Source organism: Lygodium microphyllum, chromosome 19 (assembly GCF_053477565.2).
Source record: "Lygodium microphyllum isolate KBCC chromosome 19, Lygodium_microphyllum_v1.1.10, whole genome shotgun sequence".
NCBI classification, from domain to species: Eukaryota; Viridiplantae; Streptophyta; class Polypodiopsida; order Schizaeales; family Lygodiaceae; genus Lygodium; species Lygodium microphyllum.
Genome location: NC_141153.1, coordinates 82,556,413 through 82,628,501, shown reverse-complemented (window position 1 = coordinate 82,628,501; position 72,089 = coordinate 82,556,413). Strand labels below are relative to the sequence as shown.

At 40.4% G+C, this 72,089-nt stretch overlaps 1 protein-coding gene across 6 annotated transcripts; it reads left to right on the top strand.

The window, feature by feature from the left end:
* Positions 1 to 19,076: 19,076 nt before the first annotated feature.
* LOC148020096 (glyoxylase I 4-like) lies at positions 19,077 to 70,637 on the top strand. Of its 6 annotated transcripts, none has more exons than XM_087700377.1 (7): positions 19,077 to 19,209; positions 19,309 to 19,477; positions 22,981 to 23,145; positions 50,764 to 50,861; positions 51,251 to 51,334; positions 51,413 to 51,616; positions 70,348 to 70,637. In XM_087700377.1, exons 4-7 carry the CDS (start codon positions 50,813 to 50,815, stop codon positions 70,455 to 70,457), a joined length of 447 nt encoding a protein of 148 aa, XP_087556503.1. In that variant the 5' UTR covers positions 19,077 to 19,209; positions 19,309 to 19,477; positions 22,981 to 23,145; positions 50,764 to 50,812; the 3' UTR covers positions 70,458 to 70,637. The 6 variants fall into 6 exon arrangements, with proteins under 6 accessions (XP_087556503.1, XP_087556506.1, XP_087556505.1 ...); XM_087700380.1 differs by lacking the exon at positions 22,981 to 23,145 and adding an exon at positions 19,687 to 19,760 and having other exon boundaries at positions 50,773 to 50,861; XM_087700379.1 differs by lacking the exon at positions 22,981 to 23,145 and adding an exon at positions 19,687 to 19,760.
* Positions 70,638 to 72,089: the final 1,452 nt, after the last annotated feature.

The following is a 72,089-nucleotide window of genomic DNA, read 5'->3' as shown; positions in this document are numbered from 1 at the left end:
AGCTAACTTTTCTTTCTAGTTGCAAGTACTTTGTCAGATGATAAACTTTATGCCTAGCATTTAAGTATCATACATGGAGGATGGTCAAGAGTGAATGATTGTGTTTTAATTAAGATACACATGACATTATAATTATAAATGTTACTACCATTTGTGAGGATCAAGAGCCCCAAGTGTTACAAATGGAGAATGATTGGCCCTTGAGTATAATACATCAAGAAGTCACAATCTTAATGAAGAATCCACATGCTAACTTTTATTTCAAATTAGATGGTAGAAAGATTTGAAGCCGAGCTGAGAGTACCATTAACTGTGGAAATTGTGTAGCTCCACACATTTGAGATTTTGTGGAGTCTCCTTACATTTCTCAACTCCAGAAGCTATAATATCCAATCCTTGTAATTTTTTTAATTGTTTGGCTAATAGAATACAATTACTTTGTAATATCTTACTCTTGCAATGTATTAAATTTTGTTATTTATTATATATTCATGCAATTATATTTGGAACTATTTGAGCGTGTATACATACATTTTCAATTTTAAGATAATACACAAATACTCAAATGCACATTGGGTGGAGAGATGCATCTCCCATTATTTTGATAACATGTATAGACATGTTTCTTTATCATGATAAGATGAATACATCCAAACATCCACCTAGGAAGGGGAAGGCCCTCCAACATCAATTGATAGACTATATGTGTATTCTTGCACTTTATAAAATGAAATTTTTGAATATCTATATATCCTTTTTTAAATATTCAATATATACACACACATATCTATGTATTGAGGAGAGAGAGAGAGAGAGAGATCTCCAATTATTAGTCGATATAGTGGACAAGTGTCACACCAATGCATTTATACATGCATGTTAAATCTATAAAGCAACTAGTTAAAAACATAAGTAAACATTGTATGTGAACAATCGTTTAACGGTTTAAAAGTTAGGGTTTTTAAGATAGAACTAGTTTAGCTTTTGCTTTGTTATTTCAATTCACACACACTCTCTTCATCTCCTCACATCCACCACATTCCTCCTATCTATTGTGATGGATGCTCACATGTACTTCAATAAGTAGATCCATGATACTTGCTTTATTAGCCAGGATTATGAGATCTTTGAAGCTTTCTCAAAGGTCTTCAACTTAGAATGCATACTCTTATTGCTAAATTCCCCCTTTAGGTCTTAAAAGACTTTGTGAACACCTTTGCTACTTGCACATACTCCATCAAAGGATTTATCATGACTTAGGTACCTTTGGAACAACTCATGGAATTTCAAGTCTGAAAGAACCACTAAAAAGTGGTGAATAGGTGCTTGGCCGTAATACTTGCTATCCCAAAGGAGGCTCCACCTTGTGCTCTAAGAGGGACAATATGCTCGATCTTCACTTAGAAACTACAAGTGCCTTGTACTCTAAAGCAGGAGCATGCACTCAATCTTCACTGAGAAATAGTGAGTGTCTTGCTTGGTGCATGTCATGCAAGCTTGAGGAGGGTAGGATGGAGAAGAGACAAAAATTGGGGATGTGAGGACGGAGGAAAAAATGAAACTAATATGTGAAAAAGAGAAGAAGATTGAACTTTTAACTGTTAAAATGCTACATTGGGTAAATGTAGCTTCATACACATAGTTTATCATGTGATCATAAATCCATAATCTTTTATCTTGAATGTGACGAAAAGCCACATGTAAACCCGTTAGGTAACTAAGAGCACATTAGTCCTCCTAGTATTTTTTTAAACAAAAAAAGTGGTGTACTGTTGGCCACCTAAAAGATGTGCATGTGACGTTTCGTCACATTATGGTATTTTAGAAATTATCCTACTTAAAATTATATATAGATTGATAATCAAAAAACTTATATTGCGATTACTAATCCATAAAAATTTCAAACTACTAGATTGTACAAAGATATTAAGAGTAAAGTGTGCAACAAGAAATGGCAACTTTTTGCATGTTTTTCTTGTTGAGATTGACAATGATAACATAAATTGTAATTAAGTAACAAAAGATGTAGCAAAAATATGCACATTACATTCCAATGGAATAAATATTATTTGTCATGGTTTTTTTTTTGGAATAGTTGAAAGGTGAGAAGGATCAAAGCTTGCACTCGAGAGCTATGGTGGGAGAGCAAGAGCAAGAAAGAGAGAGACAAGAAATGGGAACTCCAATGGTCACAATGTGTGACCGGGCCTTCCTTTATTCAAATTGTCACTAAAAGAATAAAGAATAAAGCGACGGTGACGGGCGCCTACCACCTGTAGTGTGCAATGGCGGTGACTATCAGTGTAGTAATACACGCGCGGCTAGGCGGAGGCGCCCTTACCCCCAACAACCTCCCACTTAAAGGTGAATCTGCCCTAGTAAGGAGTGAAAAGAAAAAGAAAAAGACAGTACAACATGTACACATGTACAACAAGATGAGGAAAGATGTCATCTCATCCCACACCCATCAACCTCCTAAGGAAGGCAAAGCGCTCTGTAGAGAGGCTTTTCGTGAGCAGATCTGCAGGATTCTGGTCAGTTGAGATCTTGACAAGATCAATAGACTTGTCCTCAATGACCCCACGTATGAAGTGATACCTCACCTCAATGTGTTTCGTCTTCGCATGGAAGACCGGATTCTTGGCTGATTCTTGGCTAACTGAATAGCACTCATAGAATCCAAATGCAGTGTAGAGATAGTATCAATACCAAGGTCAACAACCAAATGGCCTCCTTGCAAGCCTCAGTGGCTGTAACATACTTAGCCTCTGTAGTAGAAAGGGCCGTGCATTTCTACACCCTGGACATCCAAGAAACAGCACCTCCAACATAGGTGAATACATAGCCAGAAGTGGGCTTCCTACTATCTGCATGTCCTGCATAATCAGAGTCAGTGTACCCCATGACTCCTATATCATGGCTGCCATAGCATATGCACATATCTGCAGTGCCCTTCAGGTACCTTATGATACCCTTCACGGCATCTCAATGCTTCTTGCCAGGTGTAGCCATATAGTGTGCTACAACGCCAACTGCAAAGGCAATATCTGGATGAGTGGCTATCATGGCATACATAAGACTGCCCACTACGGATACATAGGGAATCTTGGCCATCTCGGCCCTCTGCTCATCTGTCTGTGGACAATCAGTCTGTGATACCTTTACATAAGAAGGCAATGGACGGCCAATAGGCTTTATGTCTTGCATGCGGAAGCGCTCAAGGACTTTATGAATGTACTCCCTCTGTGACAAGTAGAGGAGTCCCTGATGCCTGTCGCGTCTAATGCGCATACCAAGTATGTGAGAGGCCTATCCCAGATCTTTCATCTCAAAGCTCTTCTTGAGCTGAGCCTGAAGAGCATCTAGCTCATCATGAGTTTTCCCTGCTATCATCATATCATCCACATAGAGTACCAAAATCAATAAAGAACCATCACGGGCTTTCTTTGTGTAAAGACATGGATCCATAGCACTCCTGATGTAGCCATGTGACTGCATAAAGGCATCAAAATTATGATACCAATCCCTAAGTGCCTGCTTCAAGCCATAAAGACTTTTCTTTAATTTGCACACTAGGTGCTCCCTGCCAGGTTCTGCACAGCCCTTAGGCTGCTCCATATAAATCTCATCATGCAAGTCCCCATGTAAGAAAGCCGTCTTGACATCCATCTGGTATAAATCCAAGTCAAGTTGAGCAACCAAAGCCAAGACTAAGCGCAGGGTGGTCATCTTAATCACATGAGAAAAGACCTCATCAAAGTCCACACCATGCTTCTGCTTAAAACCATTTGCTACCAATCTAGCCTTATATGACAGCTTGGGGTGTCCAGGGGTACTTTTCAGCTTGTACACCCACTTGCATAGCAAATCCTTCTTGCCTGTAGGCAAGGAAACCAAATCCCAAGTGTCATTCTTATGCAAGGTGTCTATCTCAAACTACATAGCCCTCTCCCAGGAGTGACTGTCACCTCTGCACATAGCCTCATCATAAGTGAAAGGCTCTCCTGCATATGTAACCAAGACATAATGCATCGAGGACTGAAATCTATCAGGTGGACGTCTATCTCTAGTAGACCGTCTCACTGCAGGGTCTACTACCTACCCAGCTACCTGTCCAACACCCTGACCATGAGCACATGCTGTAGCTGTAGGCTATCCAAATGGCTGTGCGGGAGCTCTCGGCTCCTCCTGAAATATGACCCTGTTGATCTCAACAACTCTCTCCAGGCTGCCAATGCATCTTGTCTTCATGGAAGACTACATCATGACTGCGAATGACTTTCCGTACCTGCGGATCCCAGAGACGATAACCCATCTCGCTTGCATCCCCATAACCAAGGAAAATGCATTTGACACTCTTAGGATCCAACTTATTTCTCTTGTCCCTGGGCACATGGCAAAATTCCTCACATCCAAAGACATAGAGATGCATATTAGAGGGAGGTTTTCCAGTCCATACCTCCTCTGTAACCTGGAAATCCAAACCACTAGAAGGTGATCTGTTTATGACATGCACAGCTGTACTAACTGTCTCAGTCCAAAAGCTCTATGGTAGGCCTGCATGGCTAAGCATATTGTGTATACGCTCCTCGATGGTTCTATTCATCCGCTCAGCCAAACCATTCTGGGGGGGTGTAGGGGGCGGTCAACTGACGCTTAATACCCCTCTCATCACATAACTGCTCAAAAGCACGTGAGACATACTCACCCCCATTATCTGTTCTTAGGCATTTTATCCTATACCCAAACTGGTTCTCAACCAATGCAAGCCATCTCTGAAACAGAGCCAAGACATCGGATTTCAACTTAATGGGATAAGCCCAAACTTTTCGTGAAAAATCATCTATGAATGTAACAAAATATTTTGCACCACCCATAGACTGACAAGGAATGGACCCACAGGCATCTGAATGTACCAATGCCAAGGGCTCACTCATGCGTGGCCTACCAGACTTCTTATGCGTAGACCTAGTCTGCCTGCCATAAAGACAATGCTCACATGAATCAAAACATGCATAATCAAGGGGCGGTAAATATTGCAAACTAGAAAGCATTTTCATTCCCTTCAAAGACATATAGCCTAAACGTGCATGCCAAAGAGATACATGTGGGATAGAACCCACAGACAAAACATGATCAAGGGAAAAAGTGGATACAATCAAGGGATAGAGGCTGCCAACCTTGGCACCTCTCACAATCACAAGTCTGCCACGAGTGATCTTCCATGCAGAGTCTCCAAAAGATACATGATAACCTACGTCATCAAGTTGTCTAGCTGACAGGAGACTGCGTGTCAAAGCAGGTACATGACGTACATCCTGCATAACAAAACTATTGCCAGAAGGAAACTGCAGCCTAACATCACCAATGCCCACAATATCAAGAGAGCTGTCATCACCCAAGCACACTGAACCTGAAATAGTACGATATGAATGAAATCACTCTCGACAAGGTGTCACATGAAAGGATGCACCTGAGTCCAAGAGCTAACACTGTGCATACATATAGTGTATCTCTGTCATCTGTGAAGCACTAGAAGAAGCTGCAAGGATATAATCATCATCATCAACATCCTCAGGCTGCATAACATTGATCTCTTTAATTTTAACACTGGACTTTGAAGGCACTATGCTGCGATCAAAATACTTATCCTGCACTTCGTCTTTCCCCTTATCTTTGCGCCTTTCATTGCGCAATTCATGGCATTGTTGCCTAATATGGCCCTTTTTTCCACAATGGTGACAAGTAACATCTGCATTTCTGCCACGAGATTTGCTACGTGACTTCCCACGAGACTTGGACCGAGATTTCTGAGAATCTCATCCACGCCACTGCCACTGCCATGCTTTCCATACCCATCATTCCTGCCTCTAACTGTCATAGCATGCAACACATGAGAGGCATCCAAATTCTTACAGTTAACCTCTTCCTACAGAAGAGCACTCTCAATATCAGATAATTTCAAAATAGCAGTAGAGACACATAATGCAGTGCGAAATACATCCCATGACTCATTAAGAGTACCAAGCAAGAAAAGAGGAGTGACATCATCTGCAAAAGTGATGTCTTGCGAAGTCAAGTTCTTGATTATAGCATGGAACTGGCTCAAGTGAGCAAACATAGTCATATTCTCCTTCATGTGCAGATCCATAAGTTGCTTTAGCCAATACATTTGGCTTGCTGGACTTTTCTTGTCATAGAGATTCTTGATTTTATCCCACAACTGCCATGTACTCTGTTCTTCCTCAAATACATTATAATGAACCTGTTCTGTGAGAGATAATACAATAGTGGACTTGCATAACTCATCAAGCTCAAACCATTCCTCATCTGGCATAGTTGCAGGTGGCTGCCCACTGAACCTCAATGGTCTGACATGCGATTTCTGCACCAATATGTGCCAAATCTGGCTCTTCCAATAAGAGTAATTTGTACCATCAAGAATAGCATGATCAATGGATGAACTCGCCATAATGGAGGCTGGAAGAGTTCAAAACTACTCGCTGTTTACTGCAGATAATGACAAAAAAATCAACAAAATCGAGAGAAAATGGCAAGTAAAGTGTAATCAAAGATGCTGCCCACCAAGTAATAGTGAAAGTACATCATTTCAGAATATTTCAGCATGAAAAATCCATGTCAATCCGGAGTTATATGCTTGTTGTAATAAATGACAGCATGGTACTGTGATAAGCAATTGCTGACCAAATCACTGCACCAAGTCAAGAAATGACAGCCAAGACATGACCAGCCATAAACGAGCATAAATCAGCACCAAACAGTCACCAAGACCCTGAGAAAATACCCAAACATGTCACCAAAGCACCCGTTAGTGAGTAGGCATACCCCTTGGACAATAGGGCAAAGTATACATAACACTGGCAAGACCTGACACTAGTAGGTTTATGCTCACAAGAGTGCAAAGCCCAAGCTCAGGTCAAAGGCAACTCCAAGATATCAGTGCATGAACCATGCAACATGTAAGTGTAAGAGATCCCAAAGTCTCAAGTATCTGCAAAATGCTCAAATAGCATAAACCTCCTGCTCAATGTTGGTCAAGCATACAAGATTCTCCCACTGGCTCAAAAGGCAGATAAACAAGCTCAAAAACTCAAGCAAACCAAGTCAAAGTATCAAAGACAGGTAACCAAGACAATGCCTCAATAACATCCAAGGTCATAATGGAAAAAGCCAAGTCGTAACGGAAAAATCCAAGTCAATGTCCAACTGCTCAAGGGAATACTCAAATGAATGTCGAGACAAGTTCAAACAACTGCCATCCACAGCCAAAGCATAAAGCATTCACCAAGACATCATAACCCATACTAGGTAGCCTAGGCATAAACCATGCCATAGATGAAATGCCAGCTGCAAAGAAGTGACAGTCAAACCCAAATCGAGCTCTAATCTCAGCTCAAAAGCATTTCGGAGCATAAACAAGACATGTGGCATAGTCCAAATATATCATGACATCATACCGATGAGTAGTCGGGAGCACCCCGTGACCAATAGGCATAACCCAACTGTAGCATAATAGCTTCAACCCTGAAGTTTCCAGCAGCATATAACCTCAAACCATAGGCATACATTCCCGTATGTATAGGCACCAACCGAGCATAATCAGGCATCAAATGCTAAGACCTGTAAGCATAAAATTGAAGTAACAGGTGGCTGCCCTGTTTTGGACAGATTTGGGATTGTTCAAAACAGTCAATAGCTGAGCTAAATTAGCTCCAAATGTGTCTCACATAAGAGGCATAACATCCACAAGTGATCCGGTATTAATAGAAATCAGTAGAAGCATCACATAAGACATAGGCATACAAATACATGCTGTCTCAGACCTAAAATCTATTGCAGAATATTTTGTCATCAGAATTTGGAAAATCTGACATCATCATCGCGTCTGGAGCGTGCCAAAACCCCAACTTAGACTCTTACCTTGCCTAAATCGGGTTCCAAAATGCCCGTGATATGACAAAAAGAGTGATTTTTGGGCTAGATTTTGAAACAGGCACAAAAAAAACGTGAGCTGGCTGGGGGGTCTACTGTCCCACGTGTCAACAATGGGGCCCAAAGAGGGCACAAATGGGGGCCAAAGAAGGCCTACACCAAGCCTCAGCAAGCCTTGATAGGCTGGAAGTAAGATCCATGTGAAGGAAGCTTCAAGAGGTGTGAGCTATGGCTGCCCACAACCTGTGAAAACCCTGTTTACCTAGACCTGTGGACTAAGATAAATCTCTGAAATAATGAAGCAATAACTCAATGTCAATGCCCTAATGGTGCCTCAATAGACCGGGAAGAAGCTCGAGAAGCCGGGGAGTGACGGGAGCTCAAGAGAATGAGCTATGGCTGCCAGGAAGGAGACCCAATGCAAGTGGGGAGTCAATGGGAAGCTAAGAATGCCATGAGCTAAGCCCAAGAGTCGGGAAGCCGTGCTCTAATACCAGTTGAAAGGTGAGAAGGATTGAAGCTTGCACTCGAGAGCTATGGTGGGAGAGCAAGAGCAAGAAAGAGAGAGACAAGAAATGGGAACTCCAACGGTCACAATGTGTGACTGGGCCTTCCTTTATTCAAACTGTCATTATAAAGTGACAGTGACGGGCGCCTACTACCTGCAATGTGCAGTGGCGGTGATTGTCAGTGTAGTAATACACGGGCGGCTAGGCGAAGGCACCTTTACCCCCAACAATAGTGTTCTCCATATGCATAGGACACGTGACTATATTTAACTACAAATTGTTGTACTAGCTTAAACATGTGAATAAAGTTTTTGCTCTTGGACTTCACTCTCAGGTAGTTTGTCTGTGAATTGAGAAGTGCTGTTGTTAAAGATTTCATTAAAGCTAATAGATGCTTCATTGAGTCAGATACGATATGGGGCTTTAAGGGGAAGCTTCTTTTGCGGCTAGCTAGCCACGTTTCCTATACATCACAAGATTTGAAAACTCAGTGAGAGTGAATAAGATAGAGAGTGAACCCTAATATGTAGTGCTTAAACTTTAAGACTCATTCACATAGATGCACACTTTCTTTCTTGAAACAATAAATTGCGTTTATATCAGACACATTCTTCATCTTACTATTTTAGCTCTTTTCAACCACATTTGCTACCTTTTCAAAGCCTTATTTCTAGCTACTATGATGTGATTCAATCATATCTACATCCAATTCATCAACACTCTCATTTGTTGTCTTATGCAAGAGTTGAGCTTCATTTGCCACTATGTTCTTGTGCCACTAAGATAGTGATTGGATCATTAGATTGCTGCCATTCACTCCACCATGATTAATTTTTCTTTGATATGCATTGTGTATTATCCAATGTGAATTTTTCATCCCTTTTGTGGAGGACTAGACTCTGATGCTTTGCAAAGTATAGTCTATACGTCTCAATGATATGCTACAAGGGCATAGATTACACATAAATAAAGATATCCAAAATAACTTACACAACTCATATACTTCTTAATCTTGACTTAAAGTATGTAACATATAATGTGTGATACAACGTTTATCTCATAATTGCATGATGTTTTCATAGAAGCTATGTACAACATTAGTAAACTCTTCCTTATCTTCATTATCAAACACCATCTTTTGAAGAAAGGGAGTCGATTTATTGATATTAATCCAAACCATGGGTTTTACAAACCTCGTTTATCCTCCATTACTTTGATAAGAAACCATAGCATACCAAAATTTCCACCCATTTATTATGTGAAGATAGGATGGATAGACACACAAAGATGTCAATGGAAATGGAACAGTTGAGTGTGAAGGCAAAATGCATAGACATAGATTTCATATATAGGATATTGGTGTAAGAGAGGTCAAGTTAATTCATCATGTCAAGATAGGTTGGATAAACATAGAGAAGAGGTTATAATAAAGATATGAGAGAGTAGGAATGGAGAAAAATTAATAGGTTTGTTTCTTAACCAAAATCCAAATATAACAAATCTCAAAAAAATCTTTAAAAAGAAAGTTTGAACGTTTAATTTGCTAATTATTAATAAAAATATGAATTACTCCATATTTGATACTCATTTTGCATTGAAATTCAAGCACCACACTTCTATAATTAAGCTCTATATGAATATAAAATATGGTTGAAAAAGGACTATTGAACAAGATGAGAGAAAAATCTGAGCAAACCTAATTTAGTAAAGAGGGCTATTGAATGGGGAGAGAGAAGGAATGTGAGTAAATACTAATGAGATTGCAAAAGTGGAGAGAGAAGAATATTATTTTACTATTCTTCTCTCTTATTTTCCTTGTTTTAAGAAGGGGAGAGGGGGCTAAAAGGCCCAAAAGAGAGTTCATTTTTTCCTTATATACTAAAAACTAGTATGATATATACAAATTGGAATCATATTGGGCAACCAAAGATTCAAGCATCACATGCACATTAATGATATGTGTGACATGCAAAGCAATCATAATGTTGGATTAGACCATTGTCTCACAAAGGATTCCTACATATACAGACATAAGTTTTGATAGCTTTGTCAAACAGATTCTCATTCATGCACACCGAAAGCACAGTGTGATTATCTTTATAAGGAGATATGGACTATTTTGTACAAACAAAAATCGGAACAAGCATGTGGTTGCCTAGTTTGCCAAACTATACAGAAAGAATTCTCCATATTGATCCACTATAGCTACAACTTCTGAGCATCATCAACATGTTAATCTTAGTGTTTAAAACAACAACAATGATCACGAATGGAATGTTGTCAACTCTCAACAATCCTTTGATGTCTTGAAATGATGTGTTATATGCTTAGCTATCCACCAAACTTAACTTGATGACACCTAACATTGTTGATTTGTTTGCTTTCAATGTGTTGCACAATCCAATGATGCAAAAATACATCACAATAGTGAACCATCCGCATTCAAAAATAGGTCTCTATGTCCTTAGCAACAAGTGAAAGAATCCTAGAAGTCCACTTATGAAAACTCCTTGTTTGACACAATGTTAGAGGTAGAAAATGTAGCAAGTTATAGTTTGCTCGACAACATGGTTGAGGCCATAGCAGCCAAAGACATCCATTCCAAAGATCTGATGAACATGAGTTCACTTTGCATAATCTTGAGGGATAGCAATCGACTTTTTGGAAGAACAACAAGCTTTACATCCTAATTCTATAATACCAACTAGAACAAGTTGTCTTGATTTGCAAATCATATGAACACAACGTTGTCGTGCCACTACCTGCACACAGTGTGAAAAACTCTAGAGTGCATCGTCATTCGGCTTCTTATTGATCTAGAGAGTCAATGCCATATTAGTCATTAGTGTTAGTGTCCATAGTGTGGATGGTTCAAAAATACTAGATTTTTGGACAAGTTTAGCATTTTTTTATATTTTTGATATTAATTCTTGTAAATATCCAAAAGCTGTAGACAACTTCTAGAATATGATTACATGTTTTAAAAAAAAGCAAGTGGCTTTCAACCATTTTTGGAGGATTTTATGCAAACAAAAGAATTGGCGAAATCACGTGACACACGATGCAGTTTATAGGCAGTAAACAACACTCTGAACTAGGAGAAGAAGAAGGAGTGATCTGGGAGAGTTAGGTGGGTGTTCTAGTACTTTACCCCCCTTTCGGAGCCAATGGAAGCATCAAATTGGCGGTTTGAGCAGCAAAGAGGAAGCTATTGTTTTATGCACGTTTTTGGTCTACAAGGGATTTATCTTCTCAGGATGCAAAAATAAATTGATAGGCTTTGCCTCTATGAGTATTCTTCTACATCTTCTATTCTCTTCCGTCTACTCCTCTCCCTAAATATTCATTCACCCTACTGTCTCTTACCCCCATGGTAGACTTTCGACCCCAAACGCTCCAACAATGGTAAACGTGACATGAAAATCAAGAAGCATGTGTGTAAAGATGGGAGATTCTACAGGCTCAAGCGGTGGTGATGCTTTACAACAGATGATTGCTTTGTTACAGCGACAACAACAACATCAGTTGTTGTTACAACATCAGATGCAAACTCAGTAGGAAGTAGAAAGAATTGATTTCTTAGTTATGAATGCATTGCAAATAGTGGGATACAAATTGAAGCAATTTAAGGGTCAAAATGTTTCGGCCTTCATCCAATTGTATGAAGAAAAGATGTTGTTTCATGGGGTACCGCAGTATGCATGGAATCTGTATTTCTTCCATTTAGCCATGCATGCATTACAAGATTTGATTGATGAGTTACATAGAAGAGATGTTGATTGGACAGCTTTTAAGAAAGCTTTGAGAGAAGGGTTTTTCTTGGAAGATGTAGGTTTGGTAACTAAAAAGACATTTATAGATTGGATTGAAAAGCCCAATAAAGGGTTGGCTGCTACAACTTTGATCCGTGAATTTGAAAGTTGGCATGCACAATTAGATGCCGATGAGCAGCAATCATTGGAGAGTTAGAAAATCGATTTGTTTGTGAAGGTTACAAATCCTATCTTGTAGGAGAAGCTAACTAATCATTTAGAAGATGCCTCTTTTGAAACAAGGTTGAAAGCAGATTGGGCTAATGTAACTGAGGCAGTGTATATATTGGTAAAGAGAGAGCGGATGAAATTAAGATGGGGTACAGACACCACACCTGCCAGTGCTTAGAAGGGGGCTGAAATTGCAGCCAAGGTGCATATAGCTATGGCAAAACAACCAACTATACCTGTTGGTCCGGCTCTTAAAGGTGATGCTGTGGATGAATTAATCAAAGGCATGCATGATTTGAGGCTGAATTTGACAGAAATCTATGCAAAGGTGGAAAATTCGGATGTTAAGGTAGAAGAGAAGGCTCGGGCAATAGCCTAAAGACCATACAAAGAAGAAAACAAGAGGAGATGCATTTGGTGTGACAATTTACAGCATGAAAAGTGAGACTATACAGCCTACTGTGAAGCAGAAGTGAAAATATTAGTCTTTTGAAAAGATGACAACATACATGCAACATAAACTGATCTTCCAATAGAGTCAAATTTTGAAAATGGTGGCATGTAGAAGAGGTTGGAAGATATGGATGCAAGGACAACATTTGTTGCCATAGATGCATCCACATATGGGTTGAGAATTGAAAGGACTGATGAAGCTCGTAAAGGAGGCATGGTTGAAGCAAAATCTCACGTTTAGATGCAAGCATTAGATTGCATGGAAAATGGCAAAATAACAAAGTCTGAATTGGCCAATGCAAGTCAAAGTATATGAGGGAGAACAAGATGGAGTGCACCAGTGGATTCATTTTCAACCTATGCTTATTTAGCTGAGGTCTATAATCAAGAGGCTCTTATGGAAGAAAAGAGAAGAAGAGATGAGGACATTGTTGGTCATTCTTCTTCAAGCCCATCTAAATGCATAACATGAAGTAAAATGGAGTAGCAGAAAGAGGCTGAAAAAGCCATACCTAAGCATATTATGGAGGATGCATCTCAAGGGAATAAACAAGAAGGGAAGAAAATGGACAACAAGCAACCCGGTTACAAGTTACAATTGAATCTTGAGACTGCTACAAACCTTAATCCCTATACATGATAGCAACAACCATTGAAGTTGTATCTTCATTGCTCTCTTCCTTTATGGGTATATCCAACTCTGCATAGAGCATGCACATTTCCCATGGGAGTGTACCAAGTGTGAGCCAAGTATATCGCCTTTGGAGCTTGTAGAGCATGACTATGCAGAGGAAATATGATGATGCATGTAATGTTGATTTGGAGCAGGTTGATGTTGAAAATGGGTTAAATGGAAGTGTAGACAACAAGTTTGTGGGGTTGAAATTGGTCTTATGGGCAGTAGTAAGCATAAAGAGAAGGCTATGTATAATGGGGATGTCCATCAACAAGTACATGAAGAAGAAGATGCTCATTTTATTCCAAGCAGTCATTATTCATGAACACATTGGGCTTGTGCTATAACATAGACAATTATTAAAGTGGGAGAAAGAGAGACACCTTGCATAGCTCTCTTGGATCATGGTTCCGAAATCAATATTATGGCACACAACTTGTATGAGAATGGAGGTTGGCTAATTGATGTAGATCTGGGATGGTGCATGCAGACAACAAACAATTCATCAGGGGATCTTTATGCAGCTTGTTAGAATGTACCCGTGACTATTGGAGATGTTAAGGATGAATATTATTTTTTGGTACAAGATTCATGTAGTTATCCAATGATCTTAGGATAGCCCTATATTTTGGAATCAAGGTTGGAAACAAAAGCCTTGGATGATGGTTCTTCATATGCTCAGGTTCGGAGTAAAGACAACACAAAGGCGGTACGATTTCTCACTATTTGTGTGAATCATCCTCGAAATAGAGATAGGCTACAGGATAATCCCATGTCACTTAATGCACAAGAGTTTAAGGGTTTTTAGACATCACTGTTATAAGTGGAGGCTATGGCAGTGCCTTTAGGAAGATAATTATGCCTCCCAGAAAGGGGGAAACTATGTTTGTGTATGGATTGTTGAAATGGATAGCATGTAGTCTTGGTAGTTTTAATAATATTTTAGCCATGTGCAGGGCTTTAAAAAAAATGTAGGATGGGCTGAAAAGGAGTTGAAGACATATGGTTTGATGGCTGCAAATGAAGGTATTTCAAGGTTGTCTTCAGGGCTGATTGATGTTGATATAGTGGACTGAAATTTTTACAGCAATTAATGTTGAAAACAAGGCAAAAAAAGAGGTAATTTATGTTGACACTTTAGAGATGTATAAAGTCATTTAAAATTTTGCCGAGCATGAATGTTATGGGTTGCATTATGGGCTACAAAACAAGGCTGAAGCAAGGGTGGATACAAAGTACAAAACAATTGCAAAGAAGGTTAAGCCTCTGGCTTTGCCTTTACCACCTGAAAGTGAGGGGTTGGTTGAAAAAGTGACTCAACAGCCTAGTTTACGAGATCCACATGGAGTAGGACATAAATTTATTATTGAAACTTTACAAAAGCTGAAAATTGGTGATACAAACTTTCTTTTGCCTGCAGAAAGAGCTTGTTTCTTGTAGATGTTAAGGCATGGGAAATCCTTTGTGTTTTAGCCAAATGAAATTGGATATGTTGATTCGATTATCCTATGGTAATCTTTACAGTACCTCATGTGCCATGGAATTTAAAGGCTATTCTAGTGCCTCGGGCATATTTGCCTAAGTTGCTGGAGCTTTTGAATGAGAAGATCAAAATGCGGATTTTGGAGCCTTCTTCAGCTCCATATTCAAATCGGTGGTTTACTGTTCCAAAGAAGAATGGTTCTTTGAGATTTATACAGGATTTACAACCAGTTAATAAGGTCACCATAAGGAATGTTGGATTAGGCCCGATAGTGGATGAATTTGCAGAAGCATTCACAGGCAATGCAATTTACTCTATGGGTGATTTCTATTTAGGATATGATCACTTCTAGCTTGCATTGGAAAGCCAGGATATCACTACTATGAAGATACCACTTGGATTGGTTAGGATGTCTATGCTTCCATATGGAGCAACCAATTCAGTGGCGCATATGATGAATGCTATGCATAAAGTTTTGAGGGAGTATATTCCTCAGTTGACCTTACCCTTTCTTGATGATGTGTCAATCAAAGGATGTGATATCTATGAGAAGAATGAAGAGTTGAATAAGCATGGATATAAAAGATTTATGGCTGATCATATTGTTGATTGTGATAGGATTTTGAGCTGTCTTGAAGAAGTGCATTTGACTCTATCAGGAGAAAAGTCAGTTTTTGGAGTGGAAGAAGTATTAGTTAATGGGCACACGTGTGGACCATATGGGAGAAAGCCCTTATTAGTAAAGATTGATGCCATAAGTAGGATGTGAGAGACATGTTCGAATGAAGAGTTGAATGAGCATGTATGTAAGAGACTTATGGCTGATCATATTGTTGATTGTGATAGGATTTTGAACTGTCTTGAAGAAGTGCATTTGACTCTATCAGGAGAAAAGTCGATTTTTGGAGTGGAAGAAGTATTAGTTAATGGGCACATGTGTGGACCATATGGGAGAAAGCCCTTACTAGTAAAGATTGATGCCATACGTAGGATGCGAGAGACATGTTCGAATGTATCCAAGGTAAGAAGATTTTTGGGTGCATGTGTCTTTTACTTGATATGGATTTCACATTTTGCTCATGTGACTGAAAGTTTATATCAACTCTTGAGAAAAGGGCAAAAAGTTTTGGTGGGATAAACAACATATGCAGGCAGTTCAGAAGTTAAAGAGCTTATTGATTTCAGCCCCAACACTAAAGAGAGCAAATTATGAGAATAGGTAGCCTTTTATTCTCACCATAGATACAAGCCCAATTGGCATTGGTTGGGCAGTGGGTCAAGATGATGCTGATGGGAATAGGTATACCATTCGATTTGGAGCAAATGTCCTCAATGAACGGCAATGATGGTATTCTCAAGTCAAAAGAGAGCTTTGGGGTGTAGTGATAGCCTTTAAGTATGATAGGGAGTATTTTATGGGAGCTCATGTAATGGTAGATATTGATTATCTACCTTTATTAGGCGTGATAGTAAATTGCTCAACTCTTGATATTGCCATGTTACGGTGGATTGCATATATAAAGTCACTTAACCCTGATTTTCAACATATTGCAGGTAGAGAAAACCCTGTGTTTGATATGATTTTACGAGCAAGGTTTGAAGATGAAGAGGAGTTGATGGAAGATGAAGAGGACGATGTGATAGGTGCTGAAAACAACTTTATGACATCAGAGAATGAGTATGCATCTACTGTGACTACAGGTACAACTGTTATAATAGGGATTTCAACAGTAAGAAAGAAACTTACAGCCATGGAGAAGAGATGGAACATAGAGAGAAAGCATCATTAGTGTTATGCTTCAATGAGAATACAATTTTTGGAAGAGTTGTATGAGGATGATTGTCTAAAAATAGGCCAATATCTCAACCTCATGACAAAGAAGGCTGAGTGGTCTGAAGCTGAATTCAAAAGGATTAAAAGAAAAGCTTATGTGTTTTTCTTGAAAGACGGATATTCATGGAAGCATGTAAAGAAAAAGAGAGGACCTCCAGTATGTGTATTGGAAGATAGGGCTTCTCAACAATAGGTGATGCAAGAGTTTCATGAAAGCTTATGGGCTGGACATAGAGGAGTTTGGGACACATTTTCCAAGATCAAAGAGAAGTATTGGTGGCAAAACATGTATAAAGGTGTGGAGCATTATATGAAATCATGCAGTGATTGTCAGATGTATTCCATGGTAAATCATAGAGACAGGTTGCAACCAACCTATCCATTGTCTATGCATTACAAATGGGTAGTTGATTTGGTTACTATGCCTACAGGTTTATGGAATATAAGATATCTTCTGCTTGCACGAGAAGACTTGGCAAATCAAGTGGAAGGTCGAGCTCTTAGTACCAAGACTACTCAATCAGTTTGCAAGTTCTTATTGGAAGAAGTCTTTTGCAAGTATGGTTGTGTTGGTAATGTGGTTGCAGACAGAGGAGAATTGGATGTGGATGAGGCTTGTGACTTCTTTTTACGATTGGGTATCAAGCTGGCTTTAACTTCAGCCTATAATCCTGAAGCAAATGGCAAAAGTGAAAGAGGTCATCAACCTATCATTAAGGCATTAACAAAGTCATGCAAGGGCAGGATGAAAGAGTGGCCAAGAATATTACCCTTTGCTTTATGGGTTGATAGGACCACTCATAGTATAGTTATAGGGTATCTGCCTGCTGAATTAAGCTACTTGGAGTGTTCTACCATAGGAAGAGTGTTTGAATAGATAAGAGTTGTTGGTCCTATGCATTAGACAGTTAGAAAGAAGGCCTGAAGACATTGAGACAACCATGAAAATGCTGAAGACTATAAGGATCAAGAACAAGAAGAGTTTTGACAAGCAACACAGACTTAGACCATGAGCTATACAAGAAGGGTATTGGGTGCTAGTTTATGACAACAACTTTGAAAATCAACATAGTGCCATTCAGAAGATGGAAAAGTGGTGGTTTGGTCTATATGTGGTAAGGTTTGTTTTTGACAATGCTACCTATGTATTAAATGAGATGGATGGGATAGCTCTAAGGATTCCATTGAAATTGGAAAATATATCAATCTCTTTAAACGTAGGGAGTCTTTAGCATATGAGTTGAAGGAGTTGGATACTAAGCATAAACATGAGAATATGGAAGAAGAAGAGGTAGACGATGAAGACATTGACATGGCAAATGATACTTCTTTTAACACTGCAGATCCATAAGACTTTGGCACATGTTGGAGGATGTGCAAGTTAAGAAGGGATGGATGTCATGCCACTATGTGCACACAGTGTGAAAAACTCTAGAGTGCATTGTCATTCGGTTTTCTTATTGATCTAGAGAATTAATGCCATATTAATCATTAGTGTCAGCGTTCGTAGTGTGGATGGTTCAAATATACTAGATTTTTGGATAAGTTTAGCTTATTTTTGATATTATTTCTTATAAATATTTAAAAGCTGTAGACAACTTCTAGAATAGGATAATATGCAAAAAAAAATGTAAGTGGATTTTAGCCATTTTTGGAGGATTTTATGCAAAAAGAAGGATTGGCAAAATCCTACGATCGTAGTTTATAGGTAGTAAATAGCACTTCGAATTAGAAGAAGAAGAATGAGTGATCTGGGAGAGTTCTGGTCAAGTGTCTTGGTATTTTACTCCCCTTTCGAAGCCAATGGAAGCATCAAATTGGTGGTTTGAGTAGAAGAGAGGAAGCTATTATTTTATGCACTTTTTTGATGTATAATGGATTTATCTTCTCAGAATGCAGAAATAAATTGACATGCTTCACCTCTATGAGTATTCATTTACATATTCTATTTCTTTAAACCCTTTCTCTTCCATTTACTCCTCTCCTTGAATCTCCTTTCACCCTACTATCTCTTACCCTTATGGTAGACTTTTGACATCAAATGCTCCAACAATATGCTTACAAAAAACCATAGATAGCCACATGTGAGCGAATAAGAACAACTCCAACCAAGAGGCTCAAGAACGAGCACATGGGCAATGAACAAATAAGATCCCATTAAGTAAACCTAGTTGCATGTGTCTCACTAGTTTTTTGAGTAAAAGGGAGCAATCGCATAACTAACTATTTCTCTTTGCTGACAAAAATGCGAGTCGTGAGCTTAAGAATGTCTATGAAGCCCATTAGACCGCGGTTATCGTGCGGCTACTAGCGACTAAGTAAATATTTATTTTGCAATCGTTTATTTATTAATGACGATTACATGATATCTGTTATTTATTAAATACGATATGTGAAATATGTGATTGTACGAGCAGGCTTTGAAGGCTACGATGAGATCATCAGCTCAGGGGCAACAGGAGTCAGTCAGTCGACTGTAAGCTCCTCGATCAGAGACACAAGGGACTGGCTGCTAAGAAAGGGTTACAGCAGAAGTATCCGGTCTGGCTCAAATTCCCTACTGAGAGAAAGCAGCAAGCTGTGCAGGTTCCATGAAACTCGGCTTTCCTTGGCTCGCCTCATTCCACAGTTTGTTAAATTATGTATAATTTCAAATCCATAATTCCAAATGGATTCAGCTAGATATATGTTCTGTTACATGGAAACATCTCCGAGAACGTTTACTGAAAGAGGATAAGATCTAAAGTATAACATTATCATAGATCATTTAGTCTTACAAAGGACATTTGGAACAGTAGCAATGGGGAAACAGATTGGCTGGGCCAGATGACCCAACGTTGGTAAGGGACCCAACTGAGTACGGGATCAGGTACGATCAATTCGCTCCAAATTATTGTCAAGGTGTAGGCTTGTTTGGATATGGGTATGGTCAATTCGCTCCAAATTATTGTCAAGGTGCAAGCTTGTTGTTTGGATCTATGGGAGTAGGGATAGCACACACGTCATGCCATAAGTAGAGATAATTTCAGGAAAGTGCTTCCATTGCGAAAGAATGTTACCATGTTCATCCTAAGAGATCTCCTCGCCGAAGGAAATAGTGAAGCAACCTGATTCAGACATCTCGAAGGTGATCAGCTGATTGATGTCATTAGCCACCTTGGCTACATCTCAACTGGTAATGATATGATTGTTCACTTAAAGAATAATGATGCAACGATGAAACTAGTTGGAGTAACTATGAGTGAATCCTTTGTAAAAGAAAAATTGAGTCAATCCTCCAGTACTATGCTAAAGGGGCTTGCTTCAAGCAATAGAGAGCCCATGAAGCTCCCCATTTAGGAAGGCACTTGTGATGTCCATTGATGATGGGATGCAAGAGCCCATTTAATGATAGTTTGCAGACTATAGGATCACATGTTTGCATGTAATTGCTGTCTTCTTGCTCCAGATAGCCTTTGGTATTGTACGTGTCCAATGTACTTTTGAGTGAAACTTCATTGTGAAGATCCACCTCATGCCAAAAGTTAGTTGATGAGCGGGTCTATCCATCAATACCAAAGTATGATGGGGCCAAGTGGGAGACAAGTCTTGCGAGAATACTCATCAACCAAGAAAAATAAATACAAAGAGCCATGCCAAACAATAAGGAGTATGGATAGGTCAAATAGATCCAAATAAACAAGATTACAGATGGCACATCCAACAAATCTCCATGTAAACCCTAAGACTAGAGTAGGAGACCAGTCAATAATTTGACCCTGAATTCAGACGTTAAGCTCCCAAAAAATAGTCCAGTTTTGTCATTTTGACTCTATTCAATAGTTCCTTTCACAAACATGGACTTGTCACATGAGAAAACATCCAAAATGCTTCAAGAAGAAGATAAAATTGAGGAGGAAGAAAGATCAGCATAAAACTGATCCAATCAGAAAATCTGAGCTAGAGGAGGTGACACGCAGCCAAATGCTTTTCAGAAATAGCAACATGATGTTGTTTACTAAGTCAGAGTGTTGCCTTGCTAGCACGAGAGCCTTTGCTATTGAACTTGAAGCTGTTCTAGTCGATCACAATGCCATGGCAGCCATCCACAATGCTGTTCTCCCATTCTCCATAGGTGAAGTACACTTCTTTGCTCTTCATTCTCTAGAACTCAGCTGTGACTAATCCCAAAGGGGGTGACAAAGGTGAAAGTGGCAAACCTATCTTGCCATATGTGAAGATATGCTAGGGTTTGCATAGAGAAAACACAGAATGTATGGAAATGGCTGAAACACAATAATTTAGATAATAATGCAATAAATGCAAAACACAAAATACAAAATGCAAAAACACAAAATGCAAACACAAACACAAATGGAGAAGAAAGATAACTTTGAAGTGAATGAATGAATTCTGTAAATAATGGAAAGTGTGTACAAGATGCCCAGGATAGAGCTATCCAACAACCGATGGCTCTTGTGGGAGTGGGCTAGGGGAGGTTTCGATGTGTAATGTCCACTAGAGACGGATCCTGGGTGCAGTAACCGCTAGTTGGAGTAGAGGTTGATGACGAAAAGTTTTGAAAATACAAAAATGACTTATTTTAGATGCAAATGCAAATCAGGCTGATGCTGGAAATGGAGGGCAGCCGGCTGGAAATCAGAACGCACGAGTCTTTGGTGCTGGAACTGGTAAACGCAGCAATGCGACCACCTAAAGATGATGACAACTAATCACCAACAATAGTGGGAGGCTTTGTAGACCACGTAGCAATAGTCGTTGGGGGGCAGACATTAGTGGAAGAGGGTTGATGGTCGAAACTTGCAGATAGACTGAATGGTGGGCAGCCTTCTATTTATAGATGTAGACAGATCCTCTCAAATTAGGGTTTTGCTTATGGATTGGGAGGGCCAAAATGCTATTCAGTTTGAATTTGTATGTGGAGGTTCTAGTGAAAATGGAAATTTACAAAGTGTTAGGTTTGGGTCAGTTCTGGGCTGCATGCAAGGGTATCTTCCATTTAGGGCTCTCTTTCTCATTCTGATTGTTTTGAGGAGATACATTCTTGTTGATTTTTATGGCATAGCAAGAGGAAAGTATTTTACAGCCATTGCAAGGTGATGGACAACATGGAATCAATCTTTGTCTTCTTTTTTCTCTCTCTTGGACTATGCGAACTTTGTTTTATAGTATATTAGAATTTTTAGAAATTAGTCATTGTAGATGTGGAATTGCTTGCTAGAATACCAACCAAAATCCTCAAATTTCCCTTTGTTTTGGATCGCCAAATCATTGAAGATTTAGGGCAGACATCATGATAAATGTTCACAAACATGCATATCTGATTTCCAGCCATTGAAAGCATTAAATCCAGTATCTGGTCTATGGACAAATGCAGGTTAGAGATTAGGATTTATGGATAATAGGTTTATATGTTTGAATTACTTCACATTGACAATGAATTGAAGGTGCATTGTTAGGGCAAAGCTATAAGTTTGTTGGACGATTAGGGCTGAGGCCTCATTTGATTAATTGGATCCTCATTGGATTGGTCTAGGACTGAGATTTGTGCGAATTCCTCATTGATTGCAGTGTATTAGTAGTGAGAGACCATGGATACATTTCTCAATGTCACGTTGGTGGATATTGGAGTGATTGCAGCTCTATAAGCTTGAAAACACAGTGGTTTGAGTGTGCAATTGAGACAAATTCAAAGCTCATCAATCAAGGTTGGTGAGAGCAATTGAGAACATAGCAATTGGAGCAAAGTTGGTCCATTGAAGAACTAGGCATGTGAGAAATTATTAGCAAAGAGAGTGCTAGTCTATGACAGTCAGGGGACCACGAGTGGATCGTGTAAAGGCCCACCGTCAATATTAAAGAAATAAGGGGTGCTGACCTTTAGGGTCAATCTGGTGTCATCTACTGTGCAAGCGTGTTGTAGCTCTCAGGTTCTTTGTGTTTAATGTATTTCCTTTGCTGAATTGAATAGTGTGTGTGCTGTAAGTTTATGTTTGTTGCCCTATAGATCAGATCTACAGGCTGGTTTTGAGAGTTGTGTGAAAATGATGTTGGAATGTGTCGTACTTAAGACGGATCTTGAAATGCAGCAGCAGCAGCCCACCAGGCTGAGATGAAGATGTTGATGCAATAGAGGCAGTAGTGGGCAGTCCTCCACAGTCTTTGAAAAACTTGGATGATGATGGCAGCAGAAAATGCAAGTACCAGCAGTGCAAGTGCAGGTTGATAATGTCAGCAGTCCATGTGACAACTGGGTGAGTGACAACAGCTGGGCGGCCTGCTGAAACCTGAGACTCCAAAATGCAATCTGTATAATGATGGTGACTGGCTGGAATGATGTCTACAGTATTTGGTGGCTTTAGAATGCGGATGTAGGCACTAGATCAAATGGAACGTGGTAAAGCAGCCAAAGAAGATTTGGCTAACGCCAGTCAGTGCATTCGAGGAATAACTGGTTGGAAAGAACCGGTAGATTCTTTTTTTGCCTTTGTACATTTGGCCGACGTCAATCATAAAGAAGTCTTAATTGAATAAAAGAGAAGAAGAGAAGATGAACCGGGGCCTTTCTCTTCTGGCCCTCCGAAACGGGTAACTAGAAGAATGTCTGAACAACCAAAGCTTGTTGAAAATATAACCCTAGATCAAGAGATGGAAGATGTGCTACAAACAAAGAAGACTGAAGGAAAGAAGAAAGGCAAGCAACCAAGCTACAAATTGTAGTCTGACATAGAATCTGCAACCGATCTCAAACGAGTCCTAGAAGAATGAATTATGGAAAGCAAAATTGAATTCACCTTAGGCGAAATCCTTGGAATTGCCAAACATGAATTCCATGATGTAATTATTAATGTAATCAAAAGGAAAAGACAATATGTTGGTGATGAAGTTGAAGAAACAGTGTATGCTTTTTTGCAAGGTCTTCAAGTTTTTGTGTAGGGATGAAGAGAAGCTAACTTCACAAGGAATTCATCTTGAAGTAGTTAAAGAATTAATTGCAACAATTGAAGCTGAAGATAAATAAATCATGAATGCGCAAAAATTAAAGAAGTGAAAGCTGAAAATGTAATAGTCTGCTGGTCCAAACCAATTGGGCAGTCCACCTCTAAAAAAGAAGGCCGTCTGCAGCACATGCATGAGGATGAAGAGGCTCAGTTCATTCCAAGTAGTCACTACTCTTGTACGCATTGAGTAAGAGCAACAACGGAGACAGTCGTCAAAATTGGAGAAAAAAAAACACCATGTATAACACTATTAGACCATGGCTCAGAGATAAACGTCATGGTAAGGAGTCTCTATGAAAGTGGCGGATGGTTCATAGATGTTGTTTCAGGTTGGCGAATGAGAGTTGCAAACAACTCTTCTGGAGAGTTATATGCTGTATGTCCTAATGTGCAGGTAACTATTGGAAACAAAAGACAATTTTCACTTTTTTGTTTAAGACTCTTGTAGTTACCCTATCGTTCTTGGGCAATGTTACATTTCTGAAGCTCACTTGGAAACAAAAGCTCTTGATGATGGTTCTTCCTATGCTCGAATCCGAAGCAAGGATAATGAACGAGGTGTCCAATTTCTTACTGTATGTGTTAATCATCATTGAAATAGAGATCGACTGCGTGATTATCCTGTGCCTCCTAATGCTCGAGAATTCAAGGGTTTTCGGGCTGCACTGCTATAAAAGGAGGCTATGACAGTGCATCATGTAAAAAGATTGAACCTCCTTATGCTACAGAAACTTTGTCTCTAGCAAATCTGTATGTATGTACAACCAATAGTATGGGCTGTTATATGTCTCTTCCAGCCATGACTAAAGCTGAAAGAAAATATTTATGTCATGTAAAAATGGAGCTAAAAACTTATGACATGATGGCTGAAAATGAAGATATTTCGAGTATTTTTTTTGGACAAATTACTACTGACACATTGGCTGAAATATATGCAGCTGCTCATACAGAAAATCAGGCTGAAAATCAGTCCATAGAAGTATGTACATTGGATTTTTATCAAACAATTCAAGAATTTGTTAAGCAGGAAGACATTGGTTTACTCAACAAGGCTGAAGCGCAAGTGGAGACAAAATACAAGATGGTGGATAAGAAAGTCAAGCCTGTGGTAGTCCCACTGCCTCCTGAAAGTGAAGGGCTGATTGATAGGGCAGCAAATCAGCCAAGTCTTCGTGATCCTTCCAATATTGGTCACAAGTTCATATGTGAAAGTATAAAAGAGCTCAAAATAGGTGAAAATTCTTTCCTTTCACCGGCTGAAAACACTCTTTTATGTAAATGCTAATGAAATATGAAAAGCTTTTGCATTTCAGCCAAGTGAAATAGGCTGTGTGGATCCAAATATTGTGGCTCCTATGGTTATTTTTATGGTCCCACATGTATCTTGGGACCTCAAGTCTATTCCTGTTCCAAAGGCGCATTGCCCAAATTACTGGAACTTCTAAATGAAAATATCAGAATGAAGATTTTAGAACCTTCTTCAGCACCTTACTTAAATCGATGGTTTACCGTGCCCAAGAAAAATTGATCCTTACGATTCATTTAAGATCTACAGCCATCATGTCACAATCCGAAATGTTGGTTCGGGTCCAATTGTTGATGAGTTTGCTGAAGCTTTTGCAGGTAGAGCAATTTATTCTATGGTTGACCTATATTCAAGATATGACCAATTTCAGCTTTCATTAAAGCCAAGACATTACCACAATGAAGACACCTCTTGGATTGGTCCGCATGTGCACTCTACCACAAGGTGCAACAAACTTTGTAGCCCATATGATGAATGCCATGCACAAAGTCTTAAGGGACTTTATTCCACAACTTACTCTTCCATTTCTTGATGATGTACCTATCAAGGGATGTGAAGTCAATGAAAAGAATGAGGAGCTTGACGAAGATGGTTGTAGGACATTTGTAGTTAACCCATATTCATGATTGTGACAGGATTTTGACAAGGTTAGAAGAGGTACATCTTACCCTTTCTGGAGCTAAGTTGATTTTTGGAGTAGAAGAAGTCCTAGTGGTCGGACATCTGTGTGGCCCCTACGGACGTAAACCTTCACCAATCAAGATAGATGCCATCAATAGAATGCAAGAAAAATACACAAATATTTCAGAGGTGAGAAGATTTCTTGGTGCATGTGTATTCTATCTCATATGGATACCACATTTTGCTCATGTAGCCGAAAATCTCTATCAATTATTAAGAAAAGGCAAAAGATTCTCTTGGGGAAAAGAGCATACTCTCACTGTACGCAAATTAAAGAAGAAGTTAATTTCAGCCCCCACTCTCAAAAGGGTTGAATATTCAAATGGTCAACCCATCATCCTTACTGTGGATACAAGTTCCATTGGGATAGGATGGGCCGTTGGCCAAGAAGACCTTGAAGGTAACAGGTATGCAATTCATTTTGGAGCAAAGGTTCTCAATGAACGTCAAAGAAGGTATACACAAGTAAAAAGGGAATTGTGGGGAGTTGTAACAACATTAAAGTGTGATTGTGAATACATTATAGGTGCTTCCGTAGTGGTAGAAACTGATTGTCTTCCACTCTTGGGCATGATTGCCAACTGCTCTACACCCGACATTGCTATGCTAAGATGGATTGAATATATTAAATCTCTCAACCCCAAATTAAAGCATATTGTAGGAAAGGTGAATCCAGTTGCTAACATGCTATCACGTGCAAGATATGACAATGAAGAAGAGCTGATGGAAGAAATGAAGTTGAAGAATCTATACTTGCTGAATTTCATTCCATGGTTACTGAAAGTACCTTTTTAGTTGTTGCATATACAAACCCAAAGCTGAATCTTGCAGGTGAAGCTGATCTTTTTAATGGTATAGCATTAAGTACAGTAAGAACAGGAAAAGGTACTGCTGTAAATCAGCATATAGCAACAAAGATCAAAGATTTATCTATGGAAGAAGGGTGGTCAACTGGTAGCCAGCATGCTCATTGCATTGCTCAAGTTCTAGTTCATTTCCTTGAAGAAGATTGGCTGAAGATTGGCCAATATTTGAGCACAATGAAGAAGAAAGAGACTTGGGCTGATGAAGAGTTCAAGCATATTAAGAGGAAAGCTTATGGCTTTTTTCTTAAAGAAGGGCATCTATAGAAGCACACAAAGAAGAAGAAAGGAGTGCCTGTTCGAGTTTTAGGTAACAAAAGATTGCAACAATAGGTAATGAAGGAATTTCATGAAAGTCTGTGGGCTGGCCATAGAGGCATATGGGGAACCTTTAGTAAAGTCAAAGAAAAATATTGGTGGCAAAACATATATCGGGACATAGCACATTTTGTTGAAACCTGTTATGTGTGTCAGATGTATTCTATGGTCAAGCATCAAGAAGGGTTACAATCAACTTATCCTTTGTCTATACATTATAGATGGGTTATTGATATTATAACTATGCCTACAGGAATATGGAGTATGCGATATTTATTAGTGCTTGCAAGAGAGGATCTAACCAATCAAGTTGAAGGTAAAGCCTTAACAACCAAGACCACCCAAGCTGTTTGTCGTTTTTTACTTGAAGAAGTGTTTTGTAGATATGGTTGTGTGGGTAAAGTAACTGTAGATAGAGGAGAGTTGGATGTTAATGAGGCACGCAACTTTTTTGCTCAATTGGCTATTAAGTTGGCTTTAACATCAGCCTACAACTGTCACAAGACTGTGACAACTATTACCTTTTTGTTGATTTCTTTATTACATATTTTATTTGGTTTTTCTTTTTGAAAGGATCCCTCTTGAAATCTAAACGCCTGAGTTGCATGGCCAGTTTGTGAAATGGACAGGAATGTCTAGTGAGTCAAGATTGGACAGTTAAGGTCCAGTACAAGTCTGGAAGAGACTGATGGCATTGTAGATTTACAAGTTTGGAAGAGACTTGTGAAAGTGTATATGGACAAGTGTGTTGAAAAACTAGCCTGGTAGAGACTAGTTCAAAGTGAAGATGGACAAATCTGCAAGAGATTAGTCCATGTGGGGTCATCAGTGGAAATTCATTTTCAGTTGAGCTACATTGTAAATTTGGATGTAGCCATAGTCTGCAAAGATGGTCAGAAGACTAGTGGGATGCAATGGAAGCAACTCCTAAAATTTAGGGAGTTACTATTTTTGGATCTCAGAATCTGTTCGCGTCATTATCTTCGTTTTTGCACGAGGATTAATCCTCTGGTCTGTGCCGAGGTCAAATTTTGAACTGAGGATGGAGAATTTTAGACCGAAAGGTTTAAACAGGAAAATTGTTACATGTATGCCATGTGTCACAATTTGGGCATAAATTCCCAAAAGAGAGAGAGAGGGCAGCACAAAAACGAGTTTCAATGCATGGGGGGCTCATTTTGGTAAACGGGAGATGGATTGCTGCAGATGGAGAGCTCTTGAGAGCTGGTCTACCTTGTCTATGATGCACAGAGGGCTGAGCTTGCTTCCTACTCTCTCTTTCTCTCCCTGACAGTATGGTTATGCTGCCGAATCAAGGGCCTTTCTTCTGATTCAGGTACAGCTGTGTGGAATATGCTGTTTTTGCATGAGGCAAGAGCCTTTTTTCTCCAGGAACAGGAGCAGTTGTATGCTGTCCCAGCAAGGACAGGTGAGGGTGGTAACGTCACCAAGTAAGTGTCTGAAACAACACTGAATCAATACTGTTTTTGGACTGTTCAGAGGTTAATTCAGAGCCCAATTGATGTCAAAGTCAAGGGGCACTTGGCCCAGATGATGCAGGATAGTGCAGGGAGCAGTATGAACTGAAAACGGGTTTCAGAACAGGTCTGAACCAGTAATTACAGTGGGCTGAACAGTACAGGGAACAGTATGAGTTGTAAACAGGTGTCAGAACAGGTCTGAACCAGTAAATACAGCAGGCTGAAATGGTCAATTCTGCACTCCAACCAGAAGTTTCAGACTTGGGCAGAGTTTCCCCCCCTGGTCAACTTGATTTGGGTCAGTAATTGTACTGTTATGCTGTCAAATTTCACCCAGAATAGGTGAAAGACAGCCCATTGTACTTTCTCTTTTTAAAAATAAAGAAATACCGCAAGGGGCGCCTAACTTAAAGGGCCAACAGGGTGTCTGTGTGGCAACAGGAGCATTCTAGCTTCCTGTATTTCTTCTTGATTCTGTATCTTTAAGTTCAGGTAAAGTGGGCGACTGTTAATTGGGTGAAAGCATTTATATATTTTGGTTGTACACTACCGCTCTTTTCAGTGAACAGGCCGGTTACAACAACCCTGAAGGCAATGGAAAAAGTGAGAGAGGGTACCAGCCTATTCTCAAAGCTCTAGCAAAGTCTTGTAGAGGAAGGTCAAAGAATGGCCTAAAATGCTATCTTTTGCATTATGGGCTGACCGGACTACTCAGAGTACAGTGACTGGCTATATGCCAGTTGAACTTATGCATGGACAACAACCAATTATGCCAATTGAAGAATCTATTCTCACATGGAGTCTTCTACCTTGGGAGGAAGGCATCAATAGAGAAGAGTTGCTGACTCTGCACATATGGTAGCTAGAAAGAAGGCCTGAAGATGTTTAAGCAGCTATTGAGAAGCTAAAGACAACATGACTAAAAAACAAAAGAAAATTTGATAAGCGACATTGACTTCGGCCAAGAGCAATTCAAGAAAATGACTAGGTGCTTGTCTATGACATGAGTCTAGATAATCAATACAATGCTTCTAGGAAGATGGTAAAGCGTTGGTTTGGCCCGTATGTGGTAAAGGTCGTTCATGACAATGCCACATATTCATTGGCTGAATTGGATGGGACTATCATAAAATACCTGTAGCTGGAAAAAGAATCAAGCTCTTCAAACGAAGAGAAAGTTCAACATATGAGTTAGAAGACTTGGATATAATTCAAGAGCATGAAGACATAGAGGAAGAAGAAGAGGCAGAAGATAAAGACATTGACATGGCAGAAAATATTTTTTCTGACATTGCAGATCCGTAAGACTTTGGCACATGCCAGAGGATGTGCAAGTTAGGAGGGGGTGGATGTCGTGCCGCTACGTACATACCGCATAAAAAAATCTAGAGTGTGGCTTTCTTATTGATTTACAGAGCCAATGCCATTTTAGACATTAGTGTTAGTGTCCATGACTCAAAAATATTAGATTTTAGTCAATTTTTGATATTTTAGATATTATCTCTTGTAAAAATCCATAAAACTGTAGACAACGTCTAGATTATAATAACATGTAAAAGAAAGCATGTAGCTTTCAGTTAATTTGATAGGATTTTATATAAAAAGAGAAATTGGCGAAATCGCGCGATGCGCGAACGCTGTTTTCAGGCAGTGAACAACACTTTGAAGTGGGAGATGAAGAGGGAGTGATTTGGCTAAATTCTGGCTAGGTGTCTTGGTATTTTGTCTCCCTTTCGGAGCCAATGGAAGCATGAGATTGGCAATCTGAGCAGCATAGAGAAATGTGTTATTTTATACACGTTTTTGTCTATTAGAGTTTTATCTTCTCATAATGCAGGAATAAACCGACAGGCTTCATCTTTGTTAGTATTCTTCTACATTTTCTAATTCTTTTTTAGAGTATTCTTCTACGTCTTCAATTTTTTCGAACCCCTTCTCTTCCGTCTACTTCTCTCCCTGAATCTACCTTCATCCTACTGTCTTTTACCCCCGTGGTGGACTCTTGACACCAAATGTTGTCGGAGGGGTTTTTGTCGAAAGGTCGAATCCACAAGGGATTAGAAGTAGAGATAGGAGATGGAAGAGAAGATAGAGAATACCCAAGTGGTAAACACTACAAAGACAAATCACAATGAATTGAATCAGTATGTATTGAAAGAACCTGGAATCTTCGGACTACTTAGAAGCAATCTCCAGGCATTAGATCTCCTGGAGCTTCTTCGTAGAACAAAACGTGCATAAAAATTATAGCTCCTTCTCTACTGCTCGAAACCCAAATCTGATGGCTCCGTTGGCTCCGAAAGGGGGGTAAAACTCCAGGATACTTGCTCACGGATCTCCTAGATCACTCCTTCTTCTTTCAGTTCAATATGCAGTTTTCAGCCTTACAACCTGTTTACAGCGATCGCGACTCGCATGATTTTGTCAATCTGTCCTTTTGTGAAAATCCCCTAATTGGCTGAAAAAGCAACTAGCTTTTTGCATGCCATCCTAATCTAGAAGTTTTTTTCTAACTTTTTCGAAATTTTAGAATAAATAATATAAAAAATAGGCTAAAATTATCCAAAATCTAGTATTTTCAGATAATCCATGCAACTCACGCTAGTACTAATGGCTCAGACCACATTAACTCTCTAGATCAATAAACAAGTTGGATGATGATGCATTCCATACTTTTTCACACTTTGTCCTCATAGCATCACGACATCCACCCCCTCTAAACCTGCACATCCTCCGGTATGTGCCAAAGTCCTAGTTGTCACCGGATTCTGAGTCCTCCTCATCCTTTGCAACCATATCCTTTACTTCTTCATCTTTTATATTTTCCTGGCTAGCCCCTGTATCAGGACCACTATTTTCTTCCAATTCTGGCAACTCATAGATAGTAGATTCCCGCCTTTTGAATAATTTGATTCTTTTTCCTGCTACTAGAAGTTTGATGGCTGTCCCATCCAGCTCATTTAATGCATAAGTAGCATTATCAAACACCTGTCTTACCACATAGGGTTCAAATAATCTTTTGGAAACTTTACACATGGCACTATGCTGGTTATCTAAACTGCTATCATAAACCAATATCCAATCCCCATCTTGTATGGTTCTTGGTCTCAGTCTATGTCTTTTGTCAAACCGTTTCTTGTTTTGTATCCTTGCTGCCCTTAACTTTGCAGTTGCTGCCTCTATGTCTTCTGACTTTCTTTCCAACTGTCTAATGCGTAAGGCCAACAACTCCTCTCGATTCAACTCCTCCTCCCAAGGTAACACACTCCATGTGATTGTCATCTCTTCTATTGGCATGATAGGTTTTTGACCATACATCAATTCTGTAGGCATATATCCTGTAACAATACTATGAGTTGTTCTATCGGCCCACAAAGCATGAGGGAGCAATTGTGGCCACTCTTTTACCTTCTCTCCACATGCTTTTGCCAAATGCCTTCACAATAGGTGGGTGACCTCTTTCACTTTTTCCATTTCCTTCAGGGTTATAGGATGAAGTTAAAGCAAGCTTTATCCCTAACCGTGCAAAGAAATCATGAGCTTCATCTGCATCCAACTCACCCCTATCTGCTGTAATTTTTCCCACACAGCCATACCGACAAAAGATTTCTTCTAAGAGAAAAGTATACACAGCGTTTGTTGTCTTAGTACATAAAGCTTTCCCTTCCACTTGATTAGTCAAAGTCTTCACGAGCAAGCACAAGATACCTCATTTGCCAAAGACCTGTAGGCATTGTGACCAAATCCACCATCCACTTAAAATGAAGAGACAATGGATATGTGGGTTGCAATCCATCCCGATGTCTCACAAATGAATACATTTGACATGTCGTACATGTTTCCACAAAGTGAGCAATATCCTTATACATAACCTGCCACCAATATCTTTCTTTGATCTTTGTAAAAGTACCCCAAACACCTCTATGACCAGCCCTTCATGAAATTTTTGCATTACTTTTACTTGTGAAGCTCTGTCACCCAAAACTTGCAATGGCATATCCTGTTTCTTTTTAGCATGTTTCCATAAGTATCCATCTTTAAAAAAAAATCCATACGCTTTCCTTTTGATTTTCTTAAACTCCTCATTTGACTATTCATCTCTCTTTGTTAATGTACTATCGGTCTCAATGACTACATGAGCACCCATAAAATACTCCTTATCACATTTAAGGGCTGTCACAATTCCCCATAATTCTCTTTTAACTTGTGGATATCTTCTCTGTCGTTCAGTCAATACTTTAGTACCAAAGCGAATTGCATATCTTTGTCTTTCCTCATCATCTTGCCCAATTGTCCATCCAATCCCGATTGGGCTTGTATCAACAGTAATAATGATAGGCTTTCCATATGAATAGTCAGCCTTTCTCAATGTAGGAGCAGATTTTAAGAGTTGCTTCAATTTTTTCATTGCTTTTTGATGCTTCATTTCCCAATGAAATTTCTGACCTTAGAAGCTGATAAAGAGCATCGGCTACATGTGCAAAGTGAGGAATCCATATCAAATAGAACACACATGCACCCAAGAATTTATGCGCCTCTGATACATTCGTGCATACATCTTGCATTCTATTAATTCCATCTATTTTTGCTGGTGATGGCCTTCGCCCATAAGGCCCACACATATGCCCAACAATCAAAATCTCTTCAACTCCAAAGACAAACTTTTGTCCAGAAAGGGTTAAATGCGCCTCTTCTAGACGTGTTAAAATCCTCTCACAATCCACAATATGGTCTGCAACAAATTGTCTGCATCCATGAGCATCCATCTCTTCATGCTTTTCATCCACTGCACATCCTTTGATTGGAACATCATCCAAGAAGGGCATTGTCAATTGTGGTATAAAATCCTTGAGTATCCTATTCATAGCATTTGTCATGTGCGCTACTGAGTTTGTTGCACCCTGTGGGAGAGTACACATCCGTACTAAACCTAAGGGAGTCTTCATGGTTGTGATATCCCTGCTTTCAATTGCAAGTTGAAACTGATCATAACCCGAGTAAAGATCACCCAAAGAATAGATCACTCTGTCTGCAAAAGCCTTTGCAAATTCATCAACCATAGGACTTGCATCCACATTTCTTACGGTCACTTTATTGACTGGTTGCATGTCTTGAATAAATCTCAAAGCCCCATTCTTTTTGGGCACAGTAAACCAACGATTTGAGTACAGGGTTGAAGAAGGCTCCAAGATCTTCATGCGAATCTTTTCATTTAGCAAATCCATCAACTTTGGCAAGTAAGCTTTAGGTGCTGGAATAGGTCTCAAGTTCCATGGTACATGTGGCACAGTAAATATGACCATAGGAGAGACAACATTTAGATCCACACAACCTATTTCACTTGGCTGAAATGCAAATGCCTTCCCATGTCTAGCCAACATCCGCATAAAATAGTCTCTCTCAGCAGGCAAAAGAAACCCTTCTGCACCAACTTTCAATTCCTGTAATGTTTCAGATGTAAACTGATGACCTATATCTTTAGGATCCCGTAAGCTTGGCTGCCTTGACACTTTTTCATACATACTCTCACTCTCTGGTGGAAGTGGCAAAGCAATTGGTTTCACCTTTTTGTCAACTGTCTTATACTGTGTCTCCACAAGTGCTTCAGCCCATTGTAATCCTTCCTGCTGAGCAAACAATGCTATAACATCATACATATCCAAAGAACATATCAACAACACTCTGTTTTCAGCCTCATTTTCTGCATGTAAAGTTGTTGAAATTTCAGCCATAGTGTTAGTAATATTTAGCCCATAAAAGATGCCTGAAATGCCATCATTTTCAGTTAACAATCCCAATGCTCTCAGTTTCTTAGTAGATCATGAGATATGCATTCAGCCCTACACATAGCTTCCATAGGCTTAAACCAACATGAACTGTTTGCTGTAAACTGAGAATTGCCAATAGTAAATACATTCTTCATTTCATCAACAGGCGAGTACACCCACTGAACAGCACTACTGTAGCCCCGCATTACAGCAGTGCTTAATGAAAATCTAGGTCTTTGAATTCCCTTGCATTTGGAACCAAAGGATACTCTCGAAGCGTATCACCTTTGTTTCCATACGTACACCTGTAATCTAGGGTTGTTCCAAAATCACTGCATATGAGGAATTATCTTACACAAAGAAGTGTTGCTCTTCCTGTATATTACCAATCGTTACTTTTACATTAGGACATGCAGCATAGAGCTCCCCTGAAGAATTATTTGCAGCCCTCATTTGCCAACCATGATCAGTGTTTACAGGCCATGCACCATTTTCATACAATCCACGCTCAATGACATTTATCTCAGACCCATGGTCAAGTAAAGCAACACAAGGAGTTTCATGTTCCCCTATTTTCACTACCGTTTCAGTGGTAGCTCTAGCCCAATGATTTCTTGTGTAGTGACTTCGAGGAATAAATCCTAGAGTCTCTTCTCCATATTGTTGCATTTGTCTTACTTCACTATGCATATTGCTGCAAGACAATGCACTTTTAGCCACTTTCTTCTCTTTTCCACATGCTATCCATTGATTAGTAGCATCCTGCATAGACAATCCTGTACTTACTTCATGCTCATATTCAGCCCGAATACCCAACAAACCAGTTTCCTCTTCAAATTGCAGCAATGCATTAGTAGTTTCACCAAGAAACTGACACTTCCTTTTAATTATGTCAATGATCTTATCATGAAATTCTCGCTTGGCAATGCCAAGCACCTCTCCCAAGGTAAATTCCACCTTATTGTTTAAGATCCGTTCTTCAAGAACCTTCTTAAGATTTGTGGCTGTCTCAATGTAAGATTGCAACTTATATCCTGGGTGCTTGCCCTTGTTTTTACCCTCTTGTTTGTTATCCTGTTTTTGCTCCTGACTGACCTCTTCCATAACATGCTCGGGAGGTGGCTGATTTGCAGCTTTAGGCTGATCCACACTTCTTCTTGTCATTCTTTTAGATGTCCCTGCAATATTTTCATCTCTTTTTCGTTTTTCTTCCACAAGTACATCCGTGTTTTGTACCTTTGCTAAATATGCATACAATGAATATGCATCTACCGGTGATTTCCAACCAGTTATGCCACGAATGTCTTGCCTTGCATGAGACATTTCACTATCAGTGATCTTTCTATTTTCAGCTGTATGTAAAGCATGTGCCCATTTTCAGCCTTTGGACCAACCATCACTTGGCCATGCATTCTATCCAATTGTAGATCAAAAGTTGAAGCATGTACTGCCGCATAAGCATTTCGGACAGCCAAGTTTTCCAACAACTTTTGCATACCTTCCTTTCCAAAATTCAAAGTAAGAGGCAATCCCGTTTTTTGTGCACGGATCTTGCCATCTTTCCAAAAGATAAGCTGTTGTGCCAAGGCCTCCTGATAGGCAGCACAATCCTTTCTCTCGTGTTGCAAACTATTACACTACATACATCTTTTTCCAGGCTTAGGGGCTGCTGCCCGTCCCCTTTCCTCTTGTCCTTTTTTATCTAATTTTGCAACCTTCAATTGAAGATCCCGCATGCCTTTGACCAATTCATCTAAGACATCTTCCCTAACAAAGGGAACAATAGCAGGTACAGCCATAGGGTTAGCCACAGAAGTAGGTGGCTTACTGGATACATTAACTATCTTGCCCGTAACAGTGGGCAAGCTAGAGACATGCAATCTTTCTCTTCTTCTATGCTTCTTCACAAGTGCAGTAACAGCTTCCTTGACATGTCTCTACTCCGTTTTCAAACCTGTCTCTGTAGTTTGATCCTCCAGCAAATCATCAAGCTTCTCTTGAAGCTCAGGATCAGCTGCCTGTAGAAACAATTCAATTTTCTGACTTGCAAGAGCTTGCTGTTTTGCAAGATCCAACTGCTCAAATCGACTTTCAAATTCTCTTAATAATTCTGTAGCCACAAGACCCTTATTGGGTTGTAAAACCCACTCTTGAAAAGTCTTGCGCGTAATCAGACTGGTGTCCTCAATGTAAAATTCTTCCCTGAGTGTCTTCTTGAAGGCTACCCAGTCTGCATCTTGCAAGTATAATTTAGTAATCCGTGCTTTCAGTTCATAAACAGTAACATGTATAAAATACCGGCTTCATGCAGATTGAGCTATCCCAAAGAATTCCATCTTTTGAGCATAGGTATATACATATGTAGATACATTCCTGCCATTGAATAACTTCACCTCACGCTCAACTGCTTGCAAAGCATTCATCACAACACTTTCTGTTTGAGCTGAAGCTTGCATCACCTGTTGTTGTTGTTGTACTTGCATAAGAATATTCATATTTTGTATCAACTGTTGCAAAACATCACTGGAGAATGTATTAGAAGATTCTCCTATCTTGTCTTTTCTTCTTCTGACGACCTTTCACGTTGGGTTCACCAATGTTGGAGGGGTTTTTGTCGAAAGGTCGAATCCACCGGGTATCAGAAGTAGAAGAAAGTAGAGATAGGAGATGGAAGAGAAGATAGAGAATACCCAAGTAGTAAACACTACAAAGACAAATCACAATGAATTGAATCAATATATATTGAAAGGGCCTAGAATCTTCGTATTACTCAGAAGCAATTTTCAGACATTAGATCTCCTAGAGCTTCTTCGTAGAACAAAACGTGCATAAAAATTACAGCTCCTTCTCTGCTGCTCGGAACCTAAATCTGATGGCTTCATTGGCTCCGAAAGGGGGGTAAAACCTTAGGACGCTTGGTTACGGATCTCCTAGATCACTCCTTCTTCTTTCAGTTCAATCTGCAGTTTTTAGCCTGTTTACAGCGATCGCAATGCGTGCGATTTCGTCAATTTGTCATTCTTGTGAAAATCCCCTAATTGGTTGAAAAAGCAACTAGCTTTTTGCATGCCATCCTAATCTAGAAGCTTTTTTTTAACTTTTTTGGATTTTTACAATAAATAATATCAAAAATAGGCTAAAATGATCCAAAATCTAGTATTTTCAGATAATCAATGCAACTCACACTAGTACTAATAGCTCAGATCACATTGACTCTCTAGATCAATAAAGAAGTCGGATGATGATGCATTCCATTATTTTTCACACTTTGTCCTCATAACATCACGACAACGCACCGACACCGTGTTAGGGGAAGTTTATGCTATCATCAGAGGTGAATTCAGAAGATATTTGGGCTAATTTAGGGCTGATATCTTCAGCCATATTCAGAGAATGAGCTACAACATTGTTCTTAGGCACATCTCTATCTATCTTGTCCAGTTTTCTTGCCAAACCCCTGTGGTGACCTTCAACCCTATACGCAGCGACAACAATCCATGGTTGCTCAATGGATATGCTTGGTGGTGAGTCTCTAGTGTCTCTTGACAATGACTTTGAGATTGTGGTGCGGCCTCCTCAGACGTGGTCCTAGTAGATGGGGTCATCGTGCTTGACGAGGTGAAATGGCTTTGCCTAGTGTGACTCCATGGCATGGAGTGGAAGGTGTCTAGCAGGGTGGCTCTATCTTTGCCACGCTACTAGTGTCAGTAGGCTCCGATCTATGAAAAAAAGTCTATCATTTCTCTCTATGTGGGTCCCTCTAGGTGAGCTGGCCTCTTGTCTTGTAGTAGTGCTGTGCGGCGCCTTTGGAGCTCTTGGAGGAAGAGACCTAGGCATCTCTAGTCCTAATACTCTATAACAAACCATCATGGAAGAGGTAGTGGTACCGCCCTTGTATGTCATAGTATATTGTACATTTGTGACTCATAAGCTTGATCTAATAATGTTCTTAAAAGCAAGATGAAACCAAGCTAGGCTATGCAAGGGAGTGATGAACTTACCTTTTACTCATTAGGGCAACATGAACCAAGAAGGTTTTATACCCCCTATGATGAGCTCAAACTTTAGTGAATGCTCTTGCAATGGCACATAATCAAATCTTACTCATCCTCTAGGCACATGATGTACCGCTACAGTCAAAAGGTGGAAGGTCAATATCCAAACTATGTAGGCTCATCCAAATAGTCATATGTGAAAACCAATAGTTCTTACCTTTTTATTGCTAGATGTCTTGATGAGCTCAGTGCCAATCTGGAGTATTTGTGGTGTGGGAGCTCCCATAATCTATACCAACAAGTCAGTGCCTTAAAGAGTGCCTCCATGACTATAGGCATTGCCCCCAACCGTGCTTTGACAATGGGATGTGGGATGGATGGCTTACTTCTAATCATGCGTGCTATCATCATGATCAATGGCCTTTCCATGCCATTCCAACCATCATAATAATCTCTCTCTATTCCAGTGTAATGAGTGAGTGGTCTTAGGTGCTTGTGGTAGAAGCTATAGCCCCATACCTTTGCTCCATAAAGTAGTGTAGGTGTGACCAGGGTGTCAAAACAACCATAGTTTGGTGTGTGGCTCCTGGAACTGTATGTGAATACATTGAGTCTCGAGTGCTCTAGTATTTGGTGGCCTAAAAAATGAAATAATATATTAACGTTTGCAAAATGCCAAAATGACCTATGAGACCATCAATTACAATAATCTGTATGATGGTACAATTTTTTGAAAAGAACAGTAATTGAAAATATAATAACCAATACAAGGAAGCTAAAAGCTATAAGTAAGGAGAACTTTGGTTGACAAATCAAGAGCTCTAGTTGATACAATTTCATAGAGGTGTAGAGGGCTTGGCTCTAGCTTGAGTAATAATCTTTTGTATTTGCCTATCGAAGTGCCATTGAGGTGTGTATCGAGGTCTAGGATGTTTGGATTGGCCAAGCTTGATGGCTTGATCAATTAGGGCTAAGGCCTTACATCTGATCATCTTGGAAATCATGGATACAGGTGGCCTCTCCATCGACCATCGTCCATCATAAGTGCGACCTAATCAGCTGCGGTGAGATTAAGACTGGTGGGCTCCCATACCTGTATTCCATAGAGTAATGTGGACATGACCAATGGATTCCATTACCCTATTCATCTTGTGTTCTAGTGGCTTTGTAATTGTGTCTTGTTTTCTCTCACTTCCATTTATGTGCACTCACTCACATGTTTTCGGATGTATGACTCTTGATCATTATCATGTTTTGTAGTATCATGTACTTATCGTTGTGTATTGTGCTCAATCCTTAAGGTTTACCTATGTTGATCTTGTATTCATCGTGTTGTAGATCCTGTTTTTGACCTTGCTAATGTGATGTGACTCTACCGTTTGACCCTATGTTAGACCTTGGGGGTGTACCATGGTATTGGTGTTTTTAAACTCTCATGTGGTTTTTTGACTTTAACACTAGTTTATATGGAGTTTTGTGGTGTTCTTGTGCTCATATTGTTTGCATTTTGATTCATCTTATTCGTTGATGTGTTTGCACTTTAAGAGAGGGATTTTTAGCATTGCTTTAGTGCTTACTCTAAACTTCATGCTTTGTTGAGCCTATCCTTGACTATACATGTGTGTTATTAGGTGAGATCTTACCTCATGTGACTTGCTTGTCCACTAATGTTAAATATGAGTGATTGGTTGTTGGCTTGTTGAGCTCTCAATAGCTCTAGGTATCTTTTATTTTCTCTACTTCTTTTCTATCCTCAATTCTCCATTATGGCACCTTTGTGTTCTAAAATAGGTGATAGCTCCAGGCTCTCAAGAATCACACTTGGGAAGTTGTCATGGAAGCTTGGTTTGTGCAGAAAAGATTGTGGCTTATTGTCTTCTTTGAAGGTGGAGGGGGATGTTTATCTTGATGTTGTTTTGGATTGGGATTTAGATGATGCTGTTGCCTATTCAGTGTTGCTTAGGTGTATCTCCAAAGAGGTCTAATTAGAGGGTACCTCCTTTACTACATTCCTGGCAGTTTGGGCCAAGCATAGCAACATGGAACTAAGGGAATGGGGAAATGCCATTGCCTAATGAATAGGAATGAGGAACACGTTCCGATTGCAAGAAACATTTCTCACAACATTCCCCACAGGGGATGTTCTGACTTGGAGGAATGTTGTTGGGAACACCACATTCCATCTATCTTTCCCCACGTTTGACCCATTTGATACTATTTTCTTCATCTACTTCTCACATATCATTTGATAGTGAGGAATACAAAAGTCATGGCAAAGAAATAGAAGAAATTGTCATATGCCAAGGAACCAAGTCCTTCCTTGGAAGAAGGCCAACATGTTGAATGAGATCTAACTGCCAATGTAGAAGACCCTTGAGGCTAACAATATGCCTGGACACTAGAGGCCGAGCCAAAAATAAATACTATGTGGAGTGGGATATTTTGCCTTACTAAAGATCCAGTCAGAGGGGCACAATGATGGCCCACCAACCATGGCTCTCCAAATATTAGACAGTAGAGTCCACATTTTCTTGGCTAAAGGATAGGAAATAAATTTGTGAGAAGAGGATTTCAAACTGATAGTGCTAAAATAAAATTGCTGTTCGAGATTCACACTTTGAAAGAGCCAAGGCAAGGGGCAGCCCGCCAATTAGCACTCTTCAAGAAAGAGCTTACATTTTGAACATGGTTTTGTTTAGCTAACCTTCCACTATAGTCATTTTCCACCAAGCTTTAGATTTACTTCGGCACCAAACAACATTTGCTTTGGTGAGCAGCCAATGATGATCTTTGACCTTGAGATGAGACACTTGATTTGCTGGAGCCTTTCCAAGAATGAGCCGGCATGCAAGATCCCAATCTTGCCAAGGACAATCCAAATCAAGAGGAGGAACACACACACACACACACATGCGCGCGCGTCTCTAGTGTTGTGTGGGTGGCCCTTTATTAGCCGACCTATGCCCTTTTAGGTGCCTTTGGCTAGCTAACCGATTTCTCAGTTTTAGCCATTTATAGCTCCTCTTTGCAACTCATTTCAGTAAGTTTTGAAGATAGGGATAGCACTGTAGGTCACATTGCCTCGTGTTATTGAATTGTATCTTGTTCTTTTGCTATGGATTCCATTGCCTGGTTTATCTTGTGTTCTTTGTCATTTTGATTGTCTTATCTCTTTCCACTTCTGTTTCTGTGCATTGACTCACACTTTCAAGGGAGGAGTACTAGATTTGCATACGAAAAGTTCTAATCCTCATTGTGAGAGTAGCACTATCAGTTAGTTCATGTGGTGGAATTGAAGGGTTTGAAGGGTCTATCCTAAGCAAGTGGAGCTAATGGTGCTAAAGGATAGAGGTAATGTCTTTGACTTGATTCAAGAGCTCACAAACTTGATCCTCAACAACAATAAATGGGTAAATTTCTTGATACGGATTGAACATGTTTATCTTGATACTCGTCATCCTTATTGACAGTATTCTAATGCATGGCATCTGGCTTATGAAGTTCCAAAGGATGTGGTAGAGGTGGATCATTAGCTTGTCCTTGTTGAAATAGCCAACTCGTGTCGAGAAACAATAGGGTTTGTGGGGAGAAACACAGTGTACTGCAAACATTGTGACAAGTAAAACTCAAAACACAAAAGAAGAATGAACTTTGAATCACGCCGATACAAAGGAGCAGAGCTTGAAGATGACCAATTGTCTTGAGTGACAGCACTTGAAAGGGATTTGCATTGTGAAGGGAGCAAAATGCAATTCTTCAGGCAGAGGTGTCAATGAAAAGGAAAATAGCTGCTCTATGGAGGGAGTGAAATGTGGTCCTTTGGGTAGTGGAATGTTGAAGTATGCCCTTGAAGATGGACAGCAATAGAGGGAGCAAAACATAGTCCTTGGAGCTGTTGGAGAGGAAAAAGATGATAACCAGCAGTCCAAGTGTGCTCCGGGGGTTAAGAACTAGCTGGGCTGCTTGTTGAAGATGGAAATGAAAATAAGTCTGAAACTGCAAATATAGCATTGCTGAGGCCGAAGATTTCTGGCAGGAGCCATGTGTGGAGTTAGCCAGCAGCTGGACCACCAAAATCCAGGGTTACACAGCTGCTGGCGCAGAAAATATAGGTATCTGTGGATGATAGGACCTGCGGGCAGCAAGTGCAAGGGTGACCAGGTCTGGTGACAGCTGCTGAATCCTCCAAGGGAGCTGGGCAGCCATAGAAGACTGAAAATGTAGGTGTTTGGCAGCCCCTGACTGGTAGTAGGCTAGGTGGCATCCAGCTGTGATGGGCAACAGCTTTAGGTGGCACCATTGGGCAGCAACCACCATGTGAGAGAAGAAGGGAATATCAATTGGTGAAGGAGACCGGCTGAAAAATGGCAGAGGTAGTGATGAATGAATGCCCATGCCCTATCTATAGGCACATCGATTACAAAACTGTCTAGGGTGGCACCCCAACTATCTTGGGTGCCCAAACACTAGTAAACGATACAAATAAAGGCTTTTTGGTGATGCAATGAAAACCAAAATATGAATTAATGTGGTACAACTACAGTTAATGACTGATGGTGCCCAAAACTCAACCTTGGGAGAGAAGCCACTAGCTCCACATCTCCTCTCTTGGAGCACCTCTTCTCTGACCATGGCGAGAAACGGTAGGGTTTGTAGCAAGAAACATAGAGCGTATGACAAACATAGAAGAAGAATGAAGAAAGATGAACATTGAATTATGTTGACACAATGGAGTGGAGCTTGAAGATGACTGCACTGTCTTGGTCACTGATCAGGCTGCAGCATTAGGAAGGGATCTGCACTGTGAAGGGAGCAAAATGCAATCCTTTGGACAGAGGTGTCGATGACGAGGAAAAGAGATGCTCTATGAAGGGAGTGGAACACAGTCCTCAGAGTTGTCGGAGAGGAAGAAGATAACAAGTAGACTAAGTGTGCTTTGGGGGTTAGAAAACCAGCTGGGCGGCCTGCTGAAGACAGAATTGCAACAGCAGCAAAGTGCTAACAGGTTTGAAATTTCAAATGCAGCACTATTGAGGTGGAAGACTGCTGGTAGGAGCTACATGTGGAGCTGAATGGCAATTGAAACACCAAAATGTAGGGTTGCACAGCTGTTGCTGCAGAAAACACAGGTATCTGTGGATGATAAGACCTCCAGGCAGAAAATGCAAGGGTGAGTAAGTGTGGCAATAGGTGTTGAATCCTCTAGGGGAGTTGGGTGGTCACAGAAGACTATAAACTCAGGTGTTTGGCAGCCTCTAAATGGGTGGGGGGACTGGGTGTCAGCCAGCTGTGATGGGCGGCAGCTCCAGGCAACAGCAGTGGGTAGCAATGACCATGTGAGGAAGGGAACATTAGTTGATAAAGAAGGAGACCAGCTGAAAAATGAGAGAGGTGGTGATGAATAAATGCCCCTGCCGTATTTATAGGCATGAGTCATTGAACTGTCTAGCAGGGTGCCCTGACTGTCTCAGGTGGTACCCAGTCACTAACAAATGATAGAAATAAAGCCTTTTTGGGGCTGTAAATGGGGCCCAAAATAGGAATAAATGTAGTACGATTGTTTGTTAATGCACTTAATGACTTTGATTTCTCAACAACTAGGTCTCTTCTTTCAATCACAGTAGAGGTTGGATGTCCTTTTAAACATGGAAAATGAATGATCAAAGGAAATTCAGGTTGTGATAATCAATGTAGACTCAAGAGCTTCCTATGCAATGGTGAGGTGTTGGGCATGAAAATAGAAAAGCATCCTTGAAAATATATAGAAGCTAATATGGGGCTCCTTGTAACTAAGCAATGCTCTAGAATCCAAAATCAAGATGGACCTTCACTTTGACAAAATGCCACTCTCTCACACTCAATGAACACAATGAAAAGCAAAGTAACAATCAGGAATGATGCATGAGTAAAACAAGTGTACAAGTTCTGTGGATAGAGCAAATATGGATGCCATTCGAGGCTTGTTGGTGTGCCAAAAGTAGCGTGCCAAATATTGAGATGGTTGTGACCAAAATGGAGCTAGACACAAACAACCGTTATGGTTTTACTATGCTACCTAAATAGCCATTGTACTCAGAAATGTGGTTTTAGGCAACAAGCCCAAACAAGACGGAAATGACACACCCAAAATGGCATCTCTGGTAGTCTATCTTGTGGCAACATCTGATTATTTAGAGAGTTTTGCTGGTTTTCTCCCGTGCCACATTTGCTGCCTATGTTTCAACTCTCTCTCTCTCTCTCTCTCATGCCATTGCAGGCCACTCTCCTCCTTCTCCTCCTCCTCCTCTTTCTTCTTTCTTTTGCTCCTTCATCTCCTTCTCCTCCTTCTTCACTTGCCTTGACGCTTCAAGCTTCTAGCTTCAAAAATAGGTCGAAGGCAGCAAGATAGCATGACACCAAATCCATTTTGAAAGCGTGCCACTCCACTCTTGCCATATGAAGGCTCAGTTGGATTGGGGAAACGGAGATGCAATTATTGTGGATTGGAGAAATTGAGTAGTGTAACTCGTGTGCAGAAGACCATTTAGTATGTGTGTCTAACAAGGATATGGAGCATTGTGCAAATATACTAGTGGATGCAAAGGCAAAGTGATTGGGCCTTGGGTTAGATGAGGAAGAATGCTCTCATCATGATGGGGATGAAACTAATGTAGCTCAAGCTAATCAAGCTGAGGCTAGCCAAATGGAGACATCAAAGATAACTATATCCAAATTTGTGTCTAAGATTCGTGTCCGGTGCATGTGCGGAAACTATCTGCATAGGAGTAGCAATAGGCTTGTAATCCCCACACGATTGAATCTTCGTACTAAAATCTTAATATACTTTGTTTAGCACAAACCAATACCTCCATCACACTGCTTAAAGTGAATATCCAAAATAATGATACAACAGGCCAAATCTAACATATCAACAATTGAATTCAACTCAGCTTTGAAATCAACAATATGTGTCTAGTTAGGAGAGCAATGAATAGCATATTATTGATAAAAATCACAAGATTTGAGGCACATTAACCTCATGTTTGACATATAAGGTGCTCCCAATTTGGACTATATTCGAAATCAAGTACGAATATGTCTTCTCTAAGATGATTACTTTAGACCATATAATGCATTTGTGGTTTATAGGTCACTTTTGATGATAACAAATGTATGGTGAGAGACAAGGACCACATGACTTTGGTTTTGATTGGCGCTCTATGTCATGGATTATATGAGTTGGATGCTTTTCAATTGATCCATCGGTCTATCTAGCATCCACTCTCACTTCTACTATGTCACAGGCGGAGTTATGACATGCTCGCATGGGGCATGTAAACTATGGTAGCTTGATGCTTACGTAGTGTACACAGATGCTTGATGGTTTACCTCTCTTAGAGAGACCTCCTGAGCATGTATGCGAGGGATGTATTTTGGGAAAAATGCATAATTTTTCGTTTCCCTGTGATGTTGCTTTTAGAGCAACTGCCAGGTTACAGATTGTGCACTTAGATGTATGTGGCCCTATGCAGACAAAGTCATTAGGTGGTTGTTACTATTTTGTCACTTTCATTGATGACTTTACTCGTTTTTGCTGGGTCCACTCTTTGGTGAAAAAGTCAGAAGTGTGTGATGCATTTTTGGCTTTTGTAGCACTTGCTGAAAATCAATCTGGCTGCAAGGTAAAGACTCTTTGTTCGGACCGAGGGGGGGAATGTATGTCCTCTATGCTGAATTCTTGTTTGAAGCAGAAGGGCATTGTTCATCAGTACACTACTGCTTATACTCCATAGCATAATAGGGTTGCAGAGAGGAAAAATTGGTCACTCATGGAGATGGCTAGATGTGTGCTGAAAGCAAAGAGCTTGCTGCATAGTTTTTGGATGGAAGCAATTATGTGTGTTGCCATGTCTTGAATAGGTGCCCCACCAAGGCATTAAAAAATGTCATGCCTTTTGAGGCTTGGAACAGCTAGAAACCTTTTGTAGGGCATTTTTGTACTTTTGGATGTCTTGTATATGCACACATTCCCAAGGTACTCAGGAAAAAGTTGGATAAAAGGTTGTTAAATGCATTTTTGTGGGGTATAGTAGTGAGAGCAAAGGATATAGTTTCTATGATCTTGTCTCTAAAAAGGTATTTGTCAGTAGGGATGTTGTTTTCAATGAAAAATCAGAATTATCCCTTGCTGGTTTTGACACATATTAGTCTGCCAATGATGTATTTGAAGGGCTGTTGCCCATTTCTTTCGGTGATACAATTGGAGCTTCAACAAGTGAACTTAATGTTAGCCAACTGCTCCATTGGGTAATGCAAAAAATCAGCCCATGGCTGATCTGAATATTCAAAAAAATGCTGAATTTGAAATTCAGTAAGAGCTTGTATATAGTGAGGAGGTTGGACAGATGCCTAGATGGTATTTGTAGACTATGAAAGATAGTCATTTGGATGCTCCTATTGCTGGTCGTACTAGAAGGCAAGCTCATATGCACGATGGTGCACATACCATGGAGTTTGTTATGGCAGAAGATACATTTGATGATGAGGAGCCTGAATGTTTTGAGGATGCATAACATAGTGTGCATTGGATAGTAGCAATGCAAGCTGAGTTTGATTCCATCATAAAGAATCAAACATGGGATTTGGTGCCTTTGCATGTTGGGAAGAAAGCCATTGGTACAAAGTGGGTCTGTAAGTTGAAAGGAATGCAGATGGATCAATTGACAAATATAAGGTTAGCCTTGTGGCCAAGGGCTACGCATAGAAGAAAGGCATTGGCTATGAGGAGACATTTGCTTCTACATCTTGTATGACTACCATTAGGTTTATGGTGCATCAACTTGATATCAAGACTGCATTTTTACATGGGCAACTTCAAGAAGAAGTGTATGTACAGCAGCCCATTGGTTTTGTAGTTGAGGGATCCGAACATGTGGTTTGTAAGCTGAAAAAGGCTATATATAGTTTAAAACAAGCTCCTCAAGCTTGGTATGCAAAGATTGATGCCTAACAACTCATCAGAGTCTACCCTTAACGTATGTAAAGAGGGGGGATCTTTGCTGGTCATATGTCTATATATTGATGATCTTTTGCTTACAGGGACACATGCTGATTAGATTTCAGCATTCAAAAAAAAATTTCAGCAAACTTTTGAGATGTCAGATTTAGGGCCTTTGCACTATTACTTGGGCATTTAGCTCATTCATGATGCTAGAGGCATTGGATTGTCATAGCTGAGATACATTGGTAAACTTCTTCAGAGGTGTGGCTTACAGGATTACAAGCTAGTTTGTATGCCAATGGAACCTAGAATGAAGCTGTCATTGCATGATGACAGTGACTTGTTTGATATCCATACATATGCTCGAGTAGTTGGATGTCTTATTTACCTATGCAACACAAGGCTAGATATATAGTATATAGTTTCAGCCCTGAGCAGATATATGCATCAGCCACGCATGTCACATTGGCAAGCTGTCAAGCGTATTTTCCATTACTTGCAAGATACTAGGACTCTTGGATTGCTTTATGCCAAGGGGGGACCATTGCACTTACATGCTTACAGTGAATTTGATTGGACTGGTGATTATGATTCTCGTCACTCCACTAGTAGCAATTGTTTCTTTCTTGGCTCATCTTGCATCTCTTGCCTTAGCAAGAAACAATTCACTGTTGCCATATTGTCATGTGGAGCTGAATACAAGGCAGCTTCCACTACCATAGTTGAATGCGTATAGCTTAGACTCTTGTTAGCTGATTTGGATGTATCTGTCAGAAGCCTACCCCTTTGTTCATTGATAGTCAGAGTGCCATTGCAGTGGCACGAAACCCAGTGTTTCATGCACATACGAAACACATTGAGATCCATTATCACTTTGTCAGAGAGAGACGACATGCGGATGATATTAGCCTTGTCTACTATCCTACCACCAATAATGTGGTAGACATCTTCACCAAAGCTCTTCCTTGTGACAAATTTGAAGCATTTCGCAATGCATTTAAATTTGATCTCCTTTGGTGAATGATCCTTGTATCTTGATTACTCTTTACTCCAGGGGGATTTGTTGGGTTTCGACTCACGCCTACGCTCACAAAGGAGTGTCCGTGATCTTCACTAGGACATTAGGGCACTTTTTACTCTCTGTATGAGAGGTTTTTTTCCCAGATTTATTTCTTTTATTTTATGTGTCTATGTTACACAGTTTTAGGCACTTATTGTGTTTCACATTCTTCTAGTGTGAACACCCTTTTACAACCCTAGGGTTTAAGGGTTATACTTTGTGCTTGCACCTTGCACTTTGAGATTATTGCATTGGGTGTCCTGCTCTCACACTCTACACTGTTAACTGTACTCTTAGCTAAGTTCAATCTCTCCTTTCTCTCACATGACATGGAGTGAAAGAGTCTCCAAAGACTTGTATTTAGGTACAACATCTTGGGTGAGAGTTGGTGCCTTGAGGTTGAGGCATTGGTGAAGACTCTCACTCCTATTTTCTTTGTCTTTTATATCACTGACGTGGAGGGGAGTACTCTAGGGCTTCTCTACGAGTATATAGATTAAATTGGGAAAGCCTTGCTTCGAAATGGTTACTTGCAAGTTGCCACATGACAAGTAAGTTATCTTGTTTGTGTTCACTATTGATTTTATCATTTATCTATTGTTTAACTTTTATCTATAAATCATTATTCTTTTGTCAAAATCTTTTTATGTGATCCATGATCCATAATTCTTAAGAGTTGGTGAGATCCATACAGTGTGCAACTCATGATGGGACTGGTTTCATAAAACAATTAGATCCATTTTGTTGTGCATCTATTGCATCCTCTTTGGTACAATGAGAAGCAAAGAAGAGAAATAGGCTTAAAACGACCCAATTAGAGTATCTAGTATTGTGCCGTTGTGGCCTTGAGATTTTTTTAAAGGCATGCTAAGCCTTCCCATGCCAATGTGGATGAAATTGACATAGAGGTGCATGATATTCTAGAGATTCCATGGGAGGAGCTTGACATTTACTTTATTCTTTACAAGGAGCTATTAGCACAAGTCCATGATATTCGTGGATAGAGGAGGACCACAACAAGGGCTACACATGCAACAGAGACAGAGTTAGAGTGAGATGCTGCTTGAACATCCTCTCAGTCAAGGGAGTCCTTGGACGAGGAGGTGGAACATGGGCCCTTAGATGATGTGTAGACATGTGCCATAGTGCCATGCCCTTTGATCTATCATTCTAGATGCACATTGGTTTTAGATTAGATGATGTATAATCTGTCTTTTGGACTTGCAACTTGGCATCGTCTAGTTTTCTTGACACTTATTATTTGGGATCTTTCATTTTGGTATTATGTATGATGTACTCCTCAGAGTATGTCTTTTAAGTTTTCTAATATCTATGCAGATTGCAGCCTTATTACTTATTCAATGCTCATTGTTTATAACTTCATGTATTATGCTCTTCAATCTTGTAATGATCATGTATGATGTAACATGTTAATGTGACATGAAGGCTTGAAATTTTATGTGAAATTCAAGTAAATGATGTTGTGTCCACTCACATCTTAAAGTACCTATGTATGGATTTAATGATAAAATTTGAACTCCACCCCTTGTTTCCAAAATTGAAACTCTGAAACTCCATTTTTTGTTGTTTCTGTTTCCCCTGTTTTCAAAACTCTGTGCAACTATGCTTGTAGGGCATATATGAAAATTTTAGTGAGATAAATGGGTCTAGGGGTTTTTCGAAATTGAAGCTATGGCTCATCTGGTAACTCACAATGATCAGGAGCATGTGCTTCCCATATGTAGGCTTTATTGGTCTATCCTGGAGCATTGCAACTGTTTTTTGGGTTTCATCCATATATAGGCTTTATATGTTTATTCTGGAACAATGTGGTTGCTTTTATGGGTTTCATCCAAAGTGAGTTTTCCCATTGAGACATTGTGTCATTTGTCATGTCAAAGAAGCATTTTAATTTTACTTGACCTTTTTGCCTCCTCTCCTTTTCATTGCACACAGTTACCCTCTTTTTCCTTGTTTGCTTATAACTGCAGCTTCTATATAATGGTAAAGGAAAAAACAACAATGTGCATTGTCTGTTCTAAGTTTGTTGGTTGGCAACTGATGGACAGAAAACGATAGACAGTAAAGAAGCTAATCTTTTAACTTAACCCTATCAGGGTTGACATTATATACCTGTCAGGATTTGAAAACTTTATTAAATGGGAGAAACTGATATTAATTACACTACTTTTAGAGTCATTTGCCATATTAAAGTAACATTTGAAATGTGCTTGACCATTTTGCCTCTCTCCTTTTGAATCTCCACAGTTACCCTCTTTTTCATTGTCTACTTGTGACTGCAGCTTCTTAAATAATGGCAAAGGAAACAATAATAATGTGTATTTGTTCAATCTAAATCTGTTTGTTGTCAAACAGAAAATGACAGGCACTAAAGATGCTAACAAGTCTTTTAATTTAGTTCTCTCAGGGTTGAAGATATACCTGCCAGGATTTGGAAGCTTTATTAAATGGGTGACACTGATGCTTACTCTCTTTCTTCAAACAGCAATGAGAAAGGTGTCTCTTTTGTCTTCAAATTTGCTCATCTTTTAAAACTGTTTAGTGTGGATATGGACAGATGTGAGTGGGTTTAGCATTATTCATTGCTTGATGAATCTAGTAGTTTTAGATTGAATCTCTGTTTTATAGCTGTTTTCCAACTTCCTAGTTGTCTGTTTTCTCTTGAAGTCCACGTGTTTCATTGTTGCAACTTCTGACATACAGACATTTTTACCTGTATCATGGCATCACCATGCAATTGTTCTTGAATATTAGTTGAAACCTTGTAGGCTGTATTTTTCTACCACTTTTCAAGAAGTTTGAAAGCTTTCTTTTGGAGGTACAATCCTTTTAGAGAGTGCTTTCTATGCTTGCCTCAAATTCTCTTGTGTCTAATATAATTGCAGGTATTGGGTTTCTCCGTGTTCAGCATGCTGGATTTTTGTGCAAGGACTTAGAAAAATCGTTGGAGTTTTATTGTGGTATTCTTGGTATGTCAACTCATAATCATTTCATAGAAGTGAGGATTTATTTTAATTCGTGAGCTTATATGAATTCTTAATTGTCAGGATTAAATGTGTGCAATCGTCGTCCTGATGAAACCCTATCTTTTCGAGGAGCCTGGTTATGGATTGGCAATCAGATGATTCACTTGATGGAGTTGCCAAACCCTGATCCAGTGACAGGCCGACCTCCTCATGGTGGAGAAGATCGGCACATATGTGTTGAAATTGAAAATCCAGAGCGCCTAAAAGCTGTATTACAAGATGCAGGTGTCATGAATCTAAACCTTTATGGCTGCGCCATATGTATTTTTCATGAGATTTAAGGTCGTTTCTTTAACATCATGTGCCAAAGCAAATCTCTTCTTAACTGTCTGTAGCTTCCCTCCAGGGTTGAGCCTTTGGCTGTTGTTTCTTTAGTGCTTAGTTCTTCATCAGCATGAACCCTTTTGTTGTGCTTCTCATTGCCTTCTTTGTGGAAGCTGGTGATCAGCAACTGTTGCAGACTGGGTGGCATATTTTTTAGGTGGACAGACCTTCATTATTGCTGCGTTTAATGGATAGACATGTGTTTTGGGCTGGGAATACCTTTGGATGCTGAGGTCATCGTTTGCAGAGCTTGCAGTCTGTGTTTTCTGTTCGGCACACCTTCTTGCCATCACACTGTCTCTCTCACCTCGGATACTCCCCCGTCTACATGGCTGCACATCAGTCTTTAGCTGCCCAACAAACAAATGGACCCTGAATAGGCGGAGCACATCCTAGTTGCAGCATCCTTTCTTGTTTTCTTGCAAGTATTCTTGAAGGTCATCTATGGTTGACGTGTATGATTGGGGAGATCAGGTGGATTGGCTTTTTAGATGGACCACCATCCTATCATTCTCTCCCTTCACGTTCTTTTGGGGCTACCAGTCCTCGACTGGCAGGTTTGGCATCCCTTGTTCGGGTGCTTCTCTACTTGCATTCGACAAGCTGGATGGGACAAATTACGCTCCATGGTCTTGCAAAGTGAAGTACGTCCTCGGCACTTGCAACCTTTGGGATCCTTTTGCAGTCCCTATACCTTGTCCTATAGCAAATCCTTATGTTGGTGCTACATCCAACTTGGCAACTTTATGGGATCAATTGAATACCAGAGCCCACTCTTTTCTCTTTTTGAGTTGTACAAATTTTGTGCTTGTGCATTAAGACATATCCACATTGCCACAGAGGTTTAGAAGAGATTGGTGACTCTCTACCAGATCTAGACATTTGGGCATCATTTAACTCTCAAATTGAAGCTATAATAGCTCTCTATCGTAGATTCCCCTATGATGAAGGGTCATATCAACAAGCTGGAGGAGATTTGGGATGAGCTTATATCCCTTGGTAATAACATTTCTTTGGAGGATCTATGAAACTAGCCTTCCTTTCATGGAGGGGTGGTAATAACCTAATTATAACTTAATTACAGCAAGCAATAATTAATGAAATGCTGAAACACAAACATTTATCAATCAATAGCATGAGATACCACCTAGTATCTGCGCAACATTACTTAAGACAACTTTTACCTTTGATGTCCACTAATTTTCTCAGGTCCTTGGCTTGCAAATATGAAATAATCTCAGTTGCATTTCATATGTGCAACACATACTTAAAATATTTTATTAAAAATTAATCCAAATGTAAAGTAAAGAAAGTAAAATTTAACGTTCTCGTGATAGCCCTCTCCCTTGAAATCCTCGCAATCGTCCCCGATTGCACTGCCGGATGCATTCGTGTACGTCTTGGTAGGCCATTGGGCAGCCTACAACAGAGAGAGAATAAGAGTGTGCTAAAGCAAAAGAGAGTAGTGTACTTGTTGAACTGAAAGAATTGAAAGGTACAAGATAGTCTAAGATAAACCTAGCTCTAACTCAACTAGAGTTAATTGACTCTAACTCTAACTCCAAGAGTGGTGACACAACTTATAACTTTAGTTTTGTTCATACTAAGAACTGAAAAAGAACTAAAGATAAACATTGGGCACTGCCCATAGAATTGGCAAATTCTAACATCTCCTTGTAGCGCCAATGTGGTAAAGTATATGAATGATCAATCACCAAAGGGCAGCCAGTTCAAGGGCTTGCGAAAAGCCTCAAACTTCTCACGAGGTAGTGCCTTGGTGAAAATGTCTGCAACATTTTCTTGTGTATGAACATACATCAAGCTAATCTCTTCTACATAGCATCTCTCTACCCCATCCAAGAATGCTGTCTTAATGTCCAACTGATGTACCTTCCAACCATAATTTGCAGCCATAGCAATTATACATCTACCATACTCATATGGGATGTCGAAGCAAAAGTCTCTTTATAATCTATTCCCTTCTTCTGTGCAAAGCCTTTTGCTACCAACCGTGCTTTGTATTTGTCAATGGTACCATCTGCCTTCCATTAAAAAACCCATTTTGTGCCAATGGCCTTCTTGCCAAGTGGTAAATCTACAAGATCCCATGTAGAGTTAGAGCATAGCCACATCTCTTGAATGCAATGCAACATTCTTTCGAGTCTGTTTCTCTTGCAATAAGAGGCCTTCCAACTCCACAAATGTAAGGGCTGTTGCCTCCCCCCACAAAGACAACATCAAAGAGGGGTGGAAACTAAGATACGACTTTGGAAGAGAGTTTAGTGTGATGTTTACCAATTCAGCATCTTGAATGATTTCATCCACATTGAGCAGTTGCTTGTGCAAATCCTGTATGTGAGTAAGGTGATTTGTGATGCTATCACCCTTATCCATGTTCACATTGGCCCAACTCTCTATAGAGATAAGATATTCTGGCCTCGTAACATGCTGCAAACATATGCTCAAGTACATCCCATATTGATTTTGAGGTTTTACAAGACTGGATGTGTAGAATGATCGATCTTCTCACTAACAAGGCAATCAAAGAAAGTGCATGTGCATCTTTTGAGTCCCATCTCCTTTGATCCTTGGTAGTAGGGGGAGGAGGGGCAGCAGCACCAATAGCTTGTTCTCTAGCGTTATGCTGAGGTGTTTGAGGTGCAAGATCTCCTGGTCGCTGCAAATCACCTGTAACATAGTCCCACAAGTCCTTCGCTACAAGAAGGTTGTGGACCATAAAACTCCACAATGGGTAGTTTGATCCATCAAGTTTGTCCTTCTGAGTGAGGACACCAAGGATGTTGCTCTGATCATTAGTCCCCTAATATGCCACGCTGTCAGTAATAGACAAAAATCTGTAGCCAAATACTTCTCTGTTGAGAAGTGTAGATTGTACTCCTCAGAGTACCAAAAATCCCCTCGGGATTATGCAACAAGTACCAAACTGTAACACAAATGCCAAAGTCTACCCAATTTGACCCAAATTAACACTCAACCAAAAAATAACAGCAATGCACTATTGTACCATACCTGTCTCATTATGTTTGCCCTCAAAAGTACAAATTACAGTAACTTAATGTCGATTCTTACCAAAATTTACTGAAATTTCCTAAAATTTTCTACTCAATCTAACTCTAACAACAATTAAATGCTGGTATAACCCTTGTTTGCTACCTTGGAATGCATGTTGGACAAAAGCCCCAAATTTCTTTCTAAAATTTCAAAGAAATTGAGGGAATTTATACATTATAGCTTGAATTTCTGCAGTAGTGTCACCTTGGGATGCGTGCCAACAGTGAACAGTAGTTGGAATCTGCCTCGTGATGCATGGTAGGGCCTCTAAAAGGCCCAAAATTTTTTGTGCAAATGTCAATGAAATTGTGCAATGTTGGTGTTTCCAATGAAGATTCGCACGCGGGACTGCAAATTAGGCAAAAGCTCCAAAATTTTTGGCGGGAATGTCAAAGGAATTGTGAAATTTCTTGGAATTGGTTGTCAATTTAAACTCCAGGAGTGAAAATTGACCAATGCCCCAAATTTTGCGCAGCACGAGTTGAGATTTGGATACAGATGGCCAAAATGGATTGGAAATTGCAGAAATTTTGAAAAAAAGCCCAAATCACAACAAGGCTGTCCTCTCAGCCCTTTGTTGTTTGCTTTGGTAACTCACCCAATGCTCTCATTATTGGATAAGTTGGCAGCTCAAGGTGAGATAGTTGGCTTATCTCTTTCCGGCGGTGATTAACTTGTGGGCCAATCTTTGGCAGATGATTCTTTTATGTTCCTTAAGGCGGATCATATTAATGTCAATCGGGCAATGGTGGCCTAGAATCTTTTTGCTTTGGCATCGAGTCTTCACATTAATACTCAGAAATCCACCCTTCTCTCTCTGTATGGAGAATGATCTGCAAGCCTTGGGATGGAATGGAACTGTGATCCCAAGGGGCAATATAACCATACACTTGGGATATCCTATTGGTGTGGAGATTGCTCCCTGTGCCTTGCTGGATTGGATGGCCTCCCGAATTCATGACAGGTTCATGTACTAGAAATCTCAGAGTTAGCCTCTACATGTTAGACTAAAAGTGGCTCAATGCATTATGATCAGTATGATTTCGTTCTTTCTGCCATTGCTTCCTTGGACTAAGAAGTCCCTTTTGAATTTGGTCCAGCCTATTAGATTTATGCTATGGAAAAAGAAAGGCAATCGTTTGGGGAAAATATGGATCTCCTGGTAGCATGTGATCACTCCAAAAAGGATGGGAGGTGTAGCTTTGTTGGATGTTAATTTGCATATGGCCGCTTTGAGGCTATCCCTTTTGTAGAGTCTATGTATTCAATGTCATCCTTGGTCAAATATTGCCAAATTCTTCATAGAAAAAAGACTGGCATCTCTCATGGTAGCACTGTTATTTATGCTTCCTGGTGGCATGCGATAAATTCTGCGAGGCCTATAAAGGTCTTCTAGTCTTTTCTCCTTTCTCATTTGATTGCTTCTTGGTAGGAGATGCTTCGTTTTGTAGTTTGGCATCCTTCGGATTTTTGTAAGGAGGAAAATTCGCTGCGAGGAGAAATACTGGCTTCCTCAAGGTTGTTGCATTGGCCACAGAAAGATTTGCAACGATACAAGTTTAATCGGATGGCTAGGTTAGGGTTAAAGACAGTCTGTGATGGTGTTATTCCTGGGCAGCCCCGCCTTTATTATTTTAGGTGTATTCGTTAGTACTTTAGGGTGCCTCGTGGATACAGGGACATTTGGTTGTCCATACATGATAGTCTTTAGAGGTTCTCTTCTTTGCCTACATTACAGCCATTGGATCCATGGCGTGAGTGGATGCTTATGCTTCCTGATGACTTTGAGAAAAGGTCAGCTAATTAGATATATCATCAGATGGTGGAAGCTAAGAGATGGGCCACGAGGAAAGTTAATAAGTTATGGCATCTTAGGGATAGCAAAAAGAAGTAGCGAGAAAGATTTATCTAGCTTTGGAAGTCTAAGGTTCCGTATTAGGGTAAAGTGTTCATGTGGAAGCTGCCCATTGGAGGTCTTCCAACGGGAGAAGTGCTCCGTGCCCGAAAGATCTCTGCAGGTCGTCGTGTTTTCTGCTACATGTGATGAGACATTGCTTCACCTCTTTGTCTCTTGCCCTGTTGCATGACAGATCTGTTCATTTCCCGTGTGTGGTCCTCGGTGACTCAGCATTGCATACCAGTTCATTCGTGGATTATGGGAAATATGTCCTCTATGCCCTCTTTGCGTTCAGATTGTTCCTGCCTATTCCATTTCCTTAGATGGACAGCCCTTTGGCATATATAGCGTACTCGCAATGCCTTTATTTTTGATTCAGCATCAGGCATCCATGGGCATGTGGCCCGTGTGCGTGGATTGGTGTTATGACAAATCTCTTCTATGATGTCAGCTGACATGGTTCTTCTGGATATTGCTGCTCCTTGGCTAGCGATTGTTTGCTCTACTCCAACTGTTTCTTCTGTGTGATTTATTAGTATTGGTCATGTAATAGGTTGTTTTAGTTGTTCTGAGAGCTTGTAGGCCTCATGTAAATATTAGACAGAGAGAGAGAGTGAGAGAGACAGAGTATGCTGACCTGATGGTCTGATGTAATAGAAAGTAAAAGATACAGAGAGAATGTTGACTTGATGGTCTGATGTAAATATTTACTACTTAATTTAATTATCTTCACAAAAGAGAGAGAGAGAGAGAGAGAGAGAGAGAGAGAGAGAGAGAGAGAGAGAGAGAGAGAGAGAGAGAGAGAGAGAGAGAGAGAGAGAGAGATGAAATGATGCAGTCCTTGGACTGGCAGGGTCTGGTTGTTCCTCGTGGCTCCATTGTCAGGCACCTTGGGTACCCTTTGGGTGTCGACGTTCCACCAAAGCAGCTTCTGCAGTGGATTTCTCAGAAAATGGTGGCCAAGTTTATGTATTGGAAATCTCAAGCCTGGCCCTTCCATATTTGTCTCAAAGTGGCCCAGACAATTATGTTGCCAATGCTGACATATTTTTTGCCATTGTTGCCCTGGACTACTACGACTCTCAGTGTTCTTACTCAGTCTATTCGCTTCATGCTATGGAAGAAGGACTCATTGCATGCAGGTATTTCCTGGATTTCTTGGTCGCATGCCTGCACCCCTAAACGCATGGGTGGCGGAGCTATTTTAGATGCCCAAACTCACATGCAGGCACTCCGTTGGTCTCTCTTTCGCGCCATGTGCTCGGATCATCATCCATGGGTCGATATAGCCCGTTATTTCCTTGAGAGCCATGGGCTTCTACATGGCAATACCCAAATCCGGACTTCTTGGTGGCATGTTCTTAATGCTGATTCAAGGTTCTCCAGTTCTTCTTCGTTGCTGCTCAATCATTTGGTATGTTCCTGGAAACGGGTCCTTCTAAAGGCTCAGTGGCATCCAGCGGAGGATCGCTTGACTACGAATTCTTTTCAATTGGAATTATTGGCAGTCTCGCGTTTACTTGCATGGGAAGGCAAAAATGAGCTTAGACCACAATTCAACCGGATGGCTCGCTTGGGCTTGTCTTCGGTCGCGGATGCCACCCTTGCTAGTCGCAATGTGCTTATATCTTTTCGTACAGCCAGGAGGCTTTACAGGATTCCGCGGGGATATAGGCCTTTATGGGAACAACTTTTGCGGATGCTCCAGAGCAGACAACCCTTTCCTGCCCTTGCTTCAGATCATCCCTGGCAGGATTGGGACCTACAAGGCCGGCTGCCTTTAAGCAAAGCTTCTGCTAATCAAGTTTATCATATTCTGATCAAAGATCAACAATGGTTAGTTACCAAAGCCAATGCTTTATGGGGCTTACGAAAATCCCGGTCCTAGTGGAGGGCAACTGTGATGGAGGGCTGGTTGAACAAGACCCCCTTCAAATGTAAAGTATTTCTTTGGAGAGTGATGATTGGTGGTCTCCCGCTTGCGTCGGCTCTTTCCAAGCGACGAATCTCCAATGGCAAGTGTTTCTTTTGCACCACTGCGGTGGAATCAGCCCGCCACAGATTTATTTCTTGCCCTGTTGCAACAAAAGTCTGGTTCTTTTTGTCGGCTATTTGGCAAGGAGCGGTTGGATTCACCCTGCGCCCCTTTGATTGGGTTTTCGGGCAGCCCAAATACCCCACTCCTGCACAGCCACATATGAAACTCATGTATCATTTTCTTCGATATTGGGGCTATTGGCATAACTGGACCATTAGGAATGCTTTTCTTTTTGACTCCGCCTATAATGTTCAGAGACATATTGCGAGGCTTAAGGGCCTTTTGTATTGGCAGTTGGATCTTCTCCGGCATTCTGATTTGCTCTCTAGGGAGGACTTCCGTCCCTGGCTTATGGCAATTTCATCTGCCCCCTTGCCATAACTTTGTAACTTGTAGCACTTAGCCCCTCTTCACATGATGGCCTGGATTGGCGTCATGTATCTTGTAATCAAGTTATCTTGTACTTTTTTTCGTAATTAATACAATTACCTTTTACGAAAAAAAAAAAGATATGAAATGATATATTAACGTCTACAAAAGGCCAAAATAACCTATGAGACCATGAGTTACAATCATGTGTATGATGGTACAACTGTTTGGGCAAAATTTATATGTAGCACAAAGCAAAATGAGAAAGGAAACTAACTATAGCTATGTGTAAAACATAGAGCTCTATCTAGTAACAATGAGCTCCAAATGGTACAATCTCATGTGGATATGGAGGACCTAGCTCTAGCCCGAGCAATAATCCTCTGTATCTGCCTAGGAAGGTGTCGTTAGTGTTTGTGCCGAGGCCTAGGACGTCTGGATCGGCTAAGCTGAACGGTCCGATCAATCAGTACTCCTTGTCTGTGTGTGTGGACTGTGGCGGTGAGAGAGACTCTTGCGTTGATTGTGGCTGTAACTGTATTGAAGTCTTCTGAGTCTCCTTTGTAAAGAAGTCTCTGAGCTGCCTCTGTGAAGGGCCTTGATGTCCTGGAGCAGCTGTACTCCTGAGGCGCATGTCACGAAGCCGTTGTATCTCAAGAAGAAAGAGGCCAAGGCATCGCTGATCAGTAAAATCCATGACTCTGGATAGTAGTCCAAATCCGTCTCTAAAGAGAGAGTGGTGTAGTGATGGGTTAGGCATGGAGATCGGGACAGACAGTCGTAATGCGCAGTGAGAGACAGAGAGAGTGAGAGAGAGCAGAGTCAAGAGTGAGGACGTTTTTAGGTACAATGACGAGAGAGTATCTTTAGGTTTTTAGATAGATATACATGTGTAAGTACAAGTGCTAAGGGTGTGTTCACACGCGAGCACATCAACATACAAAACCAAGATAATCATACTGCCTTCTTGGTGTACGAGCAGTGATCCACTTGACTTCTATGAAAGCCTTGGGATTGCATGAATGTATCAAACTTATGATACCATTCCCTTGGTGCTTGTTTCAGCCCATACAAACTCCTTTTGAGTTTACATACCATTTTTTCTTTCCCTTGTTCAACAAACCCTTCAGGCTGCTGCATATATATGTCTTCATGTAGATCACCATGTAAAAACACAGTCTTTACATCCATCTGTATGAGCTCCATATCCTCAACTGCAACCAAGCTCAAAATGGTTCTCAATGTAGTCATCTTGACTATAGGAGAGAAAATCTCATCAAAGTCAATTCCATGCTCCTGCTTGTACCCCTTTGCAACCAATCTTACTTTGTACTTGGGTGAGGAACCAGAAGTGACCTTCATCTTGTAAACCCATTTGCATGGAAGGGTTTTCTGCCCTTTAGGCAACTGCACCAAGTCCCAAGTGCCATTTTTTTCAAGAGATTCCATCTTTGACAGCATGGCTTTATACCATTTCTTGCTGTCCCGTCTGTCCATTGCTTCCTTGAAGCAAGACGGTTCACCATAGTTTGTCAACATGACATAATCAGCCACATTAATTGCACTAGGAACAAATCTGTCAAGTTGTCTAGTATCCTTAGACGATCTCCTAACCCAATGGTCATTGTTTGCTGGCTGTTTCTGCAAATTTCCATTTTCAGCATGCTGTCCTAGCATTTCAGCCTGCAAATCAGCATTAACAGCTTGCTGTCTTGGCTGTTCCTGCACATGTAATAGCTCATTTTCATGGGCAATAGCTGGCTGATCATTTCCAGCATCATTTCCTGCATTTACAGGTTCATTTACAGCAGGTATTTGCTGCTGTACAACGGGCACATATTGCTATCCAAAAGGTATTTATTCCCGGAATACAACCCTATGGACCTCCTCAGTCTTTTGGGGCTGTTTGTGTGTGCGATCTTCCTGGAAGATAACATCATTGCTGCGTACTACTTTCCTTTTCTCGGGATTATTAAGACTTTAAGCTCGATCTACTATCTTTGGTATGACCATATCCGACACTTGAGTTGTCCAGCTGTACTACATGATGCGGACATTAAATAAGTTGGTGGTTAGGACTTAGCTGTTTGGTGTGAATGGTCCTAGACCTTAAGTTGTAACTATTCTCTTTAGCAATGTGTGGAATGGAAGAATAGTAGAAAACGTGTGAGAGCTCATTGCTCTACACTGTTGAGTCCAACCCTCTCTGTCTTTGTTTAAGACTTCTAACATGGTATCAGAGCATCCATGACTGGGCTTTGTGGAGTGCGTGCGGGAAGAAGATCTGAAGACTGACCTGCCAAGGTTGAAAAGAGAAGAAGGGCTGTCTGCCATTGTCTTTCTAAAGGTATGCATTGGTTTATCAGGTCTCCATTTGGCTCAAGTATTGGTTGAGGATTGTTTGGCTCTTGTCTAGAGTATTTGGAGGTGCCATTGATCACATTAGAGAGGGCATTAATTAGTATGAAGATCAAATGCTGTTGCTATATACTTCTGGGCAGTTTGCATGATTGCGCCAGCTGACATAATGAATCCCCATGGCTTCTTGTGAAGGCAATGATTAGTACTTAAGTCATCTACAACTTGGTTGTACTCTTTGGAAGGCACTTTATCACCCTGGCATGCTAGTACATGAGCATGAGCTCATGTAGGAGTTCTAGAAACTAATTACAAACCTAGAACAGAAGCCTGAACTGCTGTATACAGAGTATACATAGCATATGCAACACATTGGCAAGAGCTTTGAGCTCCTTGGCATGCTCAAAAGGACCTATTGGAGCACATACATGCTATGTAAACAGATGTATTGGATATTATGCTTGAAAACTGAAGGTTGTTTACAAAAATACTCAGATTTGGGAGTATTTACTTGGCTGAAAACTGTCATTCACTGTCTACAACATATACTCATTGACTTGAAGAAATACATGCCTTTTGTTACCTACAGGGAGTTGTATGGTATGGGATATGATTGTTGAATGCTATGAGCATTGAGATGAGCATTGAAGGCTCTTAAAAACTGAAATCTGAATCTGGAAACAAATGTATTCACAGGGTATTGGTTGGTCATAAACAGTGAATGCATTATATGACATTGCCTCTTACAGATAGAGTGTTTGCGGATGCTTGTTTGATCATGTATTGACCTGTACACACAGTGGCATATGTATGAAGTGGCTTGAGGATCTCTTGGACTGAAATACATCTTGGTTTGACAGTTTATTGGCTGTATACAATCTATGAGCAGATTTATGTCACTTGTACTTGCTGGATATGCACTGTTTTGTGCCCGTATGACTATGTCTAGTTTCCTACATATACTAGCAAATGTTTGGGAAAGTTTGGAGCATGTATGACATGGTTTAAAGTGGTTTTTTGGCAGTAAAATCACTACTGGTTACTGAAAAATTGTAGGTTTCAGATTGCGTATTCTCTTCACTGCAGTAAGCTTGCATAACACAGAGTTACAGTACCTGCAAAGTCTATGTACTGACTGATGTACCTACGGGTTATACCACATGTTTGTGGATGCTTTTGATGTTGTAAAGGGCTGAAATTCCCTGGTTTTTTTGCAGAGAATAGCTGCAGAAAACTGTCATAAACAGTCAAGGACTGAAGTTGGTCAGAGTGACTTGTTGGCTTGCAGTAAGTCAGGCAGTGTTGACATCATGGCAAATGCAGAAAGAACCGACAACATAACCCAGATTGTGGGGAAAAAGCTTGATAGTAACAATTATGCCATATTGAAGTTCCGCATGGAGAATTTCTTAATAGGGAAAGGCTACTGGGAGTTGGTGACTGGAGTAGAAGTTGAACCTGTGCTCCCAGATCGACCTACGGCTGATCAGAGACTATTACACCGAGCTTGGACAGAAAGAGCTCGTAGGGTGTTGCACTGGCTGTCTCTATGTATATCAGATGCCATGGTAATGTAAATAATGAACTGCAGCTCTCCTAAGAATGCATGGGACATTTTGGTCAAGTACTATGGCACAACCACAAGTGCCAGAAAGATACAGTTGAAGCAGAAGTTCAACAACATGGAGAGAAAGAGCAGATCTATACAGGATTATGTCACGGAGGTTAAGACCATTACGGATCAGCTGGCATCTGTTGGTTCACAGGTTGAAGATGAAGACATGGTTGCTGTGACTTTGAATGGCTTGGGACCTGAGTATAAGTCTTTTGACACTTTTGTGTCTGTGAGGGCTGAAATGCCTGATTTTAATGAGCTGGTTGCATTGCTTATACATGAGGAGGTTAAACTTGGCTTGGCTACAAGGTCAAGCAGTTCTAAAAATAAGGATACAGTTTTTTATTCGAATCAGCGCGGCCGTGGCAACCGAGGTAGAGGCTATGGATCTGGTAGAGAAGGCCAACAGAATGCATCCTATGGCAATAACAACCAGCAGGTATCGGATGCAAGAGGTGGTGGAAACTTTAGAGACAGGGGAGATTTAGCCCTAGAGGCAGAGGCTCCTAGCAGCAACAGCGCCCATCTAACAATCTCAATAGGGATAAGGATTGTCACTACTGCGGGAAGTATGGGCATATTGCCAAGGACTGCTGGAAGAAGCAGGGCTACGTCTAGTCAGGGAGATGATTTCTCAGGTGATAGACTGTTTGCCATGCAGTATGTAAAAGACAGGGCTGTTGAAAAATGCACTGATGATGCAGTTTGGTACATTGATTCAGGGGCATCGAACCACATGACCCCTCACGGTGATTGGTTCACTGATATAGTGGCTGAAAAACATGGCTATATCTGTACAGGTGATGACACGTAGCATAGCATTGAACATAAAGGCAAAGTGCCTCTTGTGGTTCATGATGGCAGAAAGAAAAATTTGCATGATGTATTGCATATTCCTTCGATTATGAAGAACTTATTGTCTGTCGGTCAGATGACGGTCAGATGACGGAGCAAAACTTGCAGGTTAGATTTAATAAGCATGGCTGCTTTATTGAAGAGTTTGGCAATCGATGCAAGTTGATAGCTCGCGGTCACAGGAATGGCAGAATGTTTACTCTTGATGCTACTTTGTTAGAGCTGAATTCAGCTATGTTTGCCTATGTTTCTGGCACTATCAGAGATTTGGAAATTTGGCACAAGAGAGTGGGGCATGTGAATTTGCAAAGGTTGCAAATTATGCAGAAAAAACAGCTTGTTACAAGTTTACCCAAGTTCCAATATTCAGATATTGATCATGTATGCGATGCTTGCCAGTTTGGTAAGCAGTCAAGATTGCCATTTGTCAGGCATGTAAGGCAGAGTACACGTCCGTTGCAGTTAGTGCACTCTAATGTTTGGGGGCTAGCCCATAATGCATCTATGGGAGGCTCGAAGTATTATGTGACATTCATTGATGATTACAGTTGCTATACTTGGGTTTACATTCTGAAGACAAAGGATGAGGTGTTTGCTGTTTTTCAGCAGTTTAAAAAGCAGGTTGAAAAGAAATTTGACTGCTATATTTCTTGCTTGAGATCAGATAGCGGTGGGGAGTATGTGTCAAATGAGTTTGACAACTTTCTGGCTGAAAATGGCATATGTAGACAGCTTACCTGCAGCTACACTTCTCAGCAGAATGGGGTAGCTGAAAGAAAGAACAGGGTCTTGATGGAAGTTGCTCGTGCCATGATGAATGAGAAGAAGATGCCGCTCTATTATTGGGCTGAGGCTGCTATGATAGCCATGTATATCTTGAATCGGACTCCCACTGCAAGTATTCATGAGATCACACCGTTTGAGAGGTTGTATGGCTATAAGCCGGATGTAAGTCACATGAAAGTCTTTGGCTGTCTTGCTTATGTGCACATTCCAGATGAGAAAAGGAAGAAGCTGGATCCAAAAGCGCATAAGTGTGTTTTCATTGGATATTCGCAGGAGAAGAAGGCATACAAATGCTATGATTCCTCTATCAGGGAGACTTTGATGAGCAGGGATGTTATTTTTGATGAGATGGGTTCTTGGTATGTATCACCGGCTACAATGCCATCGGATATGCCTTCCACTCATGTATCTACAGTTGATTTGTAGTAGGGCACTGCTATGATAGGACCTAGTAGTCAGACAGTATTCCCATGGACAGGGAGATTGAGGAGCTCACCGTCCACTGACACCAGTATGTCAGTGAGGGGGAAATATGATGTCTTGGACAGCAAAGGAAAAGAGAAAGCTACTGAGGATGCATCTGGTATGATGACACTTGGTAGAATGACTTCCGGATATGAGTCTGCTGACACTTTAGACAGTGAACTTGGTATTCCGACTGTCTATACGCCTGGCACAAGGCAGAGCAGGTATTTTCTGTCTCATGAGAGAGGGGAATCGAGCAGTGCACCACAGTCTAGACGCTCACAGAGGGACAGATACCCTGTTGACAGGTTGACGTACAGTGGCTACTCTGCAAAGCATTATGCTTACATGACAAAAGTGATGGAGATCAAAGAACTAGGTACATATGCTGAAGCAGTGAAAGATGAGAACTGGTGTGCAGCTATGGACGAAGAAATGAATGCCTTGGCTGAAAATAAGATATGGGATCTTGTGCCACTGCCTGAAGGGAAAAAGATCATTGGTTACAAATGGGTCTACAAAATCAAATGCTAGTCAGATGGTAGTGTGGAGAGATACAAAGCCAGGCTGCAAAGGGGTATGCCCAACAGTATGGACTTGATTATGAGGAAACATTCAGCCCTGTTGCCAAGATGGCAACCATACGCACTGTGATTACTTTGGCTGCTGCTAAAGGTTGGAAATTGCGACAGATGGACGTTAAGAATGCATTTCTTAAAGGTGACTTAGCAGAGGATGTTTATATGGTTCAACCTGAAGGGTACATTCACCCTGATTTTCAGCATTATGTATGTAAGCTGAAAAAAGCATTGTATGGGCTGAAACAGGCTCCGAGAGCTTGGCATGCTAGGATCAGTAACTACTTGCAGAGATTGGGATTTGCTGTTAGCAGGGCTGATCACAGTCTGTTTACGAAAAAGATAGACAAAGGCTTGGTAGTGCTGGTTATCTATGTTGATGACTTGATAATCACAGGTGATGATGATTTGGAGATACAGCATGTTATGCAGATGCTGAAATCTGAATTTGACATGAAAGATCTAGGTGAATTGAAGTACTTTTTGGGTATTGAGATGATCAAGGCTGAAAATGGTTTATGGCTGATGCAGAAGCACTATGCCATGAAAATGCTGAAGAAGTATGGCATGGCTGAATGCAAACCATTGGATACACCTCTTGATCAGAATGTCAAGCTAGACATGAGCACTGGAGCTGAAGTAGAGGATGTGACTATGTACAGACAGATGGTTGGCAGTCTGATTTACTTGACCATCACTAGGCCTGACTTGAGCTATGCTGTAGGGCTCATAAGCCAGTTTATGCAGAAGCCCAGAAAGCCGCACTTGAATGAAGTTAGACGCATTATGAGATATATTAAGTCCACTGTAGAGTATGGACTGTTTTATGTCAGAGATAAGCCCTTGAAACTCATTGGAACACGGATGCAGATTGGGCAAGATGCTCATATGACCGTAGATCTATGAGTGGATATGCTTTTGGATTTGGTAGCGGCATGATTAGCTGGAGCAGCAAGAAGCAGCCTACAGTTGCTTTGTCCAGTACTGAGGCAGAGTACGGGGGTGCTGCATTGGCAGCATGCGAGATTTCATGGCTGCTCAAGCTTATGGCTGATTTGGACATACAGGTGGATGCTCCAGTGAAGTTACTATGCGATAATCTGAGTAGTGTACTCTTGGCCATGAATCCAGTATATCATGCTAGAGCGAAACACATAGAGGTACACTACCACTTCATCAGAGAGATGGTTCTTGCAGGACAAGTTGATCTCATACATGTAAAGACTGATGAGCAGGTTGTGGATATCTGTACCAAGTCCTTGGGTAAAGATAAGTTCAGTGTTTTTAGACAGCTGCTTGGTGTATAGATGCTGTCTTGAGCTTGAGGGGGAGTGTTAAGATTTCAAGCTCGATCTACTATCTTTGGTATGACCATACCCGACACTTGAGTTGTCCAGCTGTACTACATGATGCGGACATTAAATAAGTTGGTGGTTAGGACTTAGCTGTTTGGTGTGAATGGTCCTAGACCTTAAGTTGTAACTATTCTCTTTAGTAATGTGTGGAATGGAAGAATAGTAGAAAACGTGTGAGAGCTCATTGCTTTACACTATTGAGTCCAACCCTCTCTGTCTCTGTTTAAGACTTCTAACAGGGATCCCTTAATCTATACCCCATTTCATCCTTGTCGCCATATCCTAGGAAAATGCATTTATAGGACTTTGGCTCAAGTTTGCTGCGTTTTTCTTTACAAATGTGCACAAAAGCCTCGTAACCAAACACTTTCAGATGAGCATATGAAGGTGGGTTGCCCGCAACCACGCTTCTTGGGAAACTCCCTCCCAAAATCCTGTTTGGTGACCGACTAATTAAGTGAACGACTGTCATAACAGCCTCTGCCCAAAAACCATGGGGTAATGCAGCATGAGACAGCATTATACGGACCTTGTCCTGTATGGTCCGATTCATACACTTTGCAACTCCATTTTGAGGCGAATTATGAGGGGCAATGAGCTTCCTCTTTATCCCTTTGCTGTCACAAAATGCCTGAAAGGCCTTGGACATATATTTCCCACTATTATCAGAGCGAAGACACTTAATTGTCTTATCTGTCTGATTTTCAGCCAATGCCAAGACTTGTCAAGCACTTCATCCTTGCTACGAATAGGGTAAACCTATACTTTCCGTGTAGCATCATCGACAAAGGTGACAAAATATTTATTTCCCCCTAAAGATAATCATTGACATACATCCGAATGTACTAACTCTAGAGGAGAAGATTTCAAAGAAAGAGACTTTTGTGAGACGTCTGTGCATGTTTGCCATAAATGCAATGATCACAATGCTCAAAATCAACATAACGAAGACAAGGCAAGTAACCCAAACAAGAAAGCACTTTCATTCCTGTTTGACTCATGTGTCCCAACCGGCCATGCCATAAAGAAACGCTTGGCTGCTCGGTCACGGCAACAACATGGTTACACACACTGGATACATGAAGTGGATACAAAGTATTACTCTTGCAACCTCTGGCATAACCCTAGATCCCTTACAGATCTTCCATTTTTCATTACCAAAGGTGGTATGAAAACCATCATCACCTAGCTGCCCTGTGCTAATTAAGCTCTTCTTGAGCTGAGGTACATGTCGTACATGCTGAAGTGTAAAGACAAAGCCATGCTGAAACTGTAACTGCACACTGCCAATACCTGAAATGTCACATGCATAGTTGTTTCCAAGATGGATAACACCATGTCGACCCCCTATATAGGCGGTGAACCACTCACGATAAGGGGTGACATGAAAGGAAGCACCTCAATCGAGAATCCAAGTATGCATATCATCATCTGTATCTGCAAGTAAAGCATGTGCACCAAAGTGTGAAGAGACAAGGAGTACATCAATCTCACTATCACTATCATGAGTGACTACATTCACCTCTTCAATTTTTACACTGCTCTTCTTAGGCTGTGTGTCCTTCTTCTCTTCCTTGCTATCATCTGTTTTCTTGCCTTTTCCTTTCTCTTTCTTCCATTTGTAGCAATCATGTTTAAAGTGACCCTTCTTGCCACAATGATGACATTCAACATCTTTGCCACATGATTTATTGCGTCTCTTGCTATTATATTTGCCCTTTTGCTGTAATCTGCCCCTGTATGCAAAGCACTGGAAGACTTACTGGATGCATTGTTATGCCGATTCATCTCTTCCATAAGTAGAGCATTCTCTACATCAGCATATAAAAGGATTACATTAGAATTGCTCATAGCAGTCCTGAATGTATCCTAACTCTCTGGTAGTGTGCAAAGCAAGAAAGTAGCCTTAAATTCCTCATCAATCATGAACTTCAAGGCAACCAGCTGGCTGAAAATGGAGTTAAACTCACTCAAGTGAGTAGACATTGCTGTACCCTCTTTCATACACAAATCCATAAGCTTTTTCAGCCAATACACTTTACTTGCAACACTCTTTTGTGCATACAGTTTTTCCATTCTAGTCCATATAGCATATGCAGAATCCAAACCTTCAATGTTGAACAGCAAGGCATCAGAAATCGATAGCTCTACGGTTGAGCGTGCAAGCTCATATAAATCATCCCAATCGTCCTGTTCCATGTCCGTGGGCTTTGCCTCTTTGGTTTTGATCGGCTTTGCTTGCTTCTTTTGCAACAAGATATTGTGGCATTGCTTTTGCCAAACTACAAAGTTATGTGTGCCTTCAAGCTTCTTTATGTGCATCAAATTATTGCTGTCATTGCTGCCAGCCATGATTTTCAGCTTAAATGTGACCAAAGAATAACAAATCTAGGCCCAAAACTGTCATCCAACTGAACAAGGTACAAACATGTACCAATCAGCAATAAATGACCATGCAGAACAAAAGATGACAGGGCTGAATAACAGGCTGTTGCTGCAGTAAGTAGGCTGAAGTTGGTTGGGAGATGACAGAGAATGTCAATTCATGGCTGGTTGTGTGACGGGCAGCAAGCACAACAGCAGATAAGGGCAAAAGCGACCATGGTTTGCATGGCTGTCACTGTTAACCAGCCTCTCCCTGTTCTGTCCCCATCTCATCCCTGATAAATAAGTGCCACCTTGGGGATGCCACGTCTCCTGCTGTCCCCTTGTCACGGATGGATCAGAGTATGCCCCACCAAAATGTGATGTGTACCCCCTCCTGCATCCATCTGGGATGATGTTCTAGATTCTTGAGGGCCCATCTTGGGTATCCCAAAGTTAATGTTAGTCACCTCCATTGATTCAGTTTTAAGGGTAGTTCTAGTGACCCAGCTGCAAGAAAATCATCAAAGTGAGCTTTCCAATCATGTTTATGTATCTAGGCATAGTCTACTCTGTACAGCACTACTATAGGTTGAACCTATACTTAATTCATGAATCCATGGTACATTTCTTGCTTATATTGTTATTGGACTAAACAGGTTGTGTTCTAGATTGCTTGCAAGGTTTTAATGCAAACAACGTTAGGAGTTTGTCATGTTCAATGTCCCTTCCAAATTGCACGCTAGAATTTTAGTAGAAGTTGAAAGCACAAAACTTCTCATATGTAGTAGTGTTCGAGGGTTTGAACTGGAAATCATGTCCATCATTTCAGTAAAATTATTTTTATGGACCTGAACTAAGATCCATACATACATTTCAGGTGTTCCATACACTCAGAGCATGTCATTGAAACCACAAATATTCATCCGAGATCCTGATGGTAATTGTTTGGAATTCCAGCCAGTGACTGCACCAGAGAGAATCAGCTAAATCTGATTTACCTGGCCCTGAAAGCTCTATAGACTAGTTATTGAACTAAGAAGATTTTATTTGGAACTCAAGCAAGTCTCTCTTATCCATTTGTGATTTATCAGTAGATAAAACACTTTCAAGTATTGAATTACCAATGTATATGAAGGGTTGGCCATGAAATTTGGATTACTTGCCTAACAGCAGGTGTTGATGCAGTAAAGTTTAAGTGCATATTAACAAAAAGCAAGTCCTTGTGAAATAGGATGTTACAGGTTCATGAGATAGGAAGTCTGTTAAGTCCTATTTAAACTGAACTCATGATTTGAGGTGAGTAACTTTGTGTGTTTGAGGCATGGAGGTGGGTCGATGGGTGTGGGTGATGGTGGGTGATTGAGCGTGCATGCATTTGTGTGTAGATACTGCATATTTTGCATTGCTGCTACAGAATAAGTCACAGACGCTGTCCTTCCCTGGTTATGTATAGAATCTTGAAAGGTAGCGTCTACTTGTGCATGCTCTTTGTAATCGTGGCAATGCTAAGGGAGGGACACTGCAATCATACTCAATGCTGAATTGGGTGATGATAATTGAGAAATTTGGTGCCTTACTGTCATTTAACACTAGTCTTGTGAGGGAGCTAAAAGTTGGCTAAAAGCTACCAAATAGGTAAAATAGGATGGGGCAGGATTTCAATAATTAACTAACTGCATTAACCCAAGTCATGAAATTTATCAGTTTTTTATCAAATAAGATAGAAAAATTGGGCACTTGATCAAAAAATTTCAGGGGATAAAGAAAGCCAAAAGATAAGAATGATTTTCAATGCATGCCTGTGTGTTCTAAATTGGCGACAATTTTCCAATAACAAGCGTGGTATTTTTGAGAGATTCTAAGAGTTTCTTGATAAAGTTAAGTAGGAAAATCTCACAATGAACAATCATTTATCTAGAATATCCTCAATGATGTCTCTCAAAAAATGTACATTGTTTTCTTTGGAACGAAAAAAAAGGGACATTCTGAACCAAAAAGCATTATAGTGCCTTTTTTTACTCAATGAAGATTTTTTTCAATCCTATAGTACTAATATTAAGTTCATGTTAGCCATGTAAGGGGGATTATAGGATGCAAGTATTCTAGAGGTTTGTTAGTCTTTTCATTCAAAACTATAATTGATGAGTACGGATAATTCTCTACTATTGAGTTTGTTCGTTTTGCTTCAATCAGCTTTGTTGACAGTGTTTTAGAAGCATGAATAGTTATTCATGCAAAATGCTAAGATATTTTTGGATATTATTCAAAACCATATGGCCAAAATCAGTGCCATTTTTGGCCATGAAACTTGCTCATTGTAAGTTGTAGAATTTATTAGATCATGCTTTGGTTCTCTTCCTAGATGCTCTTGCTTTAGCCCTTGAGCCTCGCTCATGTTGGATCTAGGACTTGACCTTTGAGCATGAGGAGGTGAGGAGATAGATCACATAACTTTGGACTAGGGAGTGGCACATGATGGAGGGATTGTAGAGGAGGTGGCATAGGCCTTAGGGGAGTTGAGTAGGATTTGTTAGGAGGTAGCTCTCCATGCTCGACAATAGTATTGGGAGGAGAGGGTCTTATGAAGAGATTTAGTGGCTATTCAAAGGTTGCTACAAG

Excerpts from the sequence above, each read along its gene's own strand:
- LOC148020096 (XM_087700375.1), top strand. The coding sequence starts at position 50,813 with ATGGGTGACACTGATGCTTACTCTCTTTCTTCAAACAGCAATGAGAAA. Across the intron at positions 50,862-51,250 it reads TTCAAACAGCAATGAGAAAG|GTATTGGGTTTCTCCGTGTT; the intron begins GTGTCTCTTTTG and ends ATATAATTGCAG. Across the intron at positions 51,617-70,347 it reads AGCTGTATTACAAGATGCAG|GTGTTCCATACACTCAGAGC; the intron begins GTGTCATGAATC and ends CATACATTTCAG.